At 35.1% G+C, this 72,089-nt stretch overlaps 1 protein-coding gene across 1 annotated transcript; it reads right to left on the reverse strand.

Annotated features, from left to right (window-relative positions):
• Positions 1-35,830: 35,830 nt before the first annotated feature.
• LOC139876109 (probable serine/threonine-protein kinase PBL18) lies at positions 35,831-36,608 on the reverse strand. Its single transcript, XM_071863409.1, has 3 exons — positions 36,468-36,608; positions 36,009-36,230; positions 35,831-35,851 (listed from the first exon to the last, which is right to left on the reverse strand). Exons 1-3 carry the CDS (start codon positions 36,606-36,608, stop codon positions 35,831-35,833), a joined length of 384 nt encoding a protein of 127 aa, XP_071719510.1.
• Between the last annotated feature and the right edge of the window lie 35,481 nt (positions 36,609-72,089).

The following is a 72,089-nucleotide window of genomic DNA, read 5'->3' on the forward strand; positions in this document are numbered from 1 at the left end:
ACACGACACATGATCTTGAACTCGGTGCCGTCATCTTTGCACTTAAGTTATGGAGACATCATCTTCTTGGTACCAAAAGTACCATCTTTACCGATCACAAAAGTCTCCAACATATCTTCGATCAAAAGCAACTAAACATGAGACAACGAAGGTGGATTGAGACCTTGAACGATTATAATTGCGAGCTTCGTTATCACCCCGGAAAGGCAAATGTAGTGGCCGATGCCTTAAGTCGAAAGGAAAGAGCGGTGCCTCTTCGTGTCCTAGCTTTAAACATCACCATTCACTCCAACCTTAATAGCCAAATTCGTGTAGCCCAAGAGGAGGCTCTTAAAGACAACAACATCGCACGCGAACTTTTAAACATTCCCGTCTCCCGATTCGAAGTTAAGGAGACCGGACTTCGATATTATGCCGGAAGAATTTGGGTGCCTAGATATGGCGACTTACGAAACCTCATCCTAGACGAAGCCCACAAATCGTGATACTCGATTCATCCCGGCGCCAATAAGATGTACCACGACCTTAAAGAACGATATTGGTGGCCGAACATCAAAAAGGAAGTCGCTACTTACGTTGCCAAATGTTTGACTTGCGCTAAAGTCAAAGCCGAACACCAAAGACCGTCCGGGTTACTTCAACAACCCGAGATCCCGCAATGGAAGTGGGAAAGGATCACGATGGATTTTATCACCAAACTACCAAAAACGTCAGGCGGTTATGATACTATTTGGGTCATTGTCGATCGCCTCACCAAATCCGCGCACTTTCTCGCCATGAAAGAGACCGACAAAATGGAGAAAATTGCACGACTATACATTAAGGAGATTGTAGCCCGACACGGTGTACCTTTATCGATTATCTCCGACCGAGATGGTCGCTTCGTTTCTAGATTTTGGCGTACGTTACAAGAAGCGCTGGGAACGCGTTTGGACATGAGCACCGCATATCATCCCCAAACCGATGGGCAAAGTGAACGTACAATACAAACCTTAGAGGATATGTTACGAGCCTGCGTTGTTGATTTTGGAAAAGCTTGGGACAATCACTTACCTCTCGCCGAATTCTCTTACAATAATAGTTATCACGCGAGTATTAAGGCCGCACCTTTTGAAGCGTTATATGGTCGAAAATGTCGCTCTCCTCTTTGTTGGGCCGAAGTGGGTGACGTGCAAATTTCCGGACCCGACCTCATTCACGAAACCACCGAGAAGATTCTTCAAATCCGAGATAGGCTTCGGACGGCCCGGAGTCGTCAAAAATGCTATACCGACAAAAGACGCAAAGACCTCGAATTTCAAGTCGGTGACCGCGTCATGTTAAAAGTCGCACCTTGGAAAGGTGTCATCCGTTTTGGAAAACGTGGGAAACTAAATCCGCGGTACGTTGGTCCTTTCGAAATCTTAGAACGTGTTGGAACCGTTGCGTATCGTTTGGATCTTCCGCCTCAACTAAGCTCCGTCCATCCTACTTTTCATGTATCTAACTTGAAGAAATGTCTTGCCGAGCCCGATATCGTTGTTCCTCTCGAGGAACTTACTATTAATGACAAACTTCATTTTGTGGAGGAACCGGTTGAAATTGTGGACTACGTCGAGAAGGAATTAAAACAAAGCCGGATCCCGATTGTTAAGGTTCGTTGGAACGCCAAAAGAGGACCCGAGTTTACTTGGGAAAGAGAAGATCAAATGCGAAAGAAACACCCTCATCTATTCCCGGTTCCGGAAACGTCAGATTCCGAGGAAGAAACAACGACTACTACGCCTACCTAAATTTCGGGACGAAATTTCATTTAAGGTGTAGGTAATGTAACATCCCGCCTTTTTCCGTCAACTTTTCCGTTTAACTATTTATGTTCCGTGATATGTTTATAACACGTCTCGTTGATACGTGTTTGAATTATCTTGTCTAGGTAATTCCCACACCCGTTTTAAAGTTAAGGGACCAAACTTGCCAAGGGTTGAAACTTTTGACTAGGTCAAAGAGTCAACCCTCATCCTCATCCATTCAATCTCATCTCTTTCACTCTTACTACTTCAACTTTTCTCTCAACTTCCATACAAAGATTCATCATCCAAAATCGAGCTAGCGGTCATCTTGCCAAACAAATTACATATTTGAACTCCTCGTGATCTCCTCTTCGATTCCATACCGACCTCATCAAATTTGGGTAACTTTCTAAAATCACTAACTTTATGTGTTCTTGAGATTTTTGAATTAAAAGGTTGTTAATTAGTGTCTATGGCTCAAGTCTAGTTTGATTATGTGTTTTGTATGCTTGTTCTTGCTATTTTAATGTAACTAGTTCACATTGAAAGTTCACATGCTTAATCTTGAATTTTAAGTGGTTATATGTTGTTTGATGTTAAAAGTTCATGTTTTAATCTTGTTCCTAGTGTTACTAGCTTCATTTGGATGTAAAGATTTATCAAAGAAACCTCTTAAACTTGATTATGAAATTTGGTGATTTTTGGTTAGGGTTTCATGAACTAGGAATGGATTTTTGATGCTTTAAATGCTTGAAAATGTCGATTGTAAGTGTTAGGTTGTGTTGTATGCTTAATTACCTTCGCTACGACATATCGTTCGTGTAATTTGGTTGCCAAATCATTAAATTGCATTTATGACTTGTATGCATTGAATGAGGAACATTAATTGTGGTTTTTGGTTGTTATAAGTGGAAGTTTGATTGATGATATGTGTTTAGTTGCATTCCTCGTCAAAATACCTTTCCAACGATGTATGATAGGCGCTATAAGTGTTTGCGGGTCAAGAGTTGTGTTAGAATTGGTTTTGGCTCGTGCATAGTTTGAAAGACAGAAAAATAGCTGAACTGCAGGTCGCGCGGCGCGCACCCTACCCCGCGCGGCGCGCCAAATGGCCTGGACAGATTCTGACCTCCATGTCCCTTTTAACGTGAAATGTTTGACTAGCTACCGACCTCCGATTCACATGAAACTTGTTTTAATATACTTGTATATGAATAATTAGCATGGAAAATTTGTCCGGGACCCGACCCGAACATGTTGACTTTTTCGTTGACTTTGACCCGACCAAGTTTGACTTTTTGTCAAACTTAACCAATTAATTATGCAATCTTCCTAACATGCTTTTATACTTGTATCTTGCATGAAACTTGACAATTTGCTTCACATGCTATATTAATCGAGTCGTATTGAGCCATAGGACTAATTGAACATCTTTGACCCTTCGTGACTATCGTTATTGATACAACCTAATTGTTTAGGTCGAGACTAGCATTGTTCTTTGCACGTTTACTTGTTGAAGTACTATTTCACTCTTGCAATCAAAGGTGAGATCATAGTCCCACTTTTACTCTTTTAAACTTACTTTTGGGATGAGAAAACATAAACGATTCTTTTGAACTAAGTGAACACAAGAACGGGAAAACAAACATTCTACATACGAGTTTAGAACGAAAATCCTCAATCCGATTATCATTAATTACATCAGATGGTGTAAGCGAGAACTTATGTTATATGGCCATATGGGTTTGACAAACCCTCATTCAAACGGTTCGCTACCGTTTACGAATGAAATATATTTTCGGGAACAGTGTTGTTCTAGCACTAATTGATGGGGTATTCAACGGACGGAACGTTAAGCTTTGATAATTGGGTGCTCGTGAATATTAACTTTTAGAATGTACTATGGCTTTATCGATGTTGCAAATCTTGTGGTTCAACTTACTATTACTCATTTACTTATTTAAACCTATGATTTCACCAACGTTTTCGTTGACAGATTCTCTATGTTTTTCTCAGGTCCTTGAACTTAGGTGATACATGCTTCCACTCATACTATTTGATACTTGCATTGGATGTCGAGTATACTTGCATACGTGGAGCGTCTTTTTGACTACTTTTAATCGTGTCGCACGTGTTTCATACAAACTTTAAACATTGTTATGTACTTGTTATGGAAACTACTTTTGTAAACTTTGAAACACCCTTATTTATGAAATGAATGCGACATACTTTTCGGTCAAACTTTGTTATAAAGACTTACGACCATGTAATGGGACCATACGTAGATGACGCCGTCATTTGACGATTTGTCGGGGTCGCTACAGTAGTTGGAAAGGATTAGTTACCTACGCACAAGCAGATGTTATTTGAGAAGATTAATAGAATTTTTCACGGTAGTATAATAAGATTTGGTTGGAATGAACCTTAAGATTTGAAATGTCCCGTTCTTATTGATTAAAAACGTTCCATATTAGTTGATTTCGTTGCGAGGTTTTGACCTCTATATGAGACGTTTTTCAAAGACTGCATTCATTTTTAAACAAACCATAACCTTCATTTCATCAATAAAGGTTTAAAAAGCTTTACGTAGATTATCAAATAATGATAATCTAAAATATCCTGTTTACACGCGACCATTACATAATGGTTTACAATACAAATATGTTACAACAAAATAAGTTTCTTGAATGCAGTTTTTACACAATATCATACAAGCATGGACTCCAAATCTTGTCCTTATTTAAGTATGCGACAGCGGAAGCTCTTAATAATCACCTGAGAATAAACATGCTTAAAACGTCAACAAAAATGTTGGTGAGTTATAGGTTTAACCTATATATATCAAATCGTAACAATAGACCACAAGATTTCATATTTCAATACACATCCCATACATAGAGATAAAAATCATTCATATGGTGAACACCTGGTAACCGACAATAACAAGATGCATATATAAGAATATCCCCATCATTCCGGGACACCCTTCGGATATGATATAAATTTCGAAGTACTAAAGCATCCGGTACTTTGGATGGGGTTTGTTAGGCCCAATAGATCTATCTTTAGGATTCGCGTCAATTAGGGTGTCTGTTCCCTAATTCTTAGATTACCAGACTTAATAAAAAGGGGCATATTCGATTTCGATAATTCAACCATAGAATGTAGTTTCACGTACTTGTGTCTATTTTGTAAATCATTTATAAAACCTGCATGTATTCTCATCCCAAAAATATTAGATTTTAAAAGTGGGACTATAACTCACTTTCACAGATTTTTACTTCGTCGGGAAGTAAGACTTGGCCACTGGTTGATTCACGAACCTATAACAATATATACATATATATCAAAGTATGTTCAAAATATATTTACAACACTTTTAATATATTTTGATGTTTTAAGTTTATTAAGTCAGCTGTCCTCGTTAGTAACCTACAACTAGTTGTCCACAGTTAGATGTACAGAAATAAATCGATAAATATTATCTTGAATCAATCCACGACCCAGTGTATACGTATCTCAGTATTGATCACAACTCAAACTATATATATTTTGGAATCAACCTCAACCCTGTATAGCTAACTCCAACATTCACATATAGAGTGTCTATGGTTGTTCCGAAATATATATAGATGTGTCGACATGATAGGTCGAAACATTGTATACGTGTCTATGGTATCTCAAGATTACATAATATATAATACAAGTTGATTAAGTTATGGTTGGAATAGATTTGTTACCAATTTTCACGTAGCTAAAATGAGAAAAATTATCCAATCTTGTTTTACCCATAACTTCTTCATTTTAAATCCGTTTTGAGTGAATCAAATTGCTATGGTTTCATATTGAACTCTATTTTATGAATCTAAACAAAAAAAGTATAGGTTTCTAGTCGGAAAAATAAGTTACAAGTCGTTTTTGTAAAGGTAGTCATTTCAGTCGAAAGAACGACGTCTAGATGACCATTTTAGAAAACATACTTCCACTTTGAGTTTAACCATAATTTTTGGATATAGTTTCATGTTCATAATAAAAATCATTTTCTCAGAATAACAACTTTTAAATCAAAGTTTATCATAGTTTTTAATTAACTAACCCAAAACAGCCCGCGGTGTTACTACGACGGCGTAAATCCGGTTTTACGGTGTTTTTCGTGTTTCCAGGTTTTAAATCATTAAGTTAGCATATCATATAGATATAGAACATGTGTTTAGTTGATTTTAAAAGTCAAGTTAGAAGGATTAACTTTTGTTTGCGAACAAGTTTAGAATTAACTAAACTATGTTCTAGTGATTACAAGTTTAAACCTTCGAATAAGATAGCTTTATATGTATGAATCGAATGATGTTATGAACATCATTACTACCTTAAGTTCCTTGGATGAACCTACTGGAAAAGAGAAAAATGGATCTAGCTTCAATGGATCCTTAGATGGCTCAAAGTTCTTGAAGCAAAATCATGACACGAAAACAAGTTCAAGTAAGATCATCACTTGAAATAAGATTGTTATAGTTATAGAAATTGAACCAAAGTTTGAATATGATTATTACCTTGTATTAGAATGATAACCTACTGTAAGAAACAAAGATTTCTTGAGGTTGGATGATCACCTTACAAGATTGGAAGTGAGCTAGCAAACTTGAAAGTATTCTTGATTTTATGAAACTAGAACTTTTGGAATTTATGAAGAACACTTAGAACTTGAAGATAGAACTTGAGAGAGTTCAATTAGATGAAGAAAATTGAAGAATGAAAGTGTTTGTAGGTGTTTTTGGTCGTTGGTGTATGGATTAGATATAAAGGATATGTAATTTTGTTTTCATGTAAATAAGTCATGAATGATTACTCATATTTTTGTAATCTTATGAGATATTTCATGCTAGTTGCCAAATGATGGTTCCCACATGTGTTAGGTGACTCACATGGGCTGCTAAGAGCTGATCATTGGAGTGTATATACCAATAGTACATACATCTAAAAGCTGTGTATTGTACGAGTACGAATACGGGTGCATACGAGTAGAATTGTTGATGAAACTGAACGAGAATGTAATTGTAAGCATTTTTGTTAAGTAGAAGTATTTTGATAAGTGTATTGAAGTCTTTCAAAAGTGTATAAATACATATTAAAACACTACATGTATATACATTTTAACTGAGTCGTTAAGTCATCGTTAGTCGTTACATGTAAGTGTTGTTTTGAAACCTTTAGGTTAACGATCTTGTTAAATGTTGTTAACCCAATGTTTATAATAACAAAAGAGATTTTAAATTATTATATTATCATGATATTATGATGTACGAATATCTCTTAATATGATATATATACATTAAATGTCGTTACAACGATAAACGTTACATATATGTCTCGTTTCAAAATCATTAAGTTAGTAGTCTTGTTTTTACATATGTAGTTCATTGTTAATATAATTAATGATATGTTTACTTATCATAATATCATGTTAACTATATATATAACCATATATATGTCATCATATAGTTTTTTTACAAGTTTTAACGTTCGTGAATCACCGGTCAACTTGGGTGGTCAATTGTCTATATGAAACCTATTTCAATTAATCAAGTCTTAACAAGTTTGATTGCTTAACATGTTGGAAACATTTAATCATGTAAACATCAATCTCAATTAATATATATAAACATGGAAAAGTTCGGGTCACTACAGTACCTACCCGTTAAATAAATTTCGTCCCGAAATTTTAAGCTGTTGAAGGTGTTGACGAATCTTCTGGAAATAGATGCGGGTATTTCTTCTTCATCTGATCTTCACGCTCCCAGGTGAACTCGGGTCCTCTACGAGCATTCCATCGAACCTTAACAATTGGTATCTTGTTTTGCTTAAGTCTTTTAACCTCACGATCCATTATTTCGACGGGTTCTTCGATGAATTGGAGTTTTTCGTTGATTTGGATTTCATCTAACGGAATAGTGAGATCTTCTTTAGCAAAACATTTCTTCAAATTCGAGACGTGGAATGTGTTATGTACAGCCACGAGTTGTTGAGGTAACTCAAGTCGGTAAGCTACTGGTCCGACACGATCAATAATCTTGAATGGTCCAATATACCTTGGATTTAATTTCCCTCGTTTACCAAATCGAACAACGCCTTTCCAAGGTGAAACTTTAAGCATGACCATCTCTCCAATTTCAAATTCTATATCTTTTCTTTTAATGTCAGCGTAGCTCTTTTGTCGACTTTGGGCGGTTTTCAACCGTTGTTGAATTTGGATGATCTTCTCGGTAGTTTCTTGTATAATCTCCGGACCCGTAATCTGTCTATCCCCCACCTCACTCCAACAAATCGGAGACCTGCACTTTCTACCATAAAGTGCTTCAAACGGCGCCATCTCAATGCTTGAATGGTAGCTGTTGTTGTAGGAAAATTCTGCTAACGGTAGATGTCGATCCCAACTGTTTCCGAAATCAATAACACATGCTCGTAGCATGTCTTCAAGTGTTTGTATCGTCCTTTCGCTCTGCCCATCAGTTTGTGGATGATAGGCAGTACTCATGTCTAGACGAGTTCCTAATGCTTGCTGTAATGTCTGCCAGAATCTTGAAATAAATCTGCCATCCCTATCAGAGATAATAGAGATTGGTATTCCATGTCTGGAGACGACTTCCTTCAAATACAGTCGTGCTAACTTCTCCATCTTGTCATCTTCTCTTATTGGTAGGAAGTGTGCTGATTTGGTGAGACGATCAACTATTACCCAAATAGTATCAAAACCACTTGCAGTCCTTGGCAATTTAGTGATGAAATCCATGGTAATGTTTTCCCATTTCCATTCCGGGATTTCGGGTTGTTGAAGTAGACCTGATGGTTTCTGATGCTCAGCTTTGACCTTAGAACACGTCAAACATTCTCCTACGTATTTAGCAACATCGGCTTTCATACCCGGCCACCAAAAATGTTTCTTGAGATCCTTGTACATCTTCCCCGTTCCAGGATGTATTGAGTATCTGGTTTTATGAGCTTCTCTAAGTACCATTTCTCTCATATCTCCAAATTTTGGTACCCAAATCCTTTCAGCCCTATACCGGGTTCCGTCTTCCCGAATATTAAGATGCTTCTCCGATCCTTTGGGTATTTCATCCTTTAAATTTCCCTCTTTTAAAACTCCTTGTTGCGCCTCCTTTATTTGAGTAGTAATGTTATTATGAATCATTATATTCATAGATTTTACTCGAATGGGTTCTCTATCCTTCCTGCTCAAGGCATCGGCTACCACATTTGCCTTCCCCGGGTGGTAACGAATCTCAAAATCGTAATCATTCAATAATTCAATCCACCTACGCTGCCTCATATTCAGTTGTTTCTGATTAAATATGTGTTGAAGACTTTTGTGGTCGGTATATATAATACTTTTGACCCCATATAAGTAGTGCCTCCAAGTCTTTAATGCAAAAACAACCGCGCCTAATTCCAAATCATGCGTCGTATAATTTTGTTCGTGAATCTTCAATTGTCTAGACGCATAAGCAATCACCTTCGTTCGTTGCATTAATACACAACCGAGACCTTGCTTTGATGCGTCACAATAAATCACAAAATCATCATTCCCTTCAGGCAATGACAATATAGGTGCCGTAGTTAGCTTTTTCTTCAATAACTGAAACGCTTTCTCCTGTTCATCATTCCATTCAAATTTCTTCCCTTTATGCGTTAATGCAGTCAAGGGTTTTGCTATTCTGGAAAAGTCTTGGATGAACCTTCTGTAGTAACCAGCTAGTCCTAAAAACTGGCGTATGTGTTTCGGAGTTTTCGGGGTTTCCCACTTTTCAACAGTTTCTATCTTTGCCGGATCCACCTTAATACCTTCTTTGTTCACTATGTGACCGAGGAATTGAACTTCTTCCAACCAAAATGCACACTTTGAAAACTTAGCGTACAATTCTTCCTTCCTCAATACTTCTAACACCTTTCTCAAATGTTCACCGTGTTCTTGGTCATTCTTTGAGTAAATAAGTATGTCATCAATGAAAACAATGACAAACTTGTCAAGGTATGGTCCACACACTCGGTTCATAAGGTCCATGAACACAGCTGGTGCATTAGTTAAACCAAACGGCATGACCATAAACTCGTAATGACCGTAACGTGTTCTGAAAGCAGTCTTTGGAATATCATCTTCTTTCACCCGCATTTGATGATACCCGGAACGTAAGTCAATCTTTGAATAAACAGACGAGCCTTGTAGTTGATCAAATAAGTCGTCGATTCTCGGTAGTGGGTAGCGGTTCTTGATGGTAAGTTTGTTCAACTCTCGGTAGTCGATACACAACCTGAATGTACCATCTTTCTTCTTGACAAACAAAACAGGAGCTCCCCACGGTGATGTGCTTGGTCGAATGAAACCACGCTCTAAAAGTTCTTGTAATTGGCTTTGCAGTTCTTTCATCTCGCTGGGTGCGAGTCTGTAAGGAGCACGAGCTATTGGTGCAGCTCCTGGTACAAGATCTATTTGAAATTCAACGGATCGATGTGGGGGTAATCCCGGTAATTCTTTCGGAAATACATCGGGAAATTCTTTTGCAATGGGAACATCATTGATGCTCTTTTCTTCAATTTGTACTTTCTCGACGTGTGCTAGAACAGCATAGCAACCTTTTCTTATTAGTTTTTGTGCCTTCAAATTACTAATAAGATGTAGCTTCGTGTTGCCCTTTTCTCCGTACACCATTAAGGGTTTTCCTTTTTCTCGTATAATGCGAATTGCATTTTTGTAACAAACGATCTCCGCTTTCACTTCTTTCAACCAGTCCATACCGATTATCACATCAAAACTCCCTAACTCTACTGGTATCAAATCAATCTTAAATGTTTCGCTAACCAGTTTAATTTCTCGATTCCGACATATATTATCTGCTGAAATTAATTTACCATTTGCTAATTCGAGTAAAAATTTACTATCCAAAGGCGTCAATGGACAACTTAATTTAGCACAAAAATCTCTACTCATATAGCTTCTATCCGCACCCGAATCAAATAAAACGTAAGCAGATTTATTGTCAATAAGAAACGTACCCGTAACAAGCTCCGGGTCTTCCTGTGCCTCTACCGCATTAATATTGAAAACTCTTCCACGGCCTTGTCCATTCGTGTTCTCCTGGTTCGGGCAATTTCTAATAATGTGGCCTGGTTTTCCACATTTATAACAAACTACATTGGCATAACTTGCTCCGACACTACTTGCTCCTCCATTACTCGTTCCGACACCATTTGTTCCTTTCGTTCTATTAACCCCTGGTCCGTAGACCTCACACTTCGCCGCGCTATGACCATTTCTTTTACACTTGTTGCAAAATTTGGTGCAGAACCCCGAGTGATTCTTTTCACACCTTTGGCATAGTTGCTTCTGATTGTTGTTGTTGTTGCGGTTATTATTGTTGTTGGGATGATTGTTGTAGTTGCTGTTGTTGTTGTTGTTGTTGTTGTTGTTGTTGGGCCGTTTGTTGTAGTTGCGATTGATGTTGCGATTGTTGGGATAATTGTTGCGATTATTGTTGTAATTGCTGTTGTTGTTGTATTGGTGATTCTTATCACCGTTTTCCTCCCACTTTCTTTTGACTTGCTTCACATTGGCCTCTTCAGCAGTCTGTTCTTTAATTCTTTCTTCAATCTGGTTCACTAGTTTGTGAGCCATTCTACATGCCTGTTGTATTGAGGCGGGCTCGTGTGAACTTATATCTTCTTGGATTCTTTCCGGTAATCCTTTCACAAACGCGTCGATCTTCTCTTCCTCATCTTCGAATGCTCCCGGACACAATAGGCACAATTCTGTGAATCGTCTTTCGTACGTGGTAATATCAAATCCTTGGGTTCGTAACCCTCTAAGTTCTGTCTTGAGCTTATTGACCTCGGTTCTGGGACGGTACTTCTCGTTCATCAAGTGCTTGAATGCTGACCACGGTAGTGCGTACGCATCATCTTGTCCCACTTGCTCTAGATAGGTATTCCACCATGTTAACGCAGAACCTGTGAAGGTATGCGTAGCGTACTTCACTTTGTCCTCTTCAGTACACTTACTTATGGCAAACACCGATTCAACCTTCTCGGTCCACCGTTTCAATCCGATCGGTCCTTCGGTTCCATCAAATTCCAAAGGTTTGCAGGCAGTGAATTCTTTGTAGGTGCATCCTACACGATTTCCTGTACTGCTAGATCCAAGGTTATTGTTGGTATGTAGCGCAGCCTGTACTGCGGCTATGTTTGAAGCTAGAAAAGTACGGAATTCCTCTTCATTCATATTCACGGTGTGTCGAGTAGTCGGTGCCATTTCCTTCAAAATAGTTAAATGGAACAAGTTAATCATACAGAATATTAAGAGTAGTTAATAGTATTTCGTAGCATAATATGAACTCATTTATAAAAGCTTTTTCTTCATATTAGCGTTTTATAAGTTTAAATTCGGGTAGTACCTACCCGTTAAGTTCATACTTAGTAGCTAATATACAATTCAACTACTACAATTCTATATGAAAAACTGATTATAATAATATTTCGCGTTCAAACTTTTATACAATATTTTACAAACTTACAATACCGCTTATTTTACATAAAGCATGAAATATAGCACACAATAACTTTGATACAAGATAGTTGTGAAGACAATTCTAGCTAGTACACAAGTCGTTCAGCAAAGGCAATAAAGACACGTAATTCATACGTCCAGAAACAAGTCATGCATTCTGGTTTTACTAGGACTACTTCCCATCCTTGGTCTTGTGCAACATAACCGTTATGGCCGTTGATAAGACAGCGTGTTGTAACGTCATCAAAGGGACGAGGGTTACGTAATGTCCAACAGTCCCGTAATAATCTAAAAACCTCATTTCTTACCCCAATTACCGACTCCGTCACTTGTGGAAACGTTTTGTTTAATAGTTGTAGCCCGATGTTCTTGTTCTCACTTTGGTGAGAAGCGAACATTACTAATCCGTAAGCATAACATGCTTCTTTATGTTGCATGTTAGCCGCTTTTTCTAAATCACGAAGTCCAATATTCGGATATATTGAGTCAAAATAATTTCTTAACCCGTTGCGTAAAATAGCATTTGGGTTCCCCGCAATATATGCGTCAAAGTTAACACATCGTAACTTATGGGTTTCCCAATGTGATATCCCCCATCTTTCAAATGAAAGTCTCTTATAAACCAAGACATTCTTGGAACGTTCTTCGAATGTCTTACAAACTGATCTCGCCTTAAATAGTTGTGCCGAAGAATTCTGGCCGACTCTAGACAAGATTTCATCAATCATGTCTCCGGGTAGGTCTCTTAAAATATTGGGTTGTCTATCCATTTTGTGTTTTTAAACTGTAAAATAGACAAGAGTTAGATTCATAAAAAAAATACTTATTAATACAAGCAATTTTTACATATATCATAAAGCATAAGAACACTATATTCCATATATTACACCACACGAATACAACTATCTTATTCCGACTCGCTCGTTTCTTCTTCTTCGGTTTTGGTTCGTTTTGCCAAGTTTCTAGGGATATATGATGTTCCCCTAATACGAGCCGTCGTTGTCCACATTGGTTTAGAAAAACCTGGTGGTTTAGAGGTTCCCGGGTCATTGTTACAACTTAAGGACTTCGGGGGTTGACGATACATATAAAGTTCATCGGGGTTGGAATTAGATTTCTCTATTTTTATGCCCTTTCCCTTATTATTTTCTTTTGCCTTTTTAAATTCAGTTGGGGTAATTTCTATAACATCATCGGAATTCTCGTCGGAATCCGATTCATCGGAGAATTGGTAATCCTCCCAATATTTTGCTTCCTTGGCGGAAACACCATTGACCATAATTAACTTTGGTCGGTTGGTTGAGGATTTTCTTTTACTTAACCGTTTTATTATTTCCCCCACCGGTTCTATTTCTTCATCCGGTTCCGATTCTTCTTCCGGTTCCGACTCTTCTTCCGGTTCCGACTCTTCTTCCGGTTCCTCTTCGGGAACTTGTGAATCAGTCCACAAATCATTCCAATTTACATTTGACTCTTCATTATTATTAGGTGAGTCAATGGAACTTGTTCTAGAGGTAGACATCTATCACATAATATCAAACACGTTAAGAGATTAATATATCACATAATATTCATATGTTAAAAATATATAGTTTCCAACAAAAATGTTAAGCAATCATTTTTAAAGAAAACACGGTCGAAGTCCAGACTCACTAATGCATCCTAACAAACTCGATAAGACACACTAATGCAAATTTTCTGGTTCTCTAAGACCAACGCTCGGATACCAACTGAAATGTCCCGTTCTTATTGATTAAAAACGTTCCATATTAGTTGATTTCGTTGCGAGGTTTTGACCTCTATATGAGACGTTTTTCAAAGACTGCATTCATTTTTAAACAAACCATAACCTTCATTTCATCAATAAAGGTTTAAAAAGCTTTACGTAGATTATCAAATAATGATAATCTAAAATATCCTGTTTACACGCGACCATTACATAATGGTTTACAATACAAATATGTTACAACAAAATAAGTTTCTTGAATGCAGTTTTTACACAATATCATACAAGCATGGACTCCAAATCTTGTCCTTATTTAAGTATGCGACAGCGGAAGCTCTTAATAATCACCTGAGAATAAACATGCTTAAAACGTCAACAAAAATGTTGGTGAGTTATAGGTTTAACCTATATATATCAAATCGTAACAATAGACCACAAGATTTCATATTTCAATACACATCCCATACATAGAGATAAAAATCATTCATATGGTGAACACCTGGTAACCGACAATAACAAGATGCATATATAAGAATATCCCCATCATTCCGGGACACCCTTCGGATATGATATAAATTTCGAAGTACTAAAGCATCCGGTACTTTGGATGGGGTTTGTTAGGCCCAATAGATCTATCTTTAGGATTCGCGTCAATTAGGGTGTCTGTTCCCTAATTCTTAGATTACCAGACTTAATAAAAAGGGGCATATTCGATTTCGATAATTCAACCATAGAATGTAGTTTCACGTACTTGTGTCTATTTTGTAAATCATTTATAAAACCTGCATGTATTCTCATCCCAAAAATATTAGATTTTAAAAGTGGGACTATAACTCACTTTCACAGATTTTTACTTCGTCGGGAAGTAAGACTTGGCCACTGGTTGATTCACGAACCTATAACAATATATACATATATATCAAAGTATGTTCAAAATATATTTACAACACTTTTAATATATTTTGATGTTTTAAGTTTATTAAGTCAGCTGTCCTCGTTAGTAACCTACAACTAGTTGTCCACAGTTAGATGTACAGAAATAAATCGATAAATATTATCTTGAATCAATCCACGACCCAGTGTATACGTATCTCAGTATTGATCACAACTCAAACTATATATATTTTGGAATCAACCTCAACCCTGTATAGCTAACTCCAACATTCACATATAGAGTGTCTATGGTTGTTCCGAAATATATATAGATGTGTCGACATGATAGGTCGAAACATTGTATACGTGTCTATGGTATCTCAAGATTACATAATATATAATACAAGTTGATTAAGTTATGGTTGGAATAGATTTGTTACCAATTTTCACGTAGCTAAAATGAGAAAAATTATCCAATCTTGTTTTACCCATAACTTCTTCATTTTAAATCCGTTTTGAGTGAATCAAATTGCTATGGTTTCATATTGAACTCTATTTTATGAATCTAAACAAAAAAAGTATAGGTTTCTAGTCGGAAAAATAAGTTACAAGTCGTTTTTGTAAAGGTAGTCATTTCAGTCGAAAGAACGACGTCTAGATGACCATTTTAGAAAACATACTTCCACTTTGAGTTTAACCATAATTTTTGGATATAGTTTCATGTTCATAATAAAAATCATTTTCTCAGAATAACAACTTTTAAATCAAAGTTTATCATAGTTTTTAATTAACTAACCCAAAACAGCCCGCGGTGTTACTACGACGGCGTAAATCCGGTTTTACGGTGTTTTTCGTGTTTCCAGGTTTTAAATCATTAAGTTAGCATATCATATAGATATAGAACATGTGTTTAGTTGATTTTAAAAGTCAAGTTAGAAGGATTAACTTTTGTTTGCGAACAAGTTTAGAATTAACTAAACTATGTTCTAGTGATTACAAGTTTAAACCTTCGAATAAGATAGCTTTATATGTATGAATCGAATGATGTTATGAACATCATTACTACCTTAAGTTCCTTGGATGAACCTACTGGAAAAGAGAAAAATGGATCTAGCTTCAATGGATCCTTAGATGGCTCAAAGTTCTTGAAGCAAAATCATGACACGAAAACAAGTTCAAGTAAGATCATCACTTGAAATAAGATTGTTATAGTTATAGAAATTGAACCAAAGTTTGAATATGATTATTACCTTGTATTAGAATGATAACCTACTGTAAGAAACAAAGATTTCTTGAGGTTGGATGATCACCTTACAAGATTGGAAGTGAGCTAGCAAACTTGAAAGTATTCTTGATTTTATGAAACTAGAACTTTTGGAATTTATGAAGAACACTTAGAACTTGAAGATAGAACTTGAGAGAGTTCAATTAGATGAAGAAAATTGAAGAATGAAAGTGTTTGTAGGTGTTTTTGGTCGTTGGTGTATGGATTAGATATAAAGGATATGTAATTTTGTTTTCATGTAAATAAGTCATGAATGATTACTCATATTTTTGTAATCTTATGAGATATTTCATGCTAGTTGCCAAATGATGGTTCCCACATGTGTTAGGTGACTCACATGGGCTGCTAAGAGCTGATCATTGGAGTGTATATACCAATAGTACATACATCTAAAAGCTGTGTATTGTACGAGTACGAATACGGGTGCATACGAGTAGAATTGTTGATGAAACTGAACGAGAATGTAATTGTAAGCATTTTTGTTAAGTAGAAGTATTTTGATAAGTGTATTGAAGTCTTTCAAAAGTGTATAAATACATATTAAAACACTACATGTATATACATTTTAACTGAGTCGTTAAGTCATCGTTAGTCGTTACATGTAAGTGTTGTTTTGAAACCTTTAGGTTAACGATCTTGTTAAATGTTGTTAACCCAATGTTTATAATAACAAAAGAGATTTTAAATTATTATATTATCATGATATTATGATGTACGAATATCTCTTAATATGATATATATACATTAAATGTCGTTACAACGATAAACGTTACATATATGTCTCGTTTCAAAATCATTAAGTTAGTAGTCTTGTTTTTACATATGTAGTTCATTGTTAATATAATTAATGATATGTTTACTTATCATAATATCATGTTAACTATATATATAACCATATATATGTCATCATATAGTTTTTTTACAAGTTTTAACGTTCGTGAATCACCGGTCAACTTGGGTGGTCAATTGTCTATATGAAACCTATTTCAATTAATCAAGTCTTAACAAGTTTGATTGCTTAACATGTTGGAAACATTTAATCATGTAAACATCAATCTCAATTAATATATATAAACATGGAAAAGTTCGGGTCACTACAAGATTAACCTAACATCCATCAATTTGGGAAGTTAGATGTAATAGTTGGAATGGACTTTAGGATTAACCTAATACTCATCAGGTTAGGAAGCTTTGATGTAATAGTTGGAACGGACTGGCTTTCAAGGATGAAAGCGAAAGTTATTTATAGTGAGAAGATTATTCGTATACCTCGCGAGAATGGTGAGCCATTAATAGTTTACGGGGAGAGAAGTAGCCCGAAGCTGAACCTTATTAGTTGCATGAGGGCACAAAAGTTCATGAGAAAAGGGCATTTTGCTACTTATGTTGGGAAGTGTCTGAGGTCAAAGACCGAACACCAAAAGTCATCTGGGTTACTTCAACAACCAGAAACCCCACAATGGAAATGGGAATAAATAACAATGGATTTCATCACGAAGCTACCGAAAATGGTAGGCGGTTATGACACTATCTGGGTTATTGTTGACCGTCTCACCAAATCTGCTCACTTTCTAGCCATGAAAGAAACCGATACAATGGACAAACTTGCACAACAATACATAAAGGAAATTGTATCCCGTCACTTCAGCGATTCAGATTCTATATTAAAGACTACCCAAGAATCTTATTTGATACTCATTCTTACACGACTCTAAATCCTAACTTATTCCGAGAGATTTCTTATTTGATGATAATCACACCATCATCCTTCTTACTTCGATATTAGTCATACCAGTTCAAAATTTTCCAAAATCAATGGGTGGTAAATTCTCATCCTCATACTCTCCCATTCGTATCTCACTTATAAGCAACAACTTCACAATTAAGCATTTTTGGTCGAAGGACTTATGCCCTACTAATAGTCATCAACCACATTTAAATTCAATAGTTTTCATTACCTCGTGACACTGTTGCTCAAATATCACCCGAAATTTTCAAAAAAAAAATCTTTTACTCGATCTTTATCAATCTTTTTCCAACTTGTAACCTCCGAAATATGAAAATTTTGTTTACCAAAATTTTACACACACTATTTTACAGTGCGATCCTCTCAAAGTTTTATAAAAATAAATTTATTTTATTGCCATTCGTACAAATTTTAGAAATCGTATATGTTATATATAATAAAGTAAATAATTACTTATTTTTGCCTAGTACATATGAAATTTTACTTTCTCTTTTACAAATTAATTCTTTTATTTAAAAGATATTTTACTTAGAATAGTACATGTTGTACATAACTCTAGTTTACTAAGAACTTCGTTTCTTTTCTTACATTGTCACCTTAAATGATTTCTATAAAATTTTCGTTGCTTGTGTTATTCGTATCCAAGTCATCATGAAGACTTTACAACCGTCGAAATCGAGAGATTTTTGTGTGTGTGTGTGTGATAAAGGCACTTACTGCCACGCCATGCAGAGCCTTTGGGCATCCACTAACACTTAAACCATTCAAAAATTATTGCGTTACCACAGGGATCTTATTTGCCACACCTGTTGGAGCGATGCTCTTTCTTACGTAAATCTAAGTCCTGACTTATTTAAGGGGATTCTCATTTAATGATATTAACACCATCAGTATTCCGACTTTAATATTAGTCATAACCTGTTTGGCATTTTGCAAAGTCAAGAAGCGATTAACTTCTCGTCCTCATGCTCTATCCTTCATACCTCACTTTTTAGCAACGGCTTCGTACGTGAACATTTTTGGCCCAAAGACTTATGTCCTGATAATTATCAAAACTACATTGAATTCATTAGTTTTCATTACCTAGTAACATGTCACCCGATGATTCAAAGATTTTTCACTCGATCTTTTTCAACTCGTAACCTCTGAAAAAAAAACTATGTTTATCAAAATTTTTACACGTTGTTTATTTGTGCGGTCCTCACGAGATTTATGGACAAATGAAAGTAATAATATTTTTCTGTCACTTATACGATTTATAAAATCATATATGTATGTATATAATTAAGTTAATAAATTTACCTTTACTTATTTTAGTTAGTACATACTAAGTTATACCTTCAAATTATTTAAAAATCGCTCCCTTATTGAGTTGTTTAACTTAAGTCAAATAGTTTTGTGCAAAATGGTACACGTTGTACATACTTCTAAATTTACTAAGAACTTCGTTCCGTTGTCACATCAAACGTTTAAAGGTTTTTCAAAACTTCCTTGGTTGATTTTATTAAAGGTTTTCGTATTAGTCTACACCATGTATGGATCACACTTCTTCTCGTCCTCCGCTTAGGGATGAAGCTTACCATTAAGATCTTTGTTAAAAACTCTTGAGCCACTTTGGATGGCAGTTTTATAAAATTTGTTAGGAAGTCTTTACGCTCATAAAATGTTCCTTTTAAGGTTAGACATGGCAAAAACGCGGGCCGATAAATCAGTTTTCTGAGGTACACTAAGTGGTCACCCCATTATAGGAAAGACACTAGGTGGGTTTCTACTCCCAATATTTCACGACTAATCACAACACCCTCGTAAACATCATCTCTATGATTCAGTATGTTGAGGTACAAGAAATCATTTTTGAGATTCTTTTCACTTGAAGTAAACCATTCTTTATGACCAAGGGTTCATGTATCTTCTCATTCGTGCATCCTCTTAAGTATAAGGATAAATTCAGATCAACTCGCTCGTTGTACGAAGAGTTCACTCTCGTTCAAAGATCACACCTTTCGTGCGATTTTCTTTCGGAAGTGTAATGTAAATTACTTTAAAAATCTATGAATCTTGTTATCCTCTTGGAAGGGACTGCTTAAAACATCTATAACACTGATTTGGTTACTCTACATATTTCTTCCTTCGTTAGTTGAAACTATATGTTGTTCTAGTCGATGTTAACCCTAACTTCAACATGTAACTGAAAGCATACATTGTGGAACTGTGCTTTCATTCCATCCAAGGATAAGTTCACATGCAGTATGTTAAACTGGGTGATATCCTTCATTGTTCGTTCAGACCGTCCCGAAGACACTATAAATAATTATGGCTTGCATTGCATGTAAGTCTGATTAGTCACTTTCAGCAAAAATTTCAATTCATTTATTCAAATCAAACGTTTCTTAAATATCGGGTTCTTTATGCCTATGGTCTCCTTCCGAAATTAAGGGGGTTAATAAAATTTGTGGATAACACTATCCAGACATCAAATCGCATGGTTGTGATCACCATGTTTTCCATCCTATCTATCAGCTTTGTATTGCGACATAAACGCTCAATGTTTTAGATGAGTTTGGTAACATTCATGATGCATTTCATGCATCCAGCTTACTGAAGATGCATGTAAGGCTAAAAACATCATCTTTCCTTAAGACCCGAATATTTATCTCGCGTAATTGTGTATTAATGACATTTTGGGAATGAGGTTTCGTTATATTTAATTAAAAAGCAAAAGGATCTGATGCTGGCATTCTGCGCGCCGCGCAATGAGGCCGCGCGCCGCGCAAATAGGCGCTGACAGAACACTCTTTATTTTAATTGTTTTAATGAGGGGCAATTGGGTAATTTCACATGGGGCCGGATTTGTGGGCATTTTCAGTTGGTTTAGATCCAACTTTGGATCATTTCACATCCATTCATCTTCCTCATCCATTCTTAGAGAGAGAGAGAAGTCTAGAGAGAGATTTGAGGTTTTGGGGAAGAAGAAGCTCGAATCGATCAAAGTCTCGGGTTTTAAAGTTGTTCCTTTCGTTCTCGGCTACGCGGTGATAGTATTGGTAAGCTCAAACTCCGAATTTCATCTATTTAATTTGATATTCAAGTTAGGGTTTTGAGTTAATTTGTTGTAATACCCTTTTAGGTGATGAAATGGGTTTAGTGATGCTAGTAATCGGGTTTATTGTAAATTGTTGGTGGATTTTGGGTTGGTGAACAAATTGGCCATGTTTAGAACTTGAAATTTAGTTTAATCACTTTAGTTAGCGATTATGGAAGTATTGGAACCCATTTGAGGTTGTTTGGTTGACTAACTTTGACTTTGGGTCAAATTAGGGTTTTGGTGGTGATTATGACCCGATTGGCGATTTAATGAGGTTATAAACTTAAAATGGATTAAGTTGAAGTATAGAACCGAGTTAAATGTGTTTTGGTGTCAAAACTTGTAAAGGATGAGATTTTGGCCTTTATGGGTCAAAATTAGGGTTTAAGTATCAAAATGGGTATGACACGTGTTTGACACTTGAGTTCGGGTTTAATTGGCATAATAGGACCATTCTCACTTGTGTGAGTGATTATTGATTAGTTTTGGGCGCGGTTTGTACTTGGAAGTGCATTTGGGTCGAATTTACACTAAGGGTCGAATTGGGTGGTTTATAAATCCATCCTAATTGTGTTGTGATATTTGTGATAATGGAATAGGTACTTTCCATTGACGAGTTGCGGATTACTTGGAAGCTTTCTTCAAGACTTCAAGGTGAGTGTTAATATCCTATATGCATATGTATGTGTAGGATGGGTGCGGATCGGGTGAAGTGATTCTCATCTATAGAGCTCACTTCACATGTAGGTGGATTTGATGGACTTGTGCATAGGTCCAATTGGCACGGTTGTGCGTTTTGGTTGACTACCTTTGGCAAAGTACACATTTTGGGTGTACGTTATCACACGTGGTTGTGAGTGGAATAATTATGCGTATGTGTATATAATGTATTTATTTGTGTCGTATGAATGTGGCATTGTCGCGTTGCTTAAGACACCACATTGTAAAGAAGTGGATGTCGCGTTGTTTAAGACACCACATGGTAAAGAAGTGGATGTCGCGTTGTTTAAGACACCACAATGTATTGGAGTGGATGTCGCGTTGTTTAAGACACCACCCATCGTATTGAATGGCATGTGGAATCGTCGCGTTGTTTAAGACGCCACATTGGAAAGGGTGAGTGAGTCGCGTTGTTTAAGACATCACCCGGGGGATTAGTGACTACGCGTTGATTAAGTAGCACTAACGGATGTTATGAACTCCAACGGTCTTGTATGTACCGTTTCCCTTGTTCGAATTGGTTAACCATGGTTGTATGAATTATGTATTGGCATATTTAATTATGAACTATATGCTATTGGTATTGCTAGCTAATGTGGATTTGCGGTTATTGGTATATGCACGATATGTTGCATGATTGTCGAATTGCTAATTCGTGATTAATGTTGTATTGTCGTGATGTAGTTAACCCTCCGGGTGTAGTTATTGGCGTTGTTCACATTGACGTTGGTGAACTTACCTTATTGATGGTATTATTAGCTTGTTGCTTAGTGATCGTATGGTATACTTAGATTAGCTTGCCTTTAGGCTTGGACGCTCCGGTATGCGGTATTTGTTTATTTATGTGGCGTGTCCATTTTATGCATATATATGTATGTAGTATATTATCATTCACTAAGCGTTAGCTTACCCTCTCGTTGTTGACTCTTTTTATAGATCGCATGTGGATTGGTGGCTCGGGTAAGCGCGAGGACTAGAAGACGTGCATAGTTGCTTTAGTGACTCACTTTTGGATCATTTAGGTTTGGGTAGCGTATTCCCAATCGCCATGCTCGGCTTTGTTGTATTAAAAGTCTTTTGGTCAAATATTGTATTTCGGTACTTAAGGTGGTAAAATGGGTCGTTGTGGGACCCGCTTCGTAAATTTGATTTTATTAATTAAACGTGCTAGTTTTTCATATATGAAGTCATGGTTAAAAGCGTTTTGGCTAAAAATGTCGGGAACTAGTCAAACATTTTCGTTAAATTGACTTCCGGGGACAGCGGGCTGTCCAGGTGGTTTGGCGCGTCGCGCACCCACCTGGCGCGCCGCGCAAATGAACTGCACCAGAAATTTTTTTTATGTTGTGAAATTTAACGGGAATTGTCGTGGTTTGGTTTGGGTTGTTACAAGTGGTATCAGAGCATGGTCTAAGGGATTTAGGTGACTTGAGATAGGTGCCTAGACTTAGACTTTTGTATGTGCTTAATTTGTTGCGGGACTTGTAGGATTACGGGTCGGAATAGGTTTAGTTAGTGCCTTGTTATAGGTTGACTAACGTTCATATTAGTAATGCGGATAATATAAATATGCTATTGTGTTGTGATATTGATTCTTGCGTTGTGCTTTGTTTATGTTGTGGTTGCATATATCATCGAGTGAGGCGGTCGTTGTACTAACGAGTCGATGCGGCGTGTGTGCGTAATAAGGACTTGCAAACCTTATTACGGGTGCAAATCGTGTCTATCGAGTGATGTACGACGAGTGTTTAGCAAGATGGGGCGGTGCTGTGCGTGCGATTTTATACGTTCGAGGACTAATCGTTTTGCATTTTGAGATTGACGACGCGAAACGAGATCGAGGCGAATGACGCGGAGTTTAACGCTAGAGTTGTGGCGAACCGTTTATGGCCTTAACGTGGGACGAATTTAAGGAGGAATTCTTTGAGGAGTTCCGGATTTCGGCCGACTTGTGGGAATTGCGTAATGAGTTGCGAAATTTGCGACAAGGATCTATGTATTTAAGTACTCTCAAGACGACCTTTATGGCGAAGGCTCGTTTTTGTCCGGAATATTTGGGGAATGATCGTTTGTTAATGGGGGATTTCTATCGGACTTTGAATGATGACTTGAAAAGTAAAATTAGTAATGGTCAAGCGAAATCGTTTTCGGAATTATTCGACTCGGCTAGGGGTTTTGAGTCGCATACACGATCGAAGAAGGGTGAGCCTTCAAGGGAGAGAAGGGTTGTTTCTTATGGTGCTCCGAGTAAGAGGACTAAGGGTCCGAGTGTGAGCACGGGTGGTACGCGGACGAGTATATCGAATTCTAGCGCGTCTAGATGTTACAATGGTGGCATGAGGGGTCACAAGTCTTGGGAATGTTCGATGTCGTTTGAGTTTGAGTTGTTAAATGCCATGTGTTATGCATATTGTGGTTACGGGTGACGTTCCTAATGGAAGTACCCTATGTTGATGTTTGATTGACGGGCGAAGGGCGTAAGTCTTGGTGCAACCAAGCATTCCTTAGTATTTGGAAGATGTTTCTACCAAGCCATGGAAATGGGTTTTGGTTTTCGGTTGTTAAGCGCGTGTTCGCTTTTATGTGAAGTGATGAACCATGAGGTTCGTCGGGTGATTGGAACCCTTGAGACCGAGTGTTTAAAATCTCGATGTATGTTGGTAATGGAGTCTTCATAACGCGACATTAGGTGCCTCTTTTATACCTACTAGCGTGATGTCGACTCCGATTGTGTTGTAGTTACATTGTACGTAGGGTACCGGGAGAAACCCTTAAGTACATGAGTGACTAGGTTGAAATTCGACAAACTAAAGCAATTGGATAATTGCGAGTGTATAGTTCGTGTAATCTGTGGTACACTTTTCGTTCAAAGTGTTTAAGGATAGGTTAAGATCCTTAGTATGCTCAAGGTTTGGAGCAGGGTATGGTAATGGGTCGTGTGAACCCAATTGTTGGTAAAGTCTACCTTTGGTAGCATTGTACGGTTGTACATGACGTGGTTATGGAACGTAGTTCCAAGTAGGGAAGTTACACTCCCGCACGAGGAGACCTTAGGGTGAGATTTCGGATGACGTTTTTGGTAGGTCCAAAACTTGTGTTGGGACCTAGTCTTGGTCGATTTGTGGTAGAATACAATTACGGTTAAGTTGTACTTATGGTTTGGATTTAAATTATCACCGAGGTGGTAACGTGGTAAATCTCGTTGAGAGATAATGGGCGTGTTTGGCGAGCAAGGTGAAATCCCTCGGTTAAGGGATGTGCGTGTCGGATTCTCTTCTAGAGAAATATTGTTTTGTGCCTATGTTTGATATAGGTGGTTCTTGCTCGATAGTGTGGATGGTTAGTGGTATCCGTTAGGATTTGTTATAGTGGTGAAGCATGACTTTCGGAGTCCGCTGACTTCATCATGAGGTATTGTTATATTGGTGGAGCATGACCTTCGGGGTCCGCTGACTTCATCATGAGAGTAGTGATATATTGATGAAGCATGACCGTTGACAGGGTCCGCTGACTTCATCCGGTGTTGAGTGAACTATCGGTTGTTTATACGCCGATGGTGGGATCGTGAGGACCATGTTGTGTGATTAGTGATGTGATAGCCGTGTTTCGCTCACATGTTGTTACGAGTGTGACAATAGTCGATTTTGTATACCTTAGGTTTAGCGTTGCCTTAGTCGTTTTGGGCGCTTTTGGTTTTAGCCGCTGCTTATGATGTTAGGATAGTGGCATATTTGTTATATTGCACGCTACAAAGGATGTTTAGTGGTAAGTGTAACCCGTAAGGATTCATGTGGTGCGATCTTCAACGTTCGGATTGTTGACTTCAAGTTGAGACTTGGTCGCTTTAGCGTTGTACTCGGTAATAGTACGCTAAGGGATTTATACCTTGATACGAGATTTGGTTGAGTTTCCCCGATGTTAGGGAATGAGCATGGTTTTAGTGCTCGGATGGTGATTTGGATAAATCACGGGTGACGATTTAGTTGTTGAAGGCGATTCGTTGGGAAGAATTGCCTAGGGAAGTCGGATTTGGGACTTATGACGAGTACCGTTGAGTGAGGTCCTTTTTATTAAGTGATGAGGATCACGAGGACGTGATTGAGTTTAAGTGGGGGAGAGTTGTAAGACCCGAATATTTATCTCGCGTAATTGTGTATTAATGACATTTTGGGAATGAGGTTTCGTTATATTTAATTAAAAAGCAAAAGGATCTGATGCTGGCATTCTGCGCGCCGCGCAATGAGGCCGCGCGCCGCGCAAATAGGCGCTGACAGAACACTCTTTATTTTAATTGTTTTAATGAGGGGCAATTGGGTAATTTAACATGGGGCCGGATTTGTGGGCATTTTCAGTTGGTTTAGATCCAACTTTGGATCATTTCACATCCATTCATCTTCCTCATCCATTCTTAGAGAGAGAGAGAAGTCTAGAGAGAGATTTGAGGTTTTGGGGAAGAAGAAGCTCGAATCGATCAAAGTCTCGGGTTTTAAAGTTGTTCCTTTCGTTCTCGGCTACGCGGTGATAGTATTGGTAAGCTCAAACTCCGAATTTCATCTATTTAATTTGATATTCAAGTTAGGGTTTTGAGTTAATTTGTTGTAATACCCTTTTAGGTGATGAAATGGGTTTAGTGATGCTAGTAATCGGGTTTATTGTAAATTGTTGGTGGATTTTGGGTTGGTGAACAAATTGGCCATGTTTAGAACTTGAAATTTAGTTTAATCACTTTAGTTAGCGATTATGGAAGTATTGGAACCCATTTGAGGTTGTTTGGTTGACTAACTTTGACTTTGGGTCAAATTAGGGTTTTGGTGGTGATTATGACCCGATTGGCGATTTAATGAGGTTATAAACTTAAAATGGATTAAGTTGAAGTATAGAACCGAGTTAAATGTGTTTTGGTGTCAAAACTTGTAAAGGATGAGATTTTGGCCTTTATGGGTCAAAATTAGGGTTTAAGTATCAAAATGGGTATGACACGTGTTTGACACTTGAGTTCGGGTTTAATTGGCATAATAGGACCATTCTCACTTGTGTGAGTGATTATTGATTAGTTTTGGGAGCGGTTTGTACTTGGAAGTGCATTTGGGTCAAATTTACACTAAGGGTCGAATTGGGTGGTTTATAAATCCATCCTAATTGTGTTGTGATATTTGTGATAATGGAATAGGTACTTTCCATTGACGAGTTGCGGATTACTTGGAAGCTTTCTTCAAGACTTCAAGGTGAGTGTTAATATCCTATATGCATATGTATGTGTAGGATGGGTGCGGATTGGGTGAAGTGATTCTCATCTATAGAGCTCACTTCACATGTAGGTGGATTTGATGGACTTGTGCATAGGTCCAATTGGCACGGTTGTGCATTTTGGTTGACTACCTTTGGCAAAGTACACATTTTGGGTGTACGTTATCACACGTGGTTGTGAGTGGAATAATTATGCGTATGTGTATATAATGTATTTATTTGTGTCGTATGAATGTGGCATTGTCGCGTTGCTTAAGACACCACATTGTAAAGAAGTGGATGTCGCGTTGTTTAAGACACCACATGGTAAAGAAGTGGATGTCGCGTTGTTTAAGACACCACAATGTATTGGAGTGGATGTCGCGTTGTTTAAGACACCACCCATCGTATTGAATGGCATGTGGAATCGTCGCGTTGTTTAAGACGCCACATTGGAAAGGGTGAGTGAGTCGCGTTGTTTAAGACATCACCCGGGGGATTAGTGACTACGCGTTGATTAAGTAGCACTAACGGATGTTATGAACTCCAACGGTCTTGTATGTACCGTTTCCCTTGTTCGAATTGGTTAACCATGGTTGTATGAATTATGTATTGGCATATTTAATTATGAACTATATGCTATTGGTATTGCTAGCTAATGTGGATTTGCGGTTATTGGTATATGCACGATATGTTGCATGATTGTCGAATTGCTAATTCGTGATTAATGTTGTATTGTCGTGATGTAGTTAACCCTCCGGGTGTAGTTATTGGCGTTGTTCACATTGACGTTGGTGAACTTACCTTATTGATGGTATTATTAGCTTGTTGCTTAGTGATCGTATGGTATACTTAGATTAGCTTGCCTTTAGGCTTGGACGCTCCGGTATGCGGTATTTGTTTATTTATGTGGCGTGTCCATTTTATGCATATATATGTATGTAGTATATTATCATTCACTAAGCGTTAGCTTACCCTCTCGTTGTTGACTCTTTTTATAGATCGCATGTGGATTGGTGGCTCGGGTAAGCGCGAGGACTAGAAGACGTGCATAGTTGCTTTAGTGACTCACTTTTGGATCATTTAGGTTTGGGTAGCGTATTCCCAATCGCCATGCTCGGCTTTGTTGTATTAAAAGTCTTTTGGTCAAATATTGTATTTCGGTACTTAAGGTGGTAAAATGGGTCGTTGTGGGACCCGCTTCGTAAATTTGATTTTATTAATTAAACGTGCTAGTTTTTCATATATGAAGTCATGGTTAAAAGCGTTTTGGCTAAAAATGTCGGGAACTAGTCAAACATTTTCGTTAAATTGACTTCCGGGGACAGCGGGCTGTCCAGGTGGTTTGGCGCGCCGCGCACCCACCTGGCGCGCCGCGCAAATGAACTGCACCAGAAATTTTTTTTATGTTGTGAAATTTAACGGGAATTGTCGTGGTTTGGTTTGGGTTGTTACAATGTAAGGCTAAAAACATCATCTTTCCTTTTGTGGGTATATATTCAGATGACATATTCATGTTAACAAGAAACGAAATCAATTTGTTAATCTTAAGGTCAAGAGACCTAATTAATGGCATATACATATTCTTACTTTTATATGCCCAAGTACCTTTCAAGGTAAATAGCTCACTTCTGAGCCCACGAGTCTCTCGGAACTATGATACGCTCCTTCTTTTTCAAATTCGGTACCATTGTTAGTCACTCCTCAAAATTTCGGGACGAAATTTTCTTTAACGGGTGGGTAATGTAACGACCCGACTTTTTCGACTTTTAATTTTACTTATTACTTTCACGAAACTGCGTATTTGTGCGTACTGTGTTAGATTATATTCTGGGATCATTATTTATGATTAATTACTTTCATTAATATCTTACAACGTGTTATTAAGTGCTTAATCACTTAACTTGATCCTCGAATTCTTTTATGACCGTTAGTGTCACTTGACGTTTAGAACGAGCTATGTACTTTGTACACGTTAAACTTTTGTCGTAATTAGAATATTATGACTACTTAAAACTAATTGTTATTTTCAAATGACAATTACTTGGCTTATTGGTTGCTTAATTACGCTTAGTAATTTACTAATGCACACTAGTTAGTCTTAATGGACTTTTTACCTTAATGGACTTAGACCCACCCTACTCTAGTTAATGGACCATTAAATTAGCCCAACTTTAATAAGTTTATGATCCATTAAGATGTAGGACAAAAACCCATTAAGATGAGCCAACATACTAGCATTTTTGTTAACCATTACTACACATGTTGCATGGAATCCCAACAACAAGCACCACCTTTAGACCACCACCTTGCAAAAAGCAAAAATTTGTCCCCCTTGTCCCCCATGGTGCCTACGATTTTGGAGACACCAAACCACCCCTCCACCACTATAAATACAAGCCTTATTCTTTCATTTCACACTTGATCTCATTCTCATTTTACACACACTTGCTCTCTAATTTTCTCTCTAGTCTTTCTCACACTAAAATTGTAAGTTCTTAAAATTTTCTTCTTATTCTTCTTCTCTTCTTAATCACGACATCATCATCATCATAAGATCAAGCTTTTTAGCTTTTTGATCTTGTTATATCTTGTAGATTCAAACTTTGATTTGAATCCTTCAAGAACATGAAAGATTCAAGCTTTCTAGCTTTGGATCTTCATTACTTTGATGGATCTAAGCTTTATAGCTTAAGATCACTTTATTTTTTTTTATTAAAAGATCAAAACTTGTGTTTATGATCTTCATGAAACTTGAAGATCTAGCCTTTTGCTTTAAAGATCTTCAAGAACATAAAAGATTCAAGCTTTCTAGCTTTGGATCTTCATTACTTTGTTGGATCTAAGCTTTATAGCTTAAGATCACTTTGTTTTTGCTAAAAGATCAAAACTTATGTTTATGATCTTCATGAAACTTGAAGATCTAGCTTTTTGCTTTAAAGATCTTCAAGGACATAAAAGATTCAAGCTTTCTAGCTTTGAAATCTCATAATTATTGTTAAGGGATTCAAGCTTTCTAGCTTAGGGTTTCATTACTTTGTTTGATCAAATTTATTTAACTTAAGGTCTTGCTTGTTTGATTGAATCAAAGTTTGTAGCTTTAATCTTGAATAGGACTTGTATTTGTGTCAAGACTAAGAACATGATGTAACCTTGGTTCATCATCCTTCTAAAATTCTTAAGTGAGTTGTATTTCTTCTTAGTCTTGATATTGTGTGTTGATGGTTGAAACTTGGTCAAAGTGATGCTAAAACATCAAGAGTTGTACACTTGATGCTTATACGCATCAATGATGAGAACCGTGGTGAGCATCAAACACCAAGAAACCCACCGGAGCACTTGTTTACTGTTTTTCAGGGTCTGATCAGACTCCTGGGACTTCTGGAAAGTTGATTTTCAGACAGTTCGGTTCGAGTAGATGACTTTTCGTTTAAGACTTGCCTAAATCCGATATACGGTTTAGGATTTATAGCCTTCCGAAAATCACTACGCCTTTGTAACGACTTGCTGAAAATTCTGACCTACTCGCGCTTGAACCGTCGCCACGGTCAAACGACATCGAGTTAGGATCTGAAAATTAGACAGCGGTACGAGGACTCACATACGGAGCCTTGGCCACTGACCACGCGTCTTTTCAGTTTGTATAAAGGTCGTAGCAGCTGTCCGAATCAGCCCTTCATTTAGACCTCTATTCTTGTTGTAAACTTACTTTATCTTTTACGAATGATGATGATGATGATGATACTTAAGACTTAACTTATTTACTTTTAAATTTTTGGGGACGATTTACTGACTTAGTAACCATTGACTTAGGTTGAGGACCTTTTGGATCGACCAACTTACTTGTTTGGACCGACTTACTACTTGCTTACATTTTCGTATCGATTTTACCGCACATTTACTGTGAGTTATAGCTCCCTTTTTACTTTAACTATTTTTGGGACTGAGAATACATGCGCTTTTTATGTTTTACATACTAGACACGAGTACTTAAACTTTATATATGTGTGGGTGATATAACGGCAAAAAGATTCCCCTTAGCACGGTAACGTTTAGTCATTGGTTTATGAACCGGTGAACGTGAATCTTAGATATGGATCCATAGGGTTTGACATCCCCACTCGGGCTAGTCGCGCTAGCATTTAACGGGTGTTTAATACTTCGTAAACTTACGCACTCGCCAAGTGTACTTTTAGGGGGTGATATTTATATTACTTGTTAAGTTAGTTACCGGGTGCCCACGGACAAGCATATACTTTTCATACTGTTTTGAATACGAAATCTCGTGGTCTACATTATATCGTTGTTTACAAAAACTATAGCTCACCAACATTCGTTTTGACATTTTAAAACATGTTATTTCTCAGGTGCTTAGACGTTGTTGCTTCCGCTGTTAGACTTGCTGTTATAGACTCGCTGTGTTAGACTTCCGCTGCATTATTTAGAGATGTCTCAATCATGGAACTTTTACTTTGCATTCACAACTTATGTTACATTTGAACAATGGCTTTGTAATGACCTTTGTGTCACGTACTTATGTTAATGCTTTATATTCGTAGAAGCACGTCATCTTTTGTAAAACATTTGACGTTGATAAAGACGTTATCTTTTCATGAATGCAAAACTTGTTTTTAAACAGCATATAGAGTTGTAACCGTGTAATGATCCTGTTGTTGATGATCCGTACACGTTGATTTTGTACGGGGCGTCACAAAAAGTTCTCGCAGTTTTCACCTTTTTCTGGTTCTCGTTTGAACTTTTGACTATATATATATATATATATATATATATATATATATATATATATATATATATATATATATATATATATATATATATATATATATATATATCATGGACTCAATCAACTTTAACATAGTCCAGAAAAACTTAACAATTCTGTATCTAAAAATATACTACTTTAATTTAGTAATCGTCGGTCTCATTACAAATTGAGCTGTCTTCTTTGTTCAAAATAGAATTTTGTATATATATAAAGAAGGCATTTTACTGTGGATAATAAAGTTAGTAGAAAATCTTAAAACTTTGTATCTAGTCAAATAGACACTTTGAATAGGACGGATAGAGTACTATTAATTGAACACTCTGAATTAATATTTCATGTCAACTTTAATTAGAGCATTCTCAACGGGTAGTCTTTCACTTGCCAAGCCTCTTACCAATCCAAAGACACCAATGGAAACATACTGCCAATACATTGCCAATCTCATTTCGTCTTTCACTTCGTGATAAATTAGCATTTTGTTTCACGAGAATAAATGACTTCATGAGTATTAAATAATAAAAAAGCCTATTTAATGTTTACCAACATACTTAAAATTAACTTTAATAATAATAAAATAATAAAGTGAGTATATGTGATGGTATGTCATGGTTAGGAGTGAATTGTGATGGGTTAGTGATGAGAATAAAATGAGCAGAAAATGGTGATATGGCGCTGATGTCAGTGTGTTAATATGAAGAAATGCGTCATGAGTGGGAATGGTCCATACACACACCTTACAATTCGATTATGAGATTGAAATGTATAACTTTAAATTAAGGGAGCTGATCCATACACACACCTTTTTTAATCTATAAACACTTTTATATCATAATTTACTGTTATACCCTTACTATAAATAACGTAAGTTCAACTAGCTAGATTAATCTAGGTGTATAATTGTAAGTTTATAATAAAAGGTGCGTATGAATCAAAAATTGGTGTGTAAAAATCACTTTCCTTAAAATTAATACTTGAATTACTTTAAATTAATACTTTGAGATTATAGAAGCAAAATAAAAACCACAAAGTGTAGTGAGTGGTGTTTTGGTCTCCTTTGAAAATTCTCAAGCATCTATTGAGTGCAAAGAAGAATTAAACAAGGAAAGTATTTTCTTGAGCAACAAGGTCAAGACGCGAAAAAGGAAAGTTCCAGAATGTTCTTGCTTGTTCCCTAAGTTGTTCCTTATTTTGTTTTTGCCTATAAATATGATCATATGTAACCCATAACAATGTGCACACAAATAATAAAGAAAGATCCATGTGTCGTTTATTTATCGTTTCATGTTTTATTTTATCGTTTGTCGTTGTGGGTTTGGTGATTGGTTTAAATCACCGGTCTTGTTTGGGTCCATAATTCCTAACAAGTGGTATCAAGAGCTCATGGTTTCGAGTGGGAGCGATGGCGATTTGAAATGATGATGAACGAACGACGGGTTTGTACAACATGTATCAAGATCAAAGGATTTTGTTAGAAGATCGCGAAGAACTCATGAGTATGTCTATGTACTCATGAGATAATCTATTAAAATTGGTCTATGATTATAATAGGTTATCGTGGTGGTTCGCGGTGGTAACGAGGTCGGTGGTCGAATCGATAGATTTTGTTGTAGAAGAGAGATTTTTTCGAAATTCGAAATTCTGGCGCAGCTGTGGTAGAAAATTCGTACCGGTTTCGTTAACGGTTGGATCTCCGTGATATTTTAACGGTAGGTTGTCGACTCATATATCTAGTCGTATACCAAATTTGAAAGTGATCAGACGGTTGGATTGGGAGATAAAATTTTCCGAAGTTGCAGTAACTCGGTTTGGGGTTTAATTGCAGAGCTGTGGTCGAAAATTCATATAGGGTTTGTTAACCATCGGATCGTCGTGAAACTTTTTCTGTATGTGTTAGACATGTAGGTCTAAAACATATCCAAAATTCGTAGCGATCGGACCGTTCAATTTGGAGATATATTTTTTTCGAAAATTGCAGCCGCCAGAAAAAATCCTTTTGGGGTTTGTTTGCGCAGCTGTGCGAGAAAATTAATTGTGGGTTCTTCTACCGTTGGATCGACTGGATTTCTGGACTGTTGATGCAACACACATAGATCTAGTTGTGGTAAAAATTCGAGGTTGATCGGACCGTCGGATTTTCATATATGATTTTTCGAATTTAGGCATATTCAAGGATAAACCTTTTCGGGTTTGATGACGCAAGTGCGAGACGGTTTTTTGTCTCGTGAAACTTCGAGCGATACGACCTGTGTTTTCAGGGATGTGGGTTTGTTATGGAAGCTCAGGAGGGTGGTTTTTCTCTCGGGTTAGAGCAATTGGATAACGAACAAGATGCATCGAGTCGAAGTTGACAGTGGGAGTTATCGGAGGAAGTTGTTGCTTGCGTGTTATGAAACTGTGTGACCAAGTGTATGGTTGGATATTCCAAGATGATTGGAATATGATGAAACTTGAGCTTTCTAGGATCGTTGAGGGTGTCGGAAACTCGGTTGAGTTTAGTAATCGACGGAAGTTATCGAGCTAGTGGGAGTTAGTCAACTAGTAGAGTGATGGAGATAATTATGCGACGTTGTTCTCCAAAGTTCTCAAGATTAGTGTGATGATTCCGGGTAACACTAGAGCTTCGAGTACTTGTTTTACTCTCCGATGGCAAAGAAATTTGCGACTGACTGGTGGTACGAACCAAGTTTCTTCTCGAGTAGCCGCGGTTTTATTTCTTACTCGTACAGTGGGAGCGTGCTTGGGATGAGAAGATGGGTTTGTGAAATTCATAGCTATGAGGAAGTCAGTGTACCAACGAGGAAGCGGAAAGTTGGAAAAGTTAGTAGACTTCAAGGTGGTGGTGACGTTCTCACTAGGGTATCTTGAAGAAGAGTCTACAAAGGCGTCTGTTGGAGTTCATTTTTTTGTTGGTGAAGGAAATCATTGATGGACGGGAAATACTGTACGAGGGTGGTCGTTGACATGTGTGTTCGGGATTGGACGTGTCTAGATCGACATGTGAGCCATGGTTGTCTCATGAAGAATCCTATAATTGAAGAATCGCATACTTCAGTTGGTCTTCAAGTGTAAGAAGATGATCTTTGTGTTAGAAGATGGTGGCGATAGAAACCGAGATGGCCCAAGCTAGTAACTAAGAGATTGGATTATCGCTCAGCGGTGTTTTTGGTGTCGAAAGACTTCACTTACTCGTAGGATAACGAGTGAAGTGCGGCGTGATTCGGGTGTCTCATCCGGCGGTATCAAAAGGAGTTGGTAATCGGCTAGTCTAGAGTTATTGTGGGTTTTGGAATAAACATTGTTGACGGGTTGGCGAAGGTTGTTTAATGTCTCCTTCGAGTGGGAGATTGTTGAGTGCAAAGAAGAATTAAACAAGGAAAGTATTTTCTTGGGAAACAAGGTCAAGACGCGAAAAAGAAATGTTCCAGAATGTTCTTGCTTGTTCCCTAAGTTGTTTCCTTATTTTGTTTTTGCCTATAAATATGATCATATGTAACCCATAACAATGTGCACACAAATAATAAAGAAAGATCTCTGGTTTGCGCCCGTGGACTAAACCCTTCTCCGTGTTTGAAGTTGGGATATAACCACGTTAAATCCATGTGTCGTTTATTTATCGTTTCATGTTTTATTTTATCGTTTGTCGTTGTGAGTTTGATGATTGGTTTAAATCACCGGTCTTGTTTGGGTCCATGATTCCTAACAGCATCCAACCATTCAGTTTCATATTATCATCAAATTTGAAAGTTGAAATGTTTGACTATTCATGATAAGTATTCCAAGGGCTTTTAAAACTGCTTTTCGTTTGTTCAAATATGACTTTCAAATAACTAAAAAATAAATAAAACTGATCTGGTTAGCGAATATTCAGGAAAGTTTGAATTGGTCTGAGAAACAAATCTGGACATGGATAAAGTATTATACTTATCCAATATTCAGAAGGGATTGAATTCTTATGGTCTTAATACAAGTATTTATTTATAAATGTCTTAAATTTAAATAACTACTTTAATTAATTTAGGGGTTGTTATAATTTCTCTTAAATCCCCCACCAACCCAACTCAACCCAACCCCCAAAACCACTACCACAAAAAATGTGTTATATATTCTTTAGGAATAGGAATAGGGAAACACAATGAATCCACTTTAGTACGTTTGATGCTGTAGCACTTCTTTAATATAATATAATATAACATATTATTTGGTTGTATTTTAATAAAAGAATGAATGAATACTTACTTGGATTTTAAGTGCCTCTTTAAGTTGGATAACCAATTCACCTGCAGTTGGCCGTTCTTCTCTTTTGTCATTCAAGCATTGCATGGCAATCCTTTTAAATATGATCAATGACTGGGGCTCAATATACAGTTCGTTTGTTCCCTCAAACACCATCTCATCCAGTTTTCCTTCATTATAGAGGTCTTTAACAATAGAGATAAGATGATCATTGTATGCCAATTTCTGAAAAAAAAATCTCAAATAAAACAACACCAAACGAGTATATATCACTTTCTTTGCACAACCAACCCGATTTCTCATATTCCGGGTCAATGTAGAACTTTGTGCTTGCAACAAAATCAGTTGAAAAAACCTTTCCAGCAACTTGTATGGCCGGAAAACCCAAAACCAGCAACTTTTGCTTTCATATTACCATCTATCTAATTGAATGTTACTGCTTTTGATATCCCCATGTATCACTCTCTCATGAAGGAATTCGAGACCACTTGCAATGTCGATGCATATCTCGAGACGTTTCGTCCACGTAAGATTCACATCATTCAAATGCTGATCAAGACTTCCCGAAGAAGCGTGCTCATAAACTAAGATTTTTTCATCCATTTCATCACAATATCCTACAAGACTAATCACGTTCTCATGTTTATACTTGTTAAAATGTAATGTTTTTCTAGAATTGTCTAGATTAATTATAGATAGTAGATATTTAAGTATAGATATTTAGTAGTGATAATATGTAGAAATCACTAGATTAGCTAGAAGATTCTAGCTTGATCATTAGTCAACTTAAGATGGCTATAAATAGCCACCATGTATTGCAAAGTAGATGTACTAAAACAAAAAGCAATAAAATCATTCCCTTAAAAACACTAAGTCTTCATATCCTACAAAACATCCCCTCACTTACAACAACAATTCAACTAATCAATAAACAATCCTAACTAAAACTAATCAATCACATTCAACTAAATCAAAACACTACAACTAATTCTAACAAGTGGTATCAAGAGCCATATTGGGCGTTGTTCGAATACACCATGACTACCGTTGGTGCATATAATATTCCCGTCCCCATATTTGATGGCGACAACTATGATTTTTGGAGTATCCGAATGAAGACATATTTCCAAGCACAAAGCTTGTGGGATATTGTCGAAGTCGGGTTTACAACTCCAAAAGACGTCGAAACTCTGTCCGCAGAAGAACAAGAAAAATACAACAAAAATGTTGTAAGAAATGCTGCTGCTCTAGGCTACATTCAACAAGCCTTGACACCGTCTATCTTTCCACGAATCATGGGAGCTACGACAGCCAAAGAGGCGTGGAAGATCCTTCAGGAAGAATTTCAAGGAAATGTCAAGGTGAGATCCGTCAAACTTCTAACTCTCAGAAGAGATTTTGAAAATTTAAATATGAAAGAGACTGAGACCGTAAAAGATTACTATTCTAGAATTAAAGAAATAGTAAATCAAATGAGAGCCTATGGAGATAACATAACTGATAAGAAGATCGTAGAAAAGATACTTATCAGTATGACCGAGAAATACGATCATGTAATTACCGCTATTGAAGAGTCAAAAGACATTGAGACTCTGTCAGTAACAGAATTAATTGGCTCTCTTGAAGCATATGAGGCTAGACTGAGTCGGCGTAGTGAAAACTCACTAGAAAGTGCCTTTCAGTCTAAACTCAAAATAAGGTCTTAGAAATCTAATAATGAGGGGAAAAGAAATCTCGAAGAAAAGCCGAGAGGAGGAGAAAAACCCAGAACCGGGTTTGATCAGAGAAGAAAAAACTATCCTCCATGTGGTATCTGCAAAAAGACAAACCACTTGGAGAAAGATTGTTTCCACAAAGGGAAGCCACAATGCAATAATTGCAAAAGATTTGGGCATATAGAAAAAGATTGTCGTTTAAAACAAAATCATCGAGATAACTTCACTGAAGAAAGTGAAGATATTCCGGAGAATAAAAATCAGCTATTCTATGCCTGTCATGTCGCAAATAAACAGAGGGATGATACTTGGTTGATCGACAGTGGGTGCAGCAATCACATGACAGGAGATGAGAAGCTATTTCAGAGTATCAACACCTCCGTAAAGTCCCGTGTCAAGTTAGGGAATGGAGAACTCGTGGATACTAAAGGCAAAGGTACTATTACTGTTCAAACTAATAACGTCACTCGATCTATCAATGACGTTCTTCTAGTACCAAGCCTAGCAAGTAACTTGTTAAGTGTTGGTCAAATGATGGAGCACGGATACTCTTTACTCTTCGAAGACAAATCATGCGTTATTCGTGACAAGAAAAATAACTATAAATTAATAGCCGAAGTGCCAATGGAGAACCGCAACTTTCCGCTTCGTTGGCAGTATATCCAAGACACAGCCATGAAAGTTCAAGTTGAAGAATCATGGCTATGGCATCGAAGATTTGGCCACTTTAACTTTCACGCACTAAAAATCCTCCAACAGAAGAATATGATGAGAGACTTGCCTAACATAGAAGAAATCACTGACACGTGTGAAAGCTGCATGATGGGCAAGCAACATCGAAAACCTTTCCCTCGTGACAAAGCTTGGAGAGCAAAAGGTATACTGGAGCTGGTGCACACCGACGTTTGTGGACCAATGAGGACCCCGTCACTTAACCAAAATAGGTACTTTATTCTCTTTATCGATGACTATTCTAGAATAACGTGGGTGTACTTCATGCGTGAAAAATCTGAAGTATTTACTATATTCAAGAAGTTCAAGAATTACGTAGAAAAGACTAGTGGCCATTATATAAAAACACTAAGAAGTGATAGAGGAAAAGAATACACCTCTACACAGTTTAATAAATTCTGTGAAGATGAAGGAGTTAAGCGTCAACTCACTGTTGGTTACGCTCCTGAACAAAATGGCGTCTCTGAACGCAAAAACAGAACTGTAATGGAAATGGCCAAAACAATGATACACGAAAAAGGCCTTCCAAACAGTTTCTGGGCCGAAGCTGTATACACGGCTGTATATATACTAAATCGATGTCCCACGAAAGCCGTAGAAAATAAGACTCCGATAGAGGCATGGAGTGGAAGAAAACCGTCGGCAAAACATTTACGAGTATTTGGATCTATCTGCTACATCCATATTCCAAAGGAGAAACGTCACAAGCTCCAAGAAAAATCAGAGAAGGGAATATTCTTGGGCTACAGTACAAAGTCAAAAGGCTACCGAGTCTATAACCTGAAGACCAATAACATAGTGATTAGCCGAGACGTGGAGTTTGACGAAGACGCTTCTTGGAACTGGGAGAAAGACAAAGCTGAAAAACAAACATATCTGCCACGGATATCTATAGAAACTCCAGCTCAACAACCACTACAAATGGAGCATTCTAGTCACGAAAGCACAGGAGAAACGAGCCCTGCTACGCCAAGTTCTCCTTCAGCAACATTACCTTCAGCGCAAGAAGAATCAAGTCCGGAATCAACACCGGGAAGAGTTAAAAAGTTAGCAGAGGTGTACGAGACTTGCAACTTCACAACTATAGAACCTGAAAGCTATGAAGTTGCATCGAAAGATGAAAAGTGGGTGGCTGCTATGAATGAAGAAATAAGAATGATTGAGAAAAACAACACATGGGAGTTAGTTGATCCTCCAGAAAATAAAGAAATCATTGGTGTTAAATGGGTTTACAAAACAAAGCTCAACCCTGACGGTTCTATACAAAAACACAAAGCAAGGCTAGTAGCTAAAGGCTACTCACAACAACAAGGAGTCGACTACAACGAAACTTTTGCACCAGTAGCTCGACTAGACACTATAAGAGCACTTGTGGCATTAGCAGCTCAACGAAGGTGGAAGATTCACCAACTAGATGTAAAATCAGCCTTTCTAAATGGATTTCTCGAAGAAGAAATATACGTCGAGCAACCACAAGGGTTCATTCAGAAAGGAAAAGAAGAACAAGTCCTGAAGCTAAAGAAAGCTCTATATGGACTTAAACAAGCACCACGTGCTTGGTATAGCCGCATTGACAGCTACTTCACAAGTTCAGGATTCAGGAGGAGTCAAAGTGAGCCCACACTCTATATCAAAACCCAAGGTAACTCTGACACTCTCATTATTTCCTTGTATGTTGATGATCTTATATATACGGGAAACAATGAGAGAATGATACAAGAGTTTAAGGAAGACATGATGAAAACGTTCGAGATGAGTGACCTTGGATTGATGCGCTATTTTCTTGGCATCGAAATCAGTCAAGAAAATGAAGGCATCTTCATATGCCAAAAGAAATACACAGAAAATCTCCTGAAAAAGTTTAAACTATACGGTTGTAAAACCGTCACCACACCTCTAGTTGCCAATGAGAAGATGAGACAAGAAGATGGATCAGAGAAAGCGGATGCTTCAAGATTCAGAAGTCTCATAGGAAGTCTGCTATATCTAACAGCAACAAGACCAGACATCATGTACGCAACAAGTCTACTATCCAGGTACATGCAAAACCCTACTCAAATACATTATGGAGCTTCTAAAAGAATATTAAGATACTTGCAAGGTACCATGGACTATGGAATATGGTACAAGCCGACTACAGACTCGAAGCTTCATGGATACACAGATAGTGATTGGGCCGGATCGGTGGATGACATGAGAAGTACTTCCGGATACGCATTCACACTTGGATCTGGTGTATTCTCATGGACATCAAAGAAACAAGAAACGGTGGCACAATCGTCAGCCGAAGCTGAGTACGTCGCAGCCGCAAACTCAGCTAATCAAGCTATATGGCTAAGAAGAATACTAGAAGACATGGGCGAGAAACAAGATGAAGCTACAAAAATATTCTGCGACAACAAGTCCGCGATCGCGATGGCAAAGAATCCAGTGTTCCATGGTAGAACAAAACACATTAACATCAAGTATCACTTTCTGCGAGAAAGCTCAGCCAAGAAAGATATTGAATTAAAATACTGCAAGACTGAAGAGCAGATTGCTGACATATTCACCAAAGCACTCCCAAGACCAAAGTTCGAGTTCTTACGCAACATGCTCGGAGTAACATCGAAAAACATTAAGGAGGAGTGTTAAAATGTAATGTTTTTCTAGAATTGTCTAGATTAATTATAGATAGTAGATATTTAAGTATAGATATTTAGTAGTGATAATATGTAGAAATCACTAGATTAGCTAGAAGATTCTAGCTTGATCATTAGCCAACTTAAGATGGCTATAAATAGCCACCATGTATTGCAAAGTAGATGTACCAAAACAAAAAACAATAAAATCATTCCCTTAAAAACACTAAGTCTTCATATCCTACAAAACATCCCCTCACTTACAACAACAATTCAACTAATCAATAAACAATCCTAACTAAAACTAATCAATCACATTCAACTAAATCAAAACACTACAACTAATTCTAACAATACTCCATAAGAATTTTCTTCTCTGTACAAAAATATTGTTCAGCTTCATGATGATGGGTAAGCAGCCGCTTCACATGAATGAAACGTCCACTACCATGTGGAATTTCAACTTTATATGTTTCCCAAAATCGGTCGCTGCCAGTGCGATTAAAAGGACTAAAAGTTTCTGTGACTGAATTTATGGTATCAAATGAAGTTCTGAAGATGTCTTTGCGGTTCTCCTGTGATGCAGATAATTTATATCAATTTTGGTTGTAATGGAAAAAAAAAATATGTTGTATTTCTTATATTCATCAATGAAGACCTTATCAATCAATCAATATAGATAAAATACAAAGTAAATTAAAGAAATTATCCTTATGGTCTTTCATATACTATGTTCTATTTTTTTTTTTTTTTTTTTTAAAGTAAACACTTGTTTCAGGATAATTTAGAAGGGTAATATTAACACTTATTCAAAAAATATACTAATAATTAAATACTCCGTTTTTAATATTATCGAATACATATGCATTTAGCATTTGAAAATGAAACTATATCTTGCCCATATCGACTTACTTGAAATAGTAGTGCTCTCTGAAGTTTATTGATAACGACTTCCATCGTTGGACGATTGGCTTGACGTTTATCCAAACATTGATGTGCGATGTTTGAAAATGTGTCCAAAGATTCCTTATCGGGTCCTCTAACTGAAGTAAAGATGGTTCGAGTAGTCTCTTGTTTTATTTTTGGATCTACCATTTCCATTATTGATTTTCCACTATCAAAGTGTTGGCGTGCTATCTCAGCAAGTCCACCCTTATTCTTTGAAATGTAATTTGGATCATTGGCCAACCTCCCACATAGAATTTCAAACAAGACTACTCCAAAACTATAAACATCTATTTCAGTTTTCAACTTATTTTCATTGGCATACTGTGGATCCAAGTAAAATGGTGTGCCTGCACATCCAGTATAATATGAGTTGTTAAGCTCTTCACTCACAGAAACATAAGTGGACAGCCCAAAATCAGCAATCTTCGCATCTAAATATTGTCCCAGCAGAATGTTTATGCTACATTTAGTGAACGAGAAAATCTATTCATAGTAAAGCAATGTACACCTAGAAGCTACTCATAGTAATTTAATTTATGCTACATTTAGTGAACGAGAAAATCTATTCACGACATTATCAAAATTGTTATTTCATGATACATTTATAATTTATTCACTACATTCCCTACACATACTACCTATTACTCTGTGATCACACATAAAAGAAACAAATAAAAAAAAAGCACAAGATTTAAATTATCAACTTACAGGGTTTTCATGTTTGAGTTGATATTCCAATGCTTTGGCAATTCGTTCGAGGACCGTACTTATATTTGGGCATGATCGCGGGTCCTTCAAGCAATAATACGCTGTTTCTGAAAAGATCTTGAATGATAGCTGATCCATTTGTTTCCATAGATCCGGATCAACAAACTCATGCAACTTTCCATTTTCATACTGGAATCTAGCTGATGAAGCTTGAAAGCTACCATCACCATTTGCAGCGAATGCTTTTGCTCCACACAAGATTTCGAACAATACGATGCCGAAGGAGAACACGTCTGATTTGCAGGTCCCAATTCCAAGCTTTTCATGTGCTACATCTAGATCTCTTGCTGCTGGAATTGTCATAGAATATTCAAACCCAGATAATTTGGCTTCCCATTTTTCATCTAATAAGATTGAAGTGCTGTTCACATTATGATGTACTACACTTTTGTGTTTCAGATCATTATGCAAGTAACTCAATACACTTGCAACACCAACACTAATCTTCAATCTTTTCATCCAATCAAGTTTGGGGCTACTTAGATGCCTGTTGAGACTTCCAAGAGCCTCACGCTTGTTCACAATGATCATCTCTTTATTTTCATGATCATAATGATACCCAACGATAGACACCATATTTTCATGCTTAAGATTAGAAAGGACTTTAATCTCCTTATCAAATGCAACTTCTTGCAAACAAAGCCAATGGGGCTTTGCCTCATTGGTCACCATGTTAACATGGTGTTCGAGGAGACCAGGGTTCGAGTCTCGGGGGGGGGGGGGGGGGATTTTCGTGAATTAACTTCTAACCACTAACATTGCCTTTCAAAAAAAAAAAAAAAAAAAAAAAAAAAAAAAAAAAAAAAAAAAAAAACTTCTTGCAAACAAAAACTTAATAGTGTGGTAGTAGGTGTTAATTAGCATTAGCGTCTTAATCTATCCTACTTATATAAAATATAAATATTGTAATGCTACTTGCATCATGTCAAAATTGTCAAGTTGTTAATTAGCTTTATCAATTAAATTGATTGATTAATTAACATAGTAAATTATAGAAAAAATTACGTCGTTAATACCTGTGGTTTATTTACATTTTCATGACAAAACCTTAATTTAATTTTTTGCATCGTTGATACCTATGTTTTGCTTAAGTGTCGTGGTTAGTAACCCATGGTAACTTCCGTTAAGATTTTAAGGTTAACTCTTCACATGTGCCACACATGTTGAGTTATAGAAAGGTTCTTTCTTATATGAAGATGTGGGGATATGAAGTTATGGCTGCTGCAAACATTTCTTTTTCCTTTTTCAAAATGCCATAATTGGTGTTTATGCAACTTTGTTTATCATTTGAAAATATACAGTTTCAGAAGAAGGAAATAAATCTAGGTATTCATTACACTGAATTTACCCTTTTGTTTGAGAAAAATATTCCAAATTAATCAAAATACTTAACATTGTAAAATGGTCATATAGCAAGTAAATTACAAACTTGTAATTAACCATATACAAATATGCTAAATTTCTAAATAAACGCCTTAATATAAATCAATCAACATGTATGAGACGAACCTGACTTGTAAAAATCTGTATAAGCTAGATTTCTAAATTACAAGACAAACTATAACCAATTAAAAACAGTGGCGATTCCAGAATGCAAATTTAATGGGGTCCTCAAATTTTTTTTCAGTCCTAATTATATTTGAATGTTATTTTAGTGGTTGTTTATTTTCAAAAGACTACAAGTTCGGAATATATATTGGGTCCGAGTAGTTAAATATAGTGGTGTCCTATACATTTTAAAGGAAAAACTATAAATTCGAAAATGGATATGGGGTCCTCCAGTTAAATTTGATGGTGTCCTATACAATTTACAGAGTATTTTCTACTAATAATTTTCAAACTACACGGGTCATCATGTAAAATCGCCCCTGATTAAAAGCTCATTATACTAATGAAATTCTCTATGAGACGAACCTCACTTGTAAGCGAACGAGAAAACTAGGTTCGGCGACGGGGCCGACGGCAACGACGATTAAAAAATTGGGATGTGGATTAGAAGAGAAGAAAAGATATCGACATATTTATTTAGGGCATGGAAACGATAAAGCCATAAAGGTCGGAGCAATTTAGATGGCTTTTAAATGGAACAAATTATTGAAGGACAAAATTACCCTCACATGCGTGGCACATGTGAGGGGTTAACCTTAAAAATCTAACGAAAGTTATAATGGAGTACCAATCACGAAACTTAAGCAAAATATAGGTACCAACGATGCAAAAAATAAAGTTAAGGTTTTGTTATGAAAATCTAAATAAACTACAGGTACGAATGACATAATTTTTTTCTAAATTATACTTCTAATCCCTGTCATTATGGTTCTTGTTTTTCCCAACTTTTTCTTTTTCAGCTAAACTAATCAGAAGAGTTGTTAAGTACAAGTAAATGACCAAAATGCCCTACTTCTTGTTTAGCCAATCTCACCAAAAACTAATCCTAATAAAATTAAATAACCTGAACCTAACATAAAAATCAAGCACAAAATTGCATATATACCTTACGTGAATTTGAATAAGCACAGCCATCGCCTTCATCCATAACACGAAGTACTCTAGCTACATTTCTGGCGATGTAGAGTTAGGGTTATAAAAATAAAAATTGAATAACCTAAACATAAAATAAAATCAAACACAAAATAACATAATTTGCATATATATATATATATGGAGAGGATCCAGTAATAACTTTTTTAGTATAAGAACTCTAGGAACTTCAAAAACACTCAAAATACACTAAAATTCGAGCAAAAAGGGAAACGGACGAGCAAAAAAAGGAGAATTAGAGCAAAAATACAAAACACGGAAGAACAAAAAATTCATAGTCGAGCAAAAAAAAAAAATTCGAAAAAAAATGTAGAACACATTTTTGTTCGAATATCAAAATTTTTGTCCGACTATCTATGTGTTCTACATTTTTGAGTTCGAATTTCAAAAATGTAGAACACATTTTTGTTCGAATATCACAATTTTTATTCGAATATCAAATTTGTGTTCGTCCTTGCTTTTTTTTGTTCGACTTTCTCCATTTTTGCTCGACTATCATGTTTTTTGCTCGTCCGTGTCCTATTTTTTGCTCGAATATGGAGTTTTTTGCTCGAATTTCCCATTTTTGCTCGAATTTCAGTGTATTTTTGAGTTCTCAGGGTTCTCACACAAAAAAGTTCTCATTTGATCCCTCTAATATATATATATATATATATATATATATATATATATATATATATATATATATATATATATATATATATATATATATATATATATATATAGGGGCGGGATCAATGGGGAAGTAACCAATCGAGGGAAGCGGGGGGAAGCGAATTTTATTTTTTTCGTTTTTTTGGAAAAAAAAATTCAGGCATCAAGAGCACACGAAAATATGAACACTTAGAAAGACACTTTGTGATGAATGTTATTATTTAGGTGGGAAAACGATCGACAAAAATAACATTCAAGATAATATTGATCGTGAAGAATGTTAACGTTTTTTTTTCATGTTTTGTGAAGTAAAATTTAGCCCGATTTAGAGTTTAGAGTTTAGGGTTTGGTGTTTTGGGTTTAGTCCCTAAACCCAAAACCCAAAACCCTAAACTCTAAACCGTTCGTGTTAAAAACTCAATCTAAATCCTAAATCTAAACCCTAAATCTAAAACCTAAATTTCTAAACCATAATATCTAAACCCTATAAACCCTAATATCTAAACACTAATATCTAAAACCTCAACATACGCTCAAAAAATACGATAATTGTTATATATTACTTCTTCGAGCGTTTTCCCGCCAAAATAAAAACATTTATCACAAAGTGTCTTTATTAAATGTTCATATTTTCATCCAAGCTATAATGTTCGTGAACAAAGTTTTTTCAAAAAATGAAAAAAAAAACATTTACTTCCCCCCGCTTCCCCCCGATTGGTTACTTCCCTCTTTATCCTACCAATATATATATATATATATATATATATATATATATATATATATATATATATATATATATATATATATATATATATATATATATATATATATATATATATATATATATACCTTATCTGAATTTTTAACTCGCCGGGGACAGAAGCATCAGGCACCGCCTTCGCCTTCATCCATAGGATGAGGTATTTTATCTACATTGCCGGAGATGTAGAGTTAGGGTTTACAGTCTAAATTTTGTTGTTAATTTCAATTTCTCTAGTCTCCGCGTCATTATATGCATTTCAAATTGTAAAATATGAAGCGTATGTATTCCTAACAATAGAAATTCATGTTTCAAATTTGATGGTAAGGTAATTGATTGATGATTTGTGTTAATTGAGAATGAGAATAGACCGAATTATTTATTTCTAGCGTTTGAAAATAAGTTAATAAGGTCACTGGCATGTTCAAGTCATTTCGCTGTTAATTGACAGGTTCATCGGTTAAAGTGGCTTAACGGAAGATGATAATTTTGAAGAAAGGACGAAATTGGTGAAAAGTAGCAAAACTCATAGATGTAAACGGTGTAAGGTAATAAGTAAGTTTTCCGAACTCAAATATTGGGATCTCCAGTCAACTGAGTTAGATTTTCCTTCATATAAACTTTTTATTCAAGGGCTTCAGTCTCATTTCCACGCATTAATTATACACTAACTCTATGCTTAAGCCTATTGAGTTTTGACAACGGATCCGCAATATTATCATTTGACTTCACATAGTTAATAGTGATAATTCCAGCGGTTGGTGACCTGCCTCATTTAGGAGCGGTCGGGAGTTCGACCCTAGTTGGCTACATATTAACTCACAGTTTCATCTCTACCATGAAGTACCACCCATGACACATTTCCCACATCGCGTTGGGGTAAAGGGGAGGGAGTTAATCGTCCATGTCCCTTATAGGATTGGTGCGTGTTTCCTCCTGGGCACGCAGCTAAGGGCGTGTATAGCAACTTCGGGATATGATCACGTGGGTGGTTAAGTCCCCTATGGGTGATCCCCACTAACTGCTCTCCCAAAAAATATATATGTATACGTCATATATGTCTATTCCTACTATTATATATTGTGTTATGAGCTCTACCAATCGCTAATTGACTATCACAATGTATAATATGACCGAGTTGCCCAATAAAGCACTCCACCCCAAGTTCAATTCCTGACTATGCCAAATTGTTCAAAAAGGGAGTGCGACTAGAGGAGTAGATGGTGCAAATAATGCGCAATTCACCCAGAACCAGAGCTCGCGCTCGGGGGGTCTTGATTACCATAGGTTTTACCTTCTATGGGGGAGCCAGTGTGCTCGTTCATAGGAGGGTTTCCTCGCTTACCCCCAAAAAAATGTATAATATGGCGGACACCGATTTAGGCCATCTTTGTATATCCTCAACGAACTGACGTAGTCATTCCGCCTCTTCACCAGCTTTATCTAAAGCGATGAATTGTGATTCCATCATTTATATAGTAATAACCATTTGTTTAAACGATTTCCATGATATAGCAACACCTTAAGTGTGAATACATATCCACTTGTGGCTCTAAAATCATTCTTATCAGATATCCAGTTTGCAGCACAGTGTGTGTCGATCACTGCAGGATATTTGTTATAATGCTGCCAATACTTCCAAGTATATTTGAAGTACCGATTTAACCTAATTGATTTATCAACTTCGTCATTGTTTCTATCAATTTGAAACTTATCAGTTACGAAGGAACGGTGAATGGGCTTATTGTATGTGGAATCAGTTTCGGCTAATGTAAGAACATATATATCATGAATTTTTCTATCATCATCTAATGTTCTTATATAGAATTTTGTCATTTTTGAATGATCATTGATCATTATTTATCATACTATGTTAATATGTTAATAGGTATATTTGGTTTGTCGCATCTTTAAAGTGAGAATCGAATTTGGATTAACAGTATCTCACCATTTAAATTATTATCAATTATTACACACACACACACACACACACACACACACACACACACACACACACACATATATATATATATATATATATATATATATATATATATATATATATATATATATATATATATATATATATGTATATGTATATGTATGTATATGTATGTATATGTATGTATATGTATGTAATGAAAACTTTATTTAGACTCACGTGCTCGTTTTGAACCTATTTAATATATAATCATCAAATTTTAATCTCGAACTCAAGTTTGTATAAGCTCGGCTCTAATCGAATTTTTAACGACTCGAGCTTGCGTAGCTAGCAAGTAGCTCAACACATTTGAATCCCTAATTATAAGAAACATGGCGTCTAATTAATTTTGAAGGCCCTGCTTAAAACATAAAAACGAACCGTTGTATACATTAGATTTTTGGGTACAAATTAAAAGATAATACTACTAAGAATTTTCAAAAAAAAAAAAAAAAAAAAAAATCTCAAAACAAGTATTGCAAGTTGCTTTTATTTTCAAACAATTGTCATCTCATTATAATTAAATTATTCTTTTAATAGAAATACACTCCTAGCATATTTGTAGTCAACATTATTAGTTAATTCTTTGTAGCCAATACTCTATAGGATATTCTTTTCAATAGTTATTAACGCCAATCTATTATAAATTTCTTGTAATACCGTAGACGGCAAATTTAAAGATAAATTGGGCTGGGTTATATAGTAGTTGAAGGCTATAAAATAATAAGCTATTCTTTTTAAGCTCGTAATATGTAAACTAACTAATTACAATTTAGGATCTTTGTTTCAGTAATATTACGCTAGTTATCAGTGGAGAATCTAGGATTCGAGCTCCATGGGGTCCTTAAAAAGTTTATTCGATAACTTACTTAAACGAAAATTGATTGTGTTCGGGTCAGGTCTGGTTTTTTTTTTGCGATAAAGACACAAACATATAACAAAAGTTAGGTAATATTATTAGAAATCAAAGTTTTTACAAATTATCATATATTTCAATCTACAAAAGACTAACTACAACGTTTCACTTTTGTCTACGAGGCTTCATACGATAAAATTCATCCATAATTACATCATAACTTATACTATCTAACACATCATTCTCGATGTATGAAACTAGACAGTCATTCATAAATTCATCTTCCATTTTGTGTCGTAAATCGTTCTTTATTAACTTCATTGCTGAAAAGGCACTTTCCAATGTAAATTGTTAACTCATAACTGTAAACTCTAACTAAAATACTAAATAATTATCGAAATATTCTAAAACAATAAGTTATTCTTGAGGATGGTAGTTTTGAAATTATAGTATACCTTATAAACAACGATAGTTAGAATTGGAACTTCCAATTTTGTTGAAGAAAAAATTTTGTTGAAGAAATTTCAAAGAGTAAGCTACAACTTGTGTGGTGGGTCTTAACAAAAAAAAGGTTTTTATTGAGTATTTGGTATTGTGGAATAAAATAAGAAATACAATAAAATAAAAAGTGCACGTGTGTCGGTGTGTGTGGTGTGGTGGACTAGTGGGTCTCAAAAAAGAGTTTAGATTTATTTATTTATTTACTCCGTATTTATTAGTGGCTCATACTATAAAATAATGTACTAATTTTAGTGACATATACTATAAAATTATAAATTTTAAAAATTATGGGTCCTACAATTATATTTAGCAGTGTCCTGTACAAATTTAAAATATCGTTCCTAAATTTTTTTCGCAACTAGTGGTGTCACGGGACCCCGGGAGTAATAGGCTAGGTTCGCCCCTGCTAGTTATATATTTTGTACCATGTTCGGTTACACACTTTGAATATGTGTCGAAAACGCCTATGCAGAAAATAGTCGGAAATACTCGCATGATAACTCGGCTATGTCACAACTTGAATATACAAATAACCTAAAATGTAGTTGTTAATCATTGTATATTTATTATACGGAGTATTAGTCAGGGTCAATTGGGTCAATGACAGTTTGTTGTGCAATTGTTCGGTCAATTTCAAGGGAGTTTATTTGTTAGGACTCCCGTCAATCATTTTTTTTAACGACAACAACTTTTATAAAAACAAAGCGATCCTCAGCAAGTAGCTAAAGGAATTACAAAGGCATAGAAAGCCATAAGTTCCAATTGGAGACTAAATGACCTCTATCTTTAAGCCAACGAAAAGCGTATAACCTAATTACATCAAACAAACTACTTTTACAGCAAAAAGAGTCATTAAACACAATGTCGTTCCGAAGACGCCACAACACCCAGAGGAGGGTAGTCACGACAGCTGTAATCCGATCTCTATTGATGGCAGATATCCGAATACATTCGATCCAAACTAAGAATGTGTCCCACGAAACAAAAGTTGGCATATTGCACCCGAGCCAAATTCAAACCTTATTCTATAGATCAACAGCCACACTGCAACCAAAAAACAGATGATCTCTAACCTCGGTCTCATTGCAAACGGGGCAAATGGTCGAGCTAATGTCAATTCCTCGTTCATACTCTATATATATATAGAGGATACTTGTCTCATTTTCAAGACATGAAAAATTGAACATTCACAATATACATAAACTCTTTGTTCTTGACTTTCAATTTTAATTGTCTATATTGGAGTTGTGCCTTTGTCTTATCCCGAATAAAGATTTCGTGTAACCTTAAGGCAATATATGTATAGGATCGAAATACTTTATAGCAAAAGTGACTACATGATTCAAAGGTTTATCTGAACAAACCCTATAACCAACGGTTGATCATTAGAAAAAATAATAAAATTCATCTAACCAACAACTAGATCATTTTAAGAACTATAACAAATAACTAAAAAATATCATTTGCATCGAAAACTATTATGCATCATTGACTTCTGAATGTGTGGTAGTAGGTATGAAAACTCTAAAATAAACATTTGAATGCTACTCGCATAATTTAATAATCACCAAGTTATTAGCGTTATTAATAATAATTACATTGATAGAGTAATTTATGGATCATCCACAACAAGTTTCTTATCCCAACTTCTTTTCTGCGAAATAAACTAATCTAATGTGCAATTGTGTAAATTGACCAAAAAGCCACTCAAAACAAAACAAAATTACATATAATACCTTAACTGAAGAACTCGCCGGCTACAGAGATATAGCAGGACCGGGAACCGCCATCACCTTCATCCATAGTACGAAATACTCCAGCTAAATTTGTGACAATGTAAAGTTAGATTTTTTTTTTTTTTTTTGGAAAAGTAGATATATTGATAAAAAAAAATCACGAATACAAAGCGTCCAAACCTAGTTACAAAAAGCTCGATGTCGAGTTAGAATCTACCGCTAGCAACTAGGAAACATCAATATGAAAAACATCGCACTATAAAACTCGAATTAAGTTATACAAATACTAGGGTTATGTAGCCAATCATGCCATTCGATCTTCCTCAAATTGCAACGCTTCGCGATCCATTCAAAGCTTTTTACATGGATTTCGCTCAACGCCATCGGAGGAGTCCAACTCGACTTTCTGTAAAGTTAGGTTTTAAACATATAAAATTGAATAACCTAAACCTAACATCAAATCAACAACAAATAACAAAATTGCATATATACCTTATCTGAATTTGAACTCACGAGCGACAGAAACATAGCAGGATCAGGCACCGCCATCCACGTTCATCCATAGAACGAAAAACTCCAGCTACATTTCTCGCGAAGTAGAGTTAGGGTTTAGTTACGTAAGCAATCTACATTTGTTGTTAATTTCAATTTCAGTTTAGGTAGTCTTCACATCATATTACGCCACGATTATGTTGCAAGCAAATTCATGTTTCACATTTGATGGTAAGGTAATGGTAATTACATTTTTTTTTTTTTTTTGAGAAATAATGAATAACTAGTATAAAGACCCGTGAAACCACGAATTTATTAAATAATTCAAATTTAAACATACTATTATCATCGAGAATATTTACCAAACCATTGAAATATAACCAAATCATTGAAGCTTATAATATGCAAATACCAAATAATTACAACGAAAGCGTGCCACGGATATTTTTCCCGTAACATATGTATCCGAAATAATTAAAAATACACTACAAACATATTTAACAGAATAAATGAACTACCTTTATTCTTCCACCATCCTCTTATAAATTTCTTCACAATTACTATTTTACTTGTTATAAAAGCCTACATTACAACCTATTATTGAAACAGTATTTCGCATACATATGTAATGTATTTAATCCCGTAAATGCAACCTACATTTTAATAATAATAAAATAATAATAAAATTATAATTATAGATAAATAATAATAATAAAGTTTGGTTAAGAATTAAATATGTATATTTTTAATAATAATTATTAGTACTAACAAATTATTGTAGAATTTAAAAAAAAAATTAAAATACAATTATTATTTGAAGGTTGTACAATATGTTTTAAAAATTGCACATGTTTTTATGATGTGTTTTGTAAAATATTGTATAATTTATTATAAAAATTATATATGATCATTTAAGCGTTTTATCATAAGATTGTACATAATGCTTTAATATTGTACATATAGTAATGGGGTGTTTTACCATTAAGTTGTACATAATGGTTCAAATATTTTACATATGGTAATGATGGTGTTTTACCATTAGGTTGTACATAATGGTTCAAATAATTTACATATGATCATGAAGGAATTTTACCATATGATTGTACATAATATTTTAAATATTGTACAATTAATATGTTAATATAATTAATTATTTTATTGACATTATCTTGAGTATTCAAAATTTTTATTTTTGATTTTTTTTTTAAACTTGTAAATTCCTTATTTATGTTTATGACTTTATTATTATAGAGATTTAATAGAAAGTATAGATTTCTTGGTTTTTAGAGTTTGAAAATAAGGTCAGTCGTTGTTCAATTCATTTCTCGGTTAATTAACGTCTTCATCGGTTAACGTGGTGTAACGGAAGATGACAATTTTGGAGAAAGTACGAAAATGGTTAAATGTAACAAAACTCATGGGCGAAAATAATAACTTACTCAAATCAATAATTTCATGACCAAACACAAGTTAAATAAGTGTCCCTAGATTTTAGCTAAATAAATAAAATGATCTTATCGATTGAAAAAGGATAGTAAAATATTAATGAATCTACCTATCTATTCTATAGTATCTAACAAATCTCTAAAATGATAATATTATAAATAATAATTATTCAAGTCTAAAAAAAAAATTCAAATTTAAAAGAAATTTTTTTTAAGCCCCTATTATGACATACAGAGTATTTATTAAAATTATTAATTGTATTTACTAAGAATATTAACAGTTTATTGTAAGATATATGAAACATTAAGTACAATCTTATGATAAAACACTCTTATAATCATATTATAATATTTGAAATATTATACACATACTAATAGCAGCCAGATTTCTCCTCTTCCCATTGGTCCACGTCAGCTTTTTTCCACTGTTTTTCACTGCTCACGATTTGCACACACTTTTCACACACTATTTTCACACACTTTGATTTATAACGATATCTCCTCCTGTTCAGCCATGCTTCTCCCTCACCTCCTCCCATACCTTATCCCTTACCTTCTTGCTCTAATTCTTTCCTTCATACTTTCTTCTTTTAATTTATTTTCTCTCATAATTGTTTCTTCCTCCATTTCTTTCATAACTGATACGGAGTAATCAAGAAAATGAGATGCGAGTAAACAACCCTAACCCTAAATCGTTCGTTCCAGACTCTTCATCAAGTTACAGGTACGTTTTTCCACTCCTCCACCACCATTAGTACCCATCTGCTTCTATTCCACAGCCAAACCTATTTGACTTTCACATGTAATTTTTTATACTCGATTTGGATTTGGGGTTTCAAGCGACTGACCATTGTTGGTGGCTAAATGAAGTGTGAAGTAGCTATTGACTTGTGGAATATCATTATACAATCGTCATCCTCTCCGCCTGTAAACCTGCCCGGCGCTACCAGCTTCTGTTTTTCAAGTAATTTTACTATCGTTTTGATTTATGAATTTGTTTTCGTTCTTTAAATAATAAAAATAATTTAGCAACTGGATTTATTGTTCCTTTTTTGAAAGTAACTGATTTAGGTGATTTTTTTTTTTGTATTTTAGTATCTAAATCCATTTGAAGGTTGTATTTTGACGATATGTTTGTATGACTACTATGTGTTCGATAAAATGTCTGAATAAGGTAGTTTAATGATTTATCGTTTGTGCTCTACGAGATAGGTCGTACGTGTCAGAATTTATGGTTTTAATATTACGAATTTGCTATATGTTTGTAAAGCTTGATTCTTTTATAACAAGGAGTTAATTTTAATGTTTTGGATGAAGTTAATTAATTTTGAATAGGCGTGTTTTCATAGCTTTGTGAGAAAATTTATTAGAGTTTTAGATGGAATTTGCCTATATATAAATATATCAAATTCCATTTATTTGGATAAATGTTATTGTTCAACAGTTCGTGAACTCATACAATTTTCTTTATCCATGTAGCCATATGTATTTTATATTACTATATAGCCTTATGTATATGAGACAGAGAATAATTGAACGCTAACACCTTCATTCAAATTTTTAGTTGCAAAGACAAGTAATTCACAGGTAATTTTTGATAATCGATTTGGATTTGGGGTTTCAGGCGACTGACCATTGTTGGTGATTTGGATTTAGGGTTTCAGGCGACTGACCATTGTTGGTGGCTAAATTGCGTGCAGTACGAAAATGGTTCCATCCTCAGAAAATAGACAAAAGAAGGTTAACTCTTCTACTGTTTTTTATTACGGTGAGATTAGTGATGGGTAATTATTTTGAATCTTAGTTTGTAAATTTGGTGACTTTTTGTCTTTTTGTCATTAATAGGTAATGTTTGTGTGCTTGAGAGAAGAATAAAGATGATTTTCCATACGGTGAAGATAATGATCAACCACTTCACTATACAGGTTTCAATTTCAAAGGTACTTTTCTTAATCTTACTTTGTGATAACCTGTTTCTGTGTTTACATTTTTTTGTTTAATATAGTTTTAAAGGATTTCAATATAAAAAGTTTCATACAGTATCGCTTTGCACAGTTTGCTACCGTTCCCTTCAAACCACTCAACAACAATAAGCGTTCAGACACACATTTTCATGATCGAATCATGTCGCTCTCAAATTACGCCAGCTAACCTAGGGATCTACAGATTTGAGTGCGCGTTCAGGTAAATTCTTCACAAATGCTCTAATTCTCTTCCAGTTTTGCACAGATCATACTCCATATTGTATATTCGCATCTATCAACTATGAAATTACACGGTACAGTTTACAGGAAAACCTAGAATCGCTATCGTTATTGTAATTATAAATCCTAGATCAAGTTATTATATACAGTATATTATAGGAGATTAATGTTACTAATTCTTCATACAAGTTTCAAGCACATCATCAGTTGGATACAGTTGAGATGATTACTATTATAATTTTTTTTATTTGATTAAATTTCGGAGTATATCGTTCCATAATCTGCATTATTACTTAGTTGAGCATATCAATGTGCACTTACTAATATAATTGTGAATTTTTTCCGGAAGTTAACTCTAAGGTTAATTTAGTCAACTTAATCTGATGTTTATTTAGTTGAATAACCGCGTAAAATTCATTACTATACTTTGAGACTATCTATCAAGTGCTTTTAATACGGATATAATTCTGATTTCAAGCTAATTTTTCATAATTATTCATAATTATTGTTGACTGTAATGTTTAACTTACCACTCTATTAGCAACCTGATGTTCCTTCCACAGTTTAATTGCAAACAACTACAGATACATACTCGCTTAAGTCTGTTTTGGATCTACCGGATCCTTTCCGTTCAACTTTTAGTTTCAGGTATGACTTCAACTATAATGAATTATGGATGTGAGTCACATAACATCAATTATTGTTGGTTGTGTTTTTTTCAAACGGTTAGTATTAGTATTACATTAACAACTACAATTCGATTATGTAGTAATATATATTAAATTGAGATGAATATATGCTTCTATTATATAATTAGTTTCTATTATTGTTACAGAGGCAATTTTGTGTGACATGAGGCCATTGTCTCAACTTATTATAATCGGGAATTACAAAATCAGTTTTGTTTAAGTTTTATCGTTTTCAGTGCATTGGTTGTTTGTAGGTTATTATCGCGCTTTGAGGGCGTTTTTGGTAACTAACTCTTTCGATTGTCAGTTTGGTTTATATTGTTTTTGCGTGCTAATAGTATTATAGTTGTTGTATTTTATGAATTAATGTCATTTTCGTGTTAATTAAATTTGGTTTGTAGCAAAATATTACAAAGACTTTGATTCTAATGCTATTGTTTGTAGGTTGTTGTTCAAGCTTTTTACCCCCTTCGACCTTTCTACCGTTTCATGGAAATTTGAGATTCTATCATCACATTTTTTTAGTGCACTTACACTTTTCATATTCATCATTCTGAAAGCTCGGACTAATTCTTTTGACTCTGCACCGTATTTTGAGAATTTATCACCACATTTGGTCGTTTAAGTTATTGTGTATTTGCCGTTGTCCTACGTTTCCTATTTTGTGATCACTAACTGTCATTTTAGAATGTTTGTTTACAATTCGATTTATTTTTTTGCTTTGTTAATTTATCAATTTTACTGGTTTGTATTTCCCATCTCAGGTCTCTTGCGTTATTCTCTATCATATCGAAGGGCATCAACCCTTTCCGTCGTTACTGAATTGGTGAGTGTGTTTTTTTTCTGTTATTAGGGCTCTAATTTTTTAATCGCTATTTAATTTTGCCTAATTTTGTCATCATTGTTGCAGTGTTTGATTCTTCGCGAGGTGTATATAAAATAGTTATTAAACTTTATTAGAAAATACTATTAAATACGATACAATTTTACACAAGATATTTATTTATTTATAGAATGGATATACTTAAACCTTGCTACAACACTTATAGGCAGTGTACCTAATCGTACAGTAGTGTAGTTTTTAGTAAGTCCGGTTCGTTCCACAGGGAAATCTTTAAACAAAGCTCAACGCTATATTAGTTTACTTTTATTAAAAATACAAATATATATATAAGTGATATTATTATTATAAAGGGGGGTTTTTACCGTTTAATGACCGGTTTGTCGATTTTAAAACTTTAGTCGCAGTTAAAACCTAATGTAAAATATAAAATAAATACAAGACTTTAAATTAAAGCGTAAAGTAAATAACGATAATGAAATTGCGAATAATAAAAATGCGATAAAATTAAATTGCGATAATTAAAAAGTACGATAATTAAAAGTGCGATAAAATAAAATAACAATAAATAAAAGTGCGATAATTAGAAGTGCAATTAAATATAAAATAAAGGAAATTAAATATGAAATAAAAGAATTATGCTTATTTAAACTTCCGTAATCATGATGTTTGACGTGTTGGTTTTAGTTTTATGCCCATGGGTTAATTGTCCTTTGTCCTGGATTATTCAATATGTCCGTCTGGTTTTTGTCCATAACAGTCCATCAGTCATAAATATAAATTGCAAGTGTCCTTGTCAAATTATTATTATACCCGAAGATAAATATTCCAACTAATTGGGGATTCGAATTGTAACAAGGTTTTAATACTTTGTTTAATGAATACACCAGGTTATCGACTGCGTGTAAACCAAGGTTTTACTACTTTGTTAACAATTACACCAATTACCCTTGAATGTAATTTCACCCCTGTTTTAATTATTCTAGTGGCTATTAATCCATTCCCGTGTCCGGTTAAATGAACGATTATTCGTACATATAAATACCCCGCCCATCGTGTCCGATCGAGTGTATATGGTAATTTATAGGGACGCCCAATTGTAAATCTTTATATTAACATTAACAAATTTTCATTTAGTTAAACAAATATAAAGCCCATTAATAGCCCATAGTCTAGTTTCCACAAGTGTCGTTCTTTTGTCCAAACCCCAATTATGGTACAAAGCCCAATTACCCAATTTTAGTAATTAGCCCAACATCATGATTACTTCGTTTTAAATAAGCATAATAATAACTTAGCTATGAGACATTAATATAAAAAGGTTGAACATAACTTACAATGATTAAAAATAGCGTAGCGTTACACGGACAGAATTTCGACTTACACCCTTACAACATTCGCTAACATAACCTTATTATTAGAATTATAATTAAAATTAAAATATAAATTATAAATATAAATATATATTACTCGTATATATTGAGAGAGAGATGAAAATATGATGATTATTTTGATCAGAATTCGGGTTGATTTATAGCCAGGAATGAAATTTGGGGCTCCGCGACTCGCGGCAAAAAGCCCTTCAAACTCCGCGAGTCGCGGAGAGGTATTTTCATTTCACACCCTTGGAGTTTCTGGTTGCCGACGGTTTTAATAATATATATATATAATATATATATAATTAATATAATTAATTATATATTATATTATATTTATATACATAGTTAACTTGTAATTTTTAGTCCGTTGCGTCGAGCGTTAAGAGTTGACTCTAGTCCCGGTTCCGGATTTTCGAACGTCCTCGCGTACAATTTAATATCTTGTACTTTGCGTTTTGAATCTTGTACTCTTGTGATTTCGAGACGTTTCTTATCAATAATTGGAACCTTTTTGATTGTCTTTTGTTCTTTTGAGCTTTTTGGTCGTTTGCGTCTTCAAATCGTCGAATCTGTCTTTTGTCTTCACCTTTTATTATTTAAACGAATATCACTTGTAAATAGAACAATTGCAACTAAAAGCTTGTCTTTCTTGAGGAATAATGCTATGAAATATATGTTCGTTTTTAGCATTATCAAATATTCCCACACTTGAGCGTTGCTTGTCCTCAAGCAATATTGTCTTGAAATACTAGAATCACTTCTTTATTCTTCACACTTTGTACATCAGTGATTTCTATACGGCGGTATAAACAATGGTAGTAACGATATGGTTTACAGTCCCACATGACTATAAAAATTTAGATCCATTAAGGAAATTGGATCTTTATGAAAACATTTGATCTTTTTGAAAATTAAATCTAGTTTTTACCCTAGATAAGTTTTCCGGAATAACCCTTTACCGGTATTTGCAAAATATTTTTGTGGGTTTGGTGGGTTTCAGATTTGAAAATTTTAGCTCAAAACTTGCGGTTTTGTGTCACCCACTTGCTAACCTTGTATTTGGAAAGCAACACGTCCAGTTTACTTGTTCCGTATATTACCTTTCGGCAAACTACCGTCCGGTTGTAAAGGAAAGCGTTGAACAAGCAACTGTTTAAGGCAATGTCCCGTGACATGCTTTTGATTATGGTCTATAACGTGTCGGACGCAATTACTATCCTTGGTAGGAGCAATAGTAAAGCTCACCCTTATAATTTTTCGGTCTGGCACAAGGTCCTGTCTTTGACCATGTTATGCAACCACCGTTCTTACGGTTGACACCCGATTTAGTTCAGGTGACCTAATGAATTCTAGGTGAATTCCTAGGATTTTACGTTCAATGGTAATGAACGCATTGAAAATGGGTTTTCAGAAAACAAATCGGTTTATAATTTTGATCAAAATATTTTCTCGTTCAAGCTCGAGTTTAGATATCATTGAATTCCATGAGTTTGAATTCTCAATCTTTAAGGTCAATCTCTAGGATTGAGTAATATCAGTCTTAAAAGCTGATTTTTAATCTTTAAGGAGATTATCCTTTCTGGGGATCTGATTCATTAGTCTTATCCAGCTAATTTTGCATGGTGCCTCCCCATTGTACGAGATAAATCCTTCTCATGGTTAGGATAAATCTGACCACTTGGCGACCCTGTTTAATGCTGAGGTCCGTGGATTTCCTGCTGATTTTAGTGATGACTTTTCTAGATTTTTCGTCAACCTACAGCTGGTCTGAACGACAACTTCATGACCTAAATCAAGAAGCGCGTGTCTTTTTCGGAAGACTTTACTTCCTTTTAATGATGGAATTGATTCATCGTGTAGATCCATCTCTTCTTTTCTTTCATTGGGTAAAACAGTTTAGTTTAGTTCAAAGCAAAAGTATTTTCAGTTATTTGTTACAAATATATGTGGCATATGTTTAAAATAACTTGGTAAATTTTCCCACACTTGGCTTTTTATTTTTCTTTTTATCGTCCTCTATTCCATTTTAAATGAATTTTAACATTTTAGTTTGTTTCTCAATTTATGTCCTTTCCGAGGTAACAATAATTTCGGTGTTAAAACCTAGTTTTATCGTTCATAAATATGTATAAACATGATTTTAATTCATTTTATTGAAAATTTTGAAAAATTTTACTAGAATTGGGTAGTCAGTATATAAGACTAGGGCTGTTCTTTTTTATCAGAGAGCACTAGATTCTAATACAACTACTGCTTTACTAGTATTTTTAATGGTAACCAAGTGTTTAATATAAAAAATTTTAAAATCCGAAAGAATTTAACCCCTTCCCACACTTAAGATCTTGCAATGCCCTCATTTGCAAGAAATCAGTAACAATTTAAATTATTGAGGGTGATTTGTGTGAAAATGATTAAATTTTTACCAAAGTTTCCAAATATATTGGCGTTTGTTTGCTGAATGATAAATGGTGCACATCATTTGTTCATTCCGTCTTGTTGTTATTTCACATATATTTTGCATCTTTGTCGTCAAAATTACTTGCTTTTGCTGAACTTAATGCCAGTCTTTGAAAATGCGTTGTTTTACCCTGTTGTGTACATAAGATAAACTGCAAACATATATACATATTTTTGAAGTTTGGTTTATTACCCCACATTCAAAAATTATTAAAATCTAAGAATAAAAGTTAGATAATTATAAAAATGATTACAATATTAACAAAAATATTAAATATATCAATAATTACATATTACAAAATAATAAAAATAAAAAGTAACTAAGGATGATATTGGTACCAATAGGGGTTCCACGCATAACCATAAGTGCTATAGAATGCTTCGGCAGGGTCATACGTAGGATATGGTGGCTGCATCTCTATCGACCAAGGAGGGAAGACGGGCTTCGGTGTAGGAATATAGTTTCTACCTATATGTTGGCAATGCGCTATGATCTGGTTCTGATGAACTTGCCAATCTTCAAATGCTCTCTGTCTAGCATTTTCGTATTCCTGAGAAGCTATAAACCTATGCATTTCTTGCCCCCCTCCTACATTACCTTGTTCCTGGTTTCTCTCTACCTGTGGATGTCTACCATTGTATCGTACTGCGGCGTTGTTTCGCCGCTTCAAAACTTTCGCACCATGGTATACATTTAAACCTATAGTGTCGCGAGGTTCCGGCTCTTCTACTAATAATCCCCCCCGACTTATATCCACACCGAGATATTCACCAATCAAAGTAATAAAAATACCACCCCCTATTATGCTATGTGGACGCATCCCTCGAACCATAGCTGATAAATAATAACCCACACAATATGGTATACTTACAGCGCTGTGTGGGTCTCGAATACACATATGGTAAAACAAATCTTGTTCATTTACCTTTTCTTTGTTTTTACCCCTTTGTGTAATCGAATTAGCTAAAAACCTATGTATTACTCTTAATTCGGCTCTATCTATATCCAAATAAGAGTAGTTTCCCCCTTTAAAACGGTGATGGCTTGTCATTTGACTCCACACACCGTGTGTATCAAAATTTTCATCTATTTTCCTACCGTTTAGTATCAATCCTCTACAATCGGCAGACGCTAATTCCTCAGGCGTATATATACGTAAAGCCTGAGCCATGTCCAGTAATGACATGTGGCGCATCGAACCGCCTAACAAAAATCTAATAAAAGAACGATCGGTTAAACTAGCTACCCGATCATTCAACTCTATACTACATAACAACTCTTCACACCATACTTTATATACAGGTCTGCGTATGGTGAATAAACATATCCAGTCATTAAAATAAGAATTACCATACCTCTGTACCAGTAATTCCCTAATTGGCCCGGCCAATTCTACAGCTTCCAAGGGTCCCCATTCTATGACCCTTGGTACCTCAACAACCTTAGAGTGAAGAGTATGCAAACCCCGTTGATATTTTGGATAATCTATCCAAAGTCTGTCAAATCGCAGGTTCGGGTGCAACTGTTCCAAGTGCATATCTGAAAAGGTCATGACTGGATGAGGTACATCCTGCTTGTAGTAGTTATCTACCTCCTGTTGTTCCAAGTTCTCAGCAGGAGCATGACGGGCTTGGGATGAAGATTCACCCCTTTCATTCTGCAAAACACATCAAACACAAATTTTGTGCATCCAAATATGCATTAGTGTCAGCAAAATCATCAATCAAAATAATTACAATGACATTATTAATTTATATCAAACTTAAGCTTATTTTCACATTTTTATCAAATCTACACTTTTTCAAATAAGCATATACGAAAATTTTCGCCAAGTTCATAAGCATTCAACTCAAATAACATGTCAAAATAATCATTACTAGCAAATAAACAAGTCTCAAATGGCATTATCTTTCAAAAATCAAGTTCATGAATTTTGGACTTGAAAAAGTCCACTTTAATTCTCAAAATCATGTTTAGGCTCAAAGTTTTGATCATTTAACTACCTAGGCATGTTACACTACTCAATTTAGCAACAATTCATGACAAAAATCGGCCATAACCTGTTTATATCAAAAAGCCCCAAATTGCTCAAGAACACAAACCCTAGATTCTAAAGATTTTGAAGTTTTTGGCTTCAAATCATGTTAACAAGCATCAATCTAGGTTATACATGCATAATATACTAACAATTTAACACTAATTACACTAAAAATTAACAAAATTCAAATTATGAAAATATGCTCAAGAACACACTAAAATTCGGATTTAAAGGTGATTTGGGGTGTAATTGTACCTGTTTTCTTGAGTAGTTCCTAGATATCATCCTTCTCAACATGATTGTAGTGAAAAATTTGAAGATTAACGGTGAAAAATCGAGTTTTTGGGATGATTTTCGTGGGTTTTTCGGGGGTTCTTTTCGCAGAAAATTTCTGTGTTTTTTGTGGTGGGAGTAAACTGATCGAGCAGCTCCTTATATTTTTTTTCTGTAATTTTGTCCCTCCGCGAGTCGCGGAGGTTTTCACTTAAAACTCCGCGAGTCGCGGAGTTATATTTTTTTTTTTTTTTTTTTTTTTTTTTTTTTTATAATCTTTAACTTATAAAACAATTAAGAAATTAATTTTAAAATTTTGTTTCCCTTGTTATTTAGGACGAGGTCGTTTCGGATCGATGTCCTAGTCCGTCCCTCGACAAAATTTTAAAATTTGTCTTTTTGTAGCGATTGTTTTAAAAGCTAAGATTTTTGGGTTTTTTCAATGTTTTTGGCATACTTTAAATCAATAAGATTAAAAATAATGATAATAAAAGTTCTCGTCCCTCCCTCGGGTAAAGCAATTTCGGTTCAAAGACCTAGTCTTCAACTTACGACGAATTTTAAAATCATATTTTTAACTTAATAAGATAAAGTAAATTTTTGTTTTTAAATTCACACAACTTAAATATAAAATTCAAAATTAAAATTAAAAATTCACACCAAACTCAAAATTTAAAATGCATAAAATTAAAATTTCATATTTTAAAAATTAAAAATTCACACCAAACTTAATTTAAAAATTCATAAATTCATACCAAACTTATATTAATTTTTCAAATATTTACAATTTTAAAAATATTGTTTTTACAAAGTTTACAATATTAATTTAAGATTTAAATATTAATTTTAAAAACATGGTAAAAAATAAAATTAAAAATCTTTTTGTCTTTTTATCCCACTTTAATCAATCAAATATTATCAAAAATATGCGCCCCTCTTTTCGGTAAAGTAATTTCGGTTCCAAGACCTAATTTAACTCATGACGAATTTTTGAAATATTTTGGGTTGATTGATTAAAGATATTTATACCTTAAGAATAAACGTTAAATTTCGCAGTGATGTAATAAATTTTTGAATGATATCAATAATTTCGGTCGCCAAACCTAATTTTATTTAATACTAATTTAATACTTTTTAGCGAACAAATTAGCGTTTATTATCAAAAGGTTAAAAATAAAAATAAAAATAAAAACTGTACAGACATACCTGTGAAATAGATTTCTTAGTTATATGATCTATTATATTCATAAGATAGTCGGTTTAATTGATCTTCCATGGCTGCATAGGCGTAACCTCGAGCATTCATTGTCTTTTCTTCTAAACATATGAACGGTCCGTCTCTGCATGTGAATAGGTTTGATTATTTGAACATTTACCTCCATGTGACCATTTTCCGCATTTGTGACATTTTTCTAGGTGTCGTGCTCTTCTTTTCGCTGCGGATTTTGATTTTCCTTTACCAAATTGTAACTTATTATCTTCGCATCTGGATCCTTTTCTAACTCCGTCCATTCTTTCTCTGATTACTGATACTAATTCACTCGGTAGTATGTCATTATTTCTTTTAGTGATCAAAGCGTGTAGCATTAGACCATGGTTTAGTTCACAGGCAGTCTTCATTTCGTAAAAACCTAAAAAAAATAAAAATTCAGAATGGGGGGAGAAGACTAGTTCTTTAGGGTCTGCTAGGGAAAGACCATACGTGTTCCATTTTCGAGAACTACACGAAAACAGACAATCTAACTCTAACAGAAATACATATTATCCTTTAAAGATTTGATTCTCCCCACACTTAGTTAGCTGTGGTATCGAAATTGTGAGTAACTTCGTTGTCGACTTCCATCGGACCCTGTATGTAATGTTTAACTCTGTGACCATTAACTTTAAATTCAATCCCATTTGAATTTATTAATTCTATCGTTCCGTATGGGAAAACTCTTTTGACTATGAATGGTCCAGACCATCTTGATTTTAATTTTCCAGGAAATAGCTTGAATCGTGAATTGAAAAGAAGAACTTTGTCTCCTTCTTTAAATTCTTTTGAACTTCTGATTCTTTTATCATGCCATTTCTTCGTTCTTTCTTTATAGATTAACGAATTTTCGTATGCTTCATGTCTTAATTCTTCTAATTCGTTTAGTTGACTTAATCGTAGACGTCCGGCTTCATGTAAATCAAGATTACATGTCTTCAAAGCCCAAAATGCTTTGTGTTCAATTTCTACTGGAAGATGACATGCTTTTCCATAAACAAGTCTAAAAGCTACGGTTTTCTCTAGAATACGTTTTAAAGCTCGGTTGGTATTTTCAACTTGTCCACTTGTTTGTGGATGATATGCGGTGGAGATTTTATGAGTTACTCCATATCTTTTAAGAACTTTCTCAAGTTGATTATTACAGAAATGAGTACCCCGATCACTTATTAAAGCTTTCGGTGTTCCAAACCTTGCAAAAAGACGTTTTAAAAAGTTGACTACAACTCGTGCATCGTTAGTTGGGAGAGCTTGTGCTTCCGCCCATTTAGATACATAATCAATGGCTACGAGTATATATAGATTATTATGAGATTTTGGAAATGGACCCATAAAGTCAATACCCCAAATGTCAAATACTTCACATACTTGGATGACATTTTGTGGCATTTCATCGCGTTGACTTATTCTTCCGGCCCTTTGACATGCATCACAGGATTTGCAAAGAAGGTGTGCGTCTTTGTAAATTGTAGGCCAATAGAATCCAGCTTCATAAACTTTTCTTGCTGTTAGTTGAGGCCCATAATGCCCTCCTGTTGGTCCTGTGTGACAATGGTTTAAAATTTTACTAGCTTCATCTCCAAATACGCATCGGCGTATTATTCCATCGGGACAACTTTTAAACAGATGTGGATCTTCCCAGAAATAGTGTTTTATATCACTGAAGAATTTCTTTCGTCTTTGGTACGATAATCCTTTTTCAAGGAATCCACAAACTAAGTAGTTTGCATAGTCTGCAAACCATGGGATTTCTTTATAATCTATCTTCAATAGATATTCATCAGGAAAGTTGTCTTGTATGGCCGATTCATTCAGAACTTCTAATTCGGGATTTTCAAGACGAGAAAGATGATCAGCGGCGAGATTTTCTGCTCCTCTTTTATCTCGGATTTCAATATCAAACTCTTGTAAGAGTAAGATCCAACGGATTAATCTTGGTTTAGCATCTTGTTTTGAAAATAGGTATCTAAGAGCAGAATGGTCGGTATAGACCACCGTTTTTGCTAGAACGAGATATGATCGAAATTTGTCAAAAGCAAAGACAATTGCAAGGAGTTCTTTTTCAGTAGTTGTATAGTTCGTTTGTGCTCCTTGTAACGTCTTACTAGCATAATATATAGGTTGAAATCGTTTTTCAATCCTTTGTCCTAAAACGGCTCCCATTGCAAAATCACTTGCATCGCACATTAGTTCAAATGGTAGATTCCAATTTGGTGTTATCATGATCGGTGCATTAGTGAGTTTTTCTTTAAGAATATTAAAAGATTTGATACATTCATCTGAAAAGATGAATGGCGCATCCTTTTCTAGGAGTTTATTCATAGGAGTGGCAATTTTAGAAAAATCTTTTATGAAACGTCGGTAAAAACCGGCATGCCCTAGAAAACTCCTAACTCCTCTAACATTTGTGGGATGTGGAAGTTTAGCAATTACATCTACTTTAGCTCTATCCACTTCAATTCCTTCTTTTGAAATTTTATGTCCAAGAACGATGCCTTCTTTAACCATGAAATGGCATTTCTCCCAATTAAGTACTAGATTTGATTTTTCGCATCTGATTAGCATTCGTTCCAGATTAACTAGACATGATTTAAATGTATCACCGAAGACTGAAAAGTCATCCATGAATACTTCCATGCAATCTTCTATCATGTCATGAAAAATCGCCATCATACACCTTTGAAAGGTTGCAGGGGCGTTACAAAGTCCAAATGGCATGCGTTTGTAAGCAAAAGTACCATAAGGGCACGTGAATGTGGTTTTCTCTTGGTCTTCGGGTGCTATTGGAATTTGAAAATATCCGGAAAATCCATCTAGAAAACAATAGTAACTATTTCCGGCTAATCTTTCCAACATTTGATCTATGAAAGGTAAGGGAAAGTGATCTTTTCTGGTGGCGTCATTTAATTTTCTATAATCAATACATACACGCCATCCTGTTACAGTCCTAGTAGGAATAAGCTCATTCTTCTCATTTGTAATGACAGTCATGCCACCCTTCTTAGGCACGCATTGAATTGGGCTTACCCATGGACTATCAGAAATTGGATATATCAAACCTGCATCTAGCAGTTTAATAATCTCTTTCTTAACTACATCTTGCATATTAGGATTTAGTCTTCGTTGGCGTTGCACATACGTTTTATGACCTTCTTCCATAAGGATTTTATGTGTGCAATACGAAGGACTTATTCCTTTAATATCATGAATCTTCCATGCAATGGCTGGTTTATGAGCTTTCAACACAGAAATGAGTTGTGATTTCTCATTTTCAGTAAGAGAAGACGATATTATTACAGGTAATTCAGATTCACCATGTAAATAAGCGTATTCCAAATGGTTTGGAAGTGGCTTTAACTCTAATTTCGGAGGTTCTTCTATCGATGATTTATATCGATATCTGTCTTCTTCTTTTAGCATTTGAATTTCTTCTGTTGTTGGTTCATATCAATTAGCTATAAGTGTAGCTAACATTTCAGCTTCATCAATTGGTTCATTTCCTTCTCCTAAAGAACATTCTCCTGTTCCTTGTAATTCTGGAAATTCTTCTAATAATTCTGCATGTGCATCTATAGTTTGAATATAATAACATGTATCATCTGCAGATTGTGGTTGTTGCATTGCTCTATCAACTGAAAAGGTAACACTCTCATCCTCTATACTTAGGGTCAGTTTCTTACCGAACACGTCTATCATTGCTTTAGCCGTGTTTAAGAATGGTCTTCCTAATATGAGAGGAACTTGAGAATCTTCTTCCATGTCCAAAACAACAAAATCTACTGGAAATACTAAAGTACCAACTTTAACTAGCATGTTCTCCATTATCCCTCTAGGATATTTTATTGATCTATCGGCTAGTTGTATGCTTATTCTGGTTGGTTTTAATTCTCCAAGGTCTAGTTTAGCGTATAGTGAATACGGCATTAGATTTATACTAGCACCTAAATCAGCCAATGCTTCTATTGAACTAAGACTACCCAGAAAACATGGAATTGTGAAACTTCCTGGATCAGATAGTTTTTCTGGTATCTTATTCAACAGCACTGCTGAACAATTAGCATTCATAGTAACAGCCGAGAGTTCTTCCATTTTCCTTCTATTCGTGATTAGATCTTTCAAGAATTTAGCATACCTTGGCATTCCTGAAATCACATCAATGAAAGGAAGATTTACATTTATCTGTTTAAACATATCCAAGAATTTGGATTGCTCGGCTTCAAGTTTTTCCTTCTTCATTTTACTCGGGTAAGGAAGTGGTGGTTGATATGGTTTAACATAAGGTTTATCCTTAACTGTGTTATCTTCATTAACCTTTTCAACTACCGGTTCTTTTTCCTTATCTTGATCAGGTTGTGGTTCTTGTGGAGTAGGAATAGTTTCATCAGAAGTTATAGGTATTTCAGGTGGTTTAAGTGTTGTACCACTTCTTGTGGTAATAGCTTTAGCTGTTTCATTCCGGGGGTTAGTATTTGTATCGCTAGGTAAACTTCCCGGTTTTCTTTCACTTATTAACCTTGCTAGGTTACTCACTTCTTGTTCCAGATTTTGAATAGAAGCTTGTTGATTTCTAAATGCTTGAGCATTTTGTTCATTTGTTTGTTTTTGAGATGTGAAAAACTGCGTTTGAGTTTCAACTAGCTTCGTCATCATATCTTCTAAATTCGGCTTTTTATCATCGGTTTGTTGTGGTGGTTTGTTTTGAAAATTAGGTCTTTGCTGATTGTAAGTATTATTGGATACTTGTTGATTGCTAGGACCTTGTTGGTTGTTGTATGGAATATTTCGGTTATAATTCTGGTTTTGATTGTAAATCGGTCTTGGCGGTTGATAATTATTCTGATAATTATTTCCAGGCCTTTGGTTGATGTATGAAATATTCTCTCTTTGTTCCATTGTTAATTCAATATTGAGACAATCTTTTGTCAAATGTGGTCCTCCACACTGCTCACAACTAATTCGTATAGCATGAATATCTTTAGTCATCTTTTCCATTCGTCTCTCGAAAGCATCTATCTTTGCGGAAATGGAATCTAAGTCATGGCTAGAATCGGCTCTAGCTGCTTTAGATGATCTAATGATGTCTTTTTCTTGATGCCACTCATGTGAGTGGGAAGCAGTATTATCAATAATTTTGTAAGCATCAGTTTCGGTTTTCTTCATAATAGAGCCACCAGCTGCTATATCTATGTCTTTTCTTGTAGTGATGTCGCATCCTCGGTAGAATATTTGTACTATTTGACAAGTGTCTAAACCATGTTGCGGACATCCTCGTAATAACTTTCCATATCTTGTCCACGCCTCATATAGAGTTTCATTTGGTTTCTGTGTGAACGTAACAATTTCTGCTTGAAGTCTTACGGCTTTAGATGCGGGAAAGAATTGTTTAAGAAATTTGTCAATTAAAACATCCCATGTATCAATCGCCCCTTCAGGTAACGATTCCAACCAATCTTTGGCTTCTCCCTTTAAAGTCCAGGGAAATAACATGAGATATATCTGTTCATCCTCCACTTCTCGTATTTTAAATAGTGTGCAGATCCTATTAAAGGTACGTAGATGTTCATTTGGATCTTCCTTCGGCGCACCACTAAATTGGCATTGATTAGTCACCATGTGTAAAATTTGTCCTTTGATTTCATAATCTGGCGCATTAATGTCTGGATGAGTAATTGCGTGACCTTGGCCAGTGCGTTTAGCTCTCATTCGGTCTTCCATACTTAAAGGTTCCAGATTCTCCATAATTGAATTTGTTGAATCGGTATCACTAGATGATTCTGATTTAATAGTTCGTTCCTCAACAATCTCTGTTTGAATGATTGGTGGTTCCGGAGGAAAGTTTAGTGGTTCAGGATCTACGAACCGTTCCTGAATATTTTCTGGATTCTCAATTGTGAGGTTTGTTTCAAAAACTGGATTATCGGAAATTTGAACTGAAGTACTTGGTCGACTGGATGACGATTCTAAAGAAAAATCAACGGCGGTTATATTTGTTAAACGATGTCTTGATCGAGTTACAGGTGGTGAACGTACAAAAGGTGATGAACGTCTTGCTCGGTGCATTCACAGAATATCCTATTAGTTTTTTAAAAGGAAAGAAAAATTATAATAAGTTATCCAATAGATAGACTTTTCTGATTTTGCCCACGTTTCGAATAGCCAAAAGATGCAGCAGAGGGGCAGGATTCGTTTGGTCTCAATATAATTGAGGACTGTTTGGCTCCAATAACCCGGTCCACGTACAAATCCAACTATTACTACGAACCAGAAAATTTTGATGTCTATCAATTTAACCACTTAAAATAAGTTTTCGTAATTTTTAGAAATTTAGATAAGAAGTAGAAAAAAATTCTAAGTCCTAAAACTAGAATAGCGAGAAATAAGAAAGACAAAGAGTTCGTCGCAAAATGTCGAAAAAGAAATGGTTGAAAAATAAAAGGTGACGGAAAAATAAAAGAAACTTATAAAAACTTAAAAATACTTAACTAATTTAACCTTATTACTACAACTAACTTAAAATTATAATCGCAAATTGATATTACTAATTGGAATGATAATTGATACATAGTAAAAAGTCTAAAAATATTAAAGCTTACAGGAAAAACTAAATCCAAAATGGAAATAACTTAAAAAGAAACTAAAACTTAAAAAGGCGTCGCAAAATTCTAAAGCACCTAATTCTTAGTCTAAAGAAAAAGCACTTAAGGAATTCTACAGCAAAGCCTAAAAATCTAGGAGTAAAAATAACTATAGCAAAAACTAAGTTTAAAATTAAATATGAGCTAAAAATATAAATATTACGCTACAACGATTAAAAAGGTACAAAATATAAAAATATACAAAAAGTTGTAAAAAGTACAATTTTTATAAAAATATTATTTTTATATTATTTATTTAATAAAACTACAAATAATACAATTTTATTAAAACTAATTTAACAAAATACAACAAATTAAATAAAAAGTAAAATTAAATCTAATAATAATAATAATAGTAATTAGGTTTTAATAATAATAATAATAATAATAAATAATAACCCGTGATTAGGGTTTTTGTCCGAGTGTCAGAGGCCCTCCGCGAGTTGCGGTTAATAAAGAGGAAAACCCCGCGAGTCGCGGGGTTCAGGAATTCAGTTGACAGGTTTTGTTTTTACGCGTTTTTCTTTATTATTTTTTTTTTTTTTATTTTGTTTTCTGTTTTTAA

Source organism: Rutidosis leptorrhynchoides, chromosome 11 (genome assembly GCF_046630445.1).
Source record: "Rutidosis leptorrhynchoides isolate AG116_Rl617_1_P2 chromosome 11, CSIRO_AGI_Rlap_v1, whole genome shotgun sequence".
Classification (NCBI taxonomy): domain Eukaryota; kingdom Viridiplantae; phylum Streptophyta; class Magnoliopsida; order Asterales; family Asteraceae; genus Rutidosis; species Rutidosis leptorrhynchoides.

Bases quoted from the DNA above. Each gene is read 5' to 3' on its own strand.
- LOC139876109 (XM_071863409.1), bottom strand. From the start codon at position 36,608: ATGGATGAAAAAATCTTAGTTTATGAGCACGCTTCTTCGGGAAGTCTT. The intron at 36,231-36,467 runs GTGATACATGGG...TTTTTTTTTCAG, and splicing joins TCGAATTCCTTCATGAGAGA to AAATTGGCATACAATGATCA. The intron at 35,852-36,008 runs GTAAGTATTCAT...TTTTTGTGGTAG, and splicing joins AAGAGGCACTTAAAATCCAA to TGGTTTTGGGGGTTGGGTTG.